The sequence below is a fragment of the Mytilus galloprovincialis genome, chromosome 3, assembly GCF_965363235.1.
Source record: "Mytilus galloprovincialis chromosome 3, xbMytGall1.hap1.1, whole genome shotgun sequence".
Taxonomy (NCBI): domain Eukaryota; kingdom Metazoa; phylum Mollusca; class Bivalvia; order Mytilida; family Mytilidae; genus Mytilus; species Mytilus galloprovincialis.
Genome location: NC_134840.1, coordinates 60,487,265 through 60,549,451, shown reverse-complemented (window position 1 = coordinate 60,549,451; position 62,187 = coordinate 60,487,265). Strand labels below are relative to the sequence as shown.

The window sequence follows — 62,187 nt, the reverse complement described above, 5'->3', positions numbered from 1 at the left end:
CCAAAGCTCAACCAAATTCTTGATCGGGCCTGTTTACGACTTCTACCCGACCGCCATCCGACTGTACACGATCTTAACTCGACAATGCACGACACCATCAGGACTCCATCCCGACAACACAATGAATACTTATTCGATAATTCCGATCAATTCACGATCTTTTCTCGACTAGCTAGACCAAATCAATGTTTTCACGATCTCAGTCTGATCTCGACCAGACCAGATCGACCTGATCGTATATGGGTCGTAGGGGTAATAACGTATAAAAACGTCCGAAACTTTTATTCCCCGAAGCTTCGAAGTGGACATTACGTGTTACCCTTGTCCGTCCGTAAGTCCGTGCGTACGTCCCAACAATATTAGTTTCCGTTCTCTAATTTTATTTTGCCTCAACCAAATTTTATGAAACGCCGTATACACAATGCTTATTTCCATACAAACACAGTTCAAATGCAAATTTGGGTGGCCGTTCTTGAGTAATATAAAAAAGAAAATGTGGTATGATTGCCAATGAGACAACTATCCACAAAAGACCAAAATGACACAGACATTAACAACTATAGGTCACCGTACGGCCTTCAACAATGAGCAAAGCCCATACCGCATAGTCAGCTATAAAAGGACCCTTTATAATGTTGTATATGCTACCTGGGGTATTATCAGTGTCCCATGGACACATTTTTCGTATATTTGGTTATATTCAGTTGAAGGTCCGAATAAAATCATACATTTTAAATATCTATATAGAAATAAAGCAGTTAAATTTGTGGGCAAGGTGGTAAGAGCTCAGAGAGACAGGTAAATAGCTGTAACGGTGCTTGGAGAGTGTAAAGAAGACGAACAAGCAGGTGTAGACAGCAACGGGCGCCGAGAAATCTTAGTGAGGCAGTGGCTGACACGCCGATCACATGTGGGCAGTATGAGAGACTTGCACTAACTTAACAAAGAGGAACCCAATGCCTACAAAAACTTCCTCATAGTGGACACTGATATGTAATGGTAGTTGTATTGGTCTTTTTTTGAGTAATTTTAGACAACATTTTGAGTTATGACAAGCAAGAACACGTTTAGATAATTGATTTAATGTTAAAGTTAGAAAGAAATGCATCGTTTGAACTAACAAAACGACAAACGACAAACAGAAGACGCATTAGCAGCGAGTGTATAGTTTGTCAAAGTTTATGCAAACTTTGCAAAAGTATGTTAAAAACAAATGATCAAAACGTGTGCACGCTGAACTGTTTGTATCGTTAGTGTAAGAACGAAATTCGCTCCAAATAAAAAAAAATATTTGTCTTCTTTTTGTGTGAAATTACGTTAAAAAGGTTCGAATGGAAAAAGAATTGATAGTAATTTCAACTATAGTGGTTATTTATCATTTCTATGTCATTTGGTGTTCTGTGAAGAGCTGTCTCGTTGGCAATTGTACTACATCTTCTTTGTTTATACTAGTACAAACATGTCTGGACAAACGAAAAATACGGACAAACAAAACAGAAAATAGCCCATAAAACGGGGTAAAAATAATCTAAATCGATGTTCTTATAAACCAACTTCGAAAGATAACTTAGTCGTCAGCAGTCTAATAATGAATATTATGGCACAACTACTTTCATATTTGAAAAATCAGCCGGTGCCATATTGCAGGATATTCTTCCCTTCCGGAACACCTGGGTTCATCCCAGGTTTTTGTTGGGTTTATGTTGCTTGGTTTTTAGTTTTCTATGTTATGTGGACTGCTGTTTGTCTTCTCGTCGGTTTTCCTTTTTTGCTATGGCTGTGTCACTTTGTTTTCGACCTTTGAGTTTGATTGTTCCTGTGGTGTCTTTTGTCTCTCTTTTAAAATGTTACCTCTCCTTGCAAAAGTAAAGACACGTACTGTACATTGAGGAATTTTTGTACAGTTAAATATGATGTTGCCAATATATTTTTGCGGAGACAGAGTTAGGAGAGTTAGTCAAATCTGCATAAACGTTTAGAGAATCCTGATCGCAGTCATGTGTTCTCGTGTATGGGCGAGTAGAGATCGAAAAGTGGTCGAATGTTGTCGCGAAGGGATCGGGTATTGGTCGAGTTGGTCTGGGGTAAAACAAATATAGAAGTCGCAGTGATCTGGAAGCGATCGGCCATTGGTCAGTTAATCTGGAAATGATCGGACATTAGCCAAGTAAAGGTCGAAATGATCAAGTTTTGTTGTATTCCGACCTAACTCGATATCTTCACGATCCTTTCCCGTTGAGATCGATAACGAGTAGGGTAGACTATCCCGAACATCCTTGTCGATTGAGTCAGACCAGTCTCCCGATCACGTAATTTGTCTTGATCGGGCTTGATCGAGTTGATCTGATCGGCAGTGTGAACCTAGCTTAAAACAGGCAATATCAGATTTTTTTTTTAAATGTTTCAAATTTTGTTATCCTGGGGTGTCGGTTTTTGTTTTGCCTACCAAAGCACCGGAGATCACCCCAGATCATTGTGGTGGGATTCGTGTTGCTTAGTCTTTAGTTTTATATGTTTTGTCTTCTGTGCTATTATTTTTATGTTTGTCTTTTTATTTTAAGCCATGGCTTTGTCCCGCTAATATCTTTAGTTCCTCTTTTAAGCTGTACGGTAACATGTTTGTCTAAAGTCCAAAATTTGGGTCTGGGTGTGTAAGAGGAAGGTTATTCTAGAAACAGGTATCATAAACATCAATTTAGTTTACATGTTATAAAATATGAGTGTGTTGGCAAGATTTTTATCTGTAATAAAACCCGCCTATTGATATACATATTGCAATTGAAATGTCGAAAAAGGTTCGAAAAATATTCGACCAAAAAAAGTTATCAGATAATTGTTATTTATTTAACTTTTTGAACAATAAATCATAGATTTTTACCTTTACTTATTGAGTTACCCCTAACAACTCATAAGAAAGCTATAGGTGATAAGGCTTAAGATATAGCACGATTATCTTCCAATTCAGTATTTTACAAAAATAATTAAATTTGTTTGTGTTTGGATAGAAAATTCGAATGAATTGAAAATACTCAAATGCTGACTTTGGGAAAACATGTCAGATGGACGGTTCTTTATATTGTATAAATTATAACTGTTTAATTAGGTGTTCCCTTATTTTTTTCTTCGTGTTGTTTTATTTTTTGAGGCGGAGATTTTCTTACTATGGGATATGGGTTTCGTTCATTGTTGAAGACCGTGACCTGTAGTTGTTAATTTCGGTTTCATTTGGTCTCTTGAAGAGATTTGTCTCATTCGCAATCTATTTTTATATTCTAGACTCGCAGCAATTTTGGTCTTTTGGTGCTTTGTGTTTGTCGGTTGTGTCTCATTGATCTTTACATTTCTTTTTATTCAAATTGGTTTTTAATGGAGTAATTCAAATGAATAAGAACTAGCATGGCTGTTCTTATCAGTCATGTATCCTTTTTTTTTTTTTTACTAATTTCTCAAAAGAATTCGTATTTAAAAAATATTTAAAATCGAAAGTTAGTCTTTTGGTCTTCAAACGTTCGTCTGCCAATATTTTGAAGATAAAAACACTTCGCAAGTGAAACTGAAACGATGTTGTTCTCTTTCCGAAAAAGCAGGACATATTTGAAATTTCAAAAGGACGCTGGGCGTTAAGCAATTTATAAATCATATCTGTAACCTTTATGCTTGCATGGTTTTATTAGAACAATCTATTTAAATGTAATATATCTATTTATCACAATAAAATTTAGAATGGAAATAGGAAATGTGTCAAAGAAACTACAACTCGACCAAAGAGCAGAAAACAGCCGAAGACAATCGATGGGTCTTCAACACAAAATTCGGCGGAGTAAAACATATTTTTTGGAGATCTCAACCCACCCTTATACCTCTAGCCAATGTAGAAAAACAGAAATAAGTACAGTAAAACTCAGTTTGTAAGAAATCCGAGTCTAATGTCAGAAAAGGTAACAAAAAAACCTATGCAAAATGACAATGATACATAAATTAACAAAAGACTACAAGAAGTTACTGACATGCCATCTCTAATCCTCAATTATCTAATCCGAGCTTAAGCCTTAACCCAATTTGCCTCATACGATACAGGGATCAAGCTAATATAACTGAATATAATTGAACTGATAAGGGATATTGCAACGTTAAGCATGATGTAACAGGGCTCCTTTTACGATATGATTCTGCTATTATAGGTTTGCACAAAAAAAAAGATAACAACTGTCATATTCTTATGAAGAAAATTGTGGATTAAACCTGATTTTATAGCTAGCTAAACCGTTCACTTGTAAGGCAGTCGCATAAAATTCCGTTATATTGACAACGATTAGTGAACAAAACAAACAGACATATATTTTCACTCAAAAGCCGTTTTTTTAACATCAGTTTTGGCACTACCTGACAGACAAAAAAGAAATACAAACGACGTGTGCTTCAGAATAACAGAAGCAAGAAGCGTGCAATGGCGTCTTCTTGGAATTCAACTGGGAACCATACGAAGACGTCATAATTTAGAATTACGGTTGCTATTAACGACATCTCTAAGAGGGAATACAAAATATGCTAGACTCACAGTACAAATGAACAATATGAATAGCGACAACCATGATAGAGCAACCGACGATTCCGATTTTTCCGCTGACGAGTTTCTATGTGATGTCAACCTTATTGTAGAACAAAAACCTCTATATACTAGTCGCAGTTTGTTAGCTTTTGCTTCGCCTGTGTTTAAATGTATGTTTTCCGGGGAATTCAAAGAAAAGGGACAATCAAATATTGATCTCCCTGACAAGTCATATCAGGATGTTTCAGAGATGATTCGTTTCATTCATCCAGGATTCAAGGACGATTTAGAAGCTGGTACGGATTCTGCTTTTCGTCTTTTACCAATTGCAGAAGAATATCAAATAGACAAGCTAAAGGAAAAGTGTGAAGACGTTCTCTTGTCCAAGCTGAAAAGTGGTTCATATACTCAAGATTTTGTAGTTGACAGTTTGATAGTAGCAGATAAGTATGTGTTGCAAAACCTGTTACAAGAATGCATCGAATTATGCAGTAAATCAAAAACTTTATGGCAAGTAGTTAAAGATAATAAAACCATGTCACTAGAAATAAAAACGAAAGCTTTCGAATCTCGGTTGCGGAAACTAGAATTCGAACAGGATAGCTTTAACATTATGAAACAGAGAGTTAGTGCAGTGGCATATAGATTGAAGGAAATAGTGCATCCTCATGAAAATCACTGCAGGTGTCGAACAGAACTAAAACTTCGATCCCCTTTGCAGCGAACATGTGTTTACTGTGCGCGAACATGGTGTTCTGAAAATGTCAGCACAGATTCATATCGGAACTCATACTGGTTTTACTGTAACCATAGGATAGGCTATACTGTAGCAAATGACACTATAATTAAAAGCTTTTTGGAAACTAAAGAATTCCTGAATTTATGACCAAAATAAACATTTTTACAATGTTAATATATCATATTTCTATAAATTATATTATACAGATCATTGGTCTTAGTTTGTTTTCTTTGTTTTGCTTGCAAACCATGTTGAAAGTATTCAATTGCATTTTTGCTATAATTGTAAACAGTTTTGCATAACTCATATAGGCAACTGAAGTATTGACTGGAATCATACGTTAACTTGATAGTATCGCATACAAATCATTTTGAGCTATTTTTGGTTGTTCACATTTTCAACGGTCTTCTTTTATCAAAACAGATAGTACACATGGCTTTTTTCTAATAACAGATTTTAGTCTGTAGTTCACATGACTTTTTAGGCCTATCATACGGATGACTTTTGTTCTCAATAATAGATCTTAGGTGCTAGTACACCTGCCGTTTATTTTTCTAATAAATGACATTAGGCTTTAGTATAAACATGACTTTTTTTCTAATAACAGATATATTTGTCTGCAGTACACATGACTTTTTTTCTTCTAAAAACAGATATTAGACCCTAGTACACATGTCTTTTTTTCTAATAACAGTTATTAGGCTCTAGTACACATGCCTTTTCTGGTGAATAACATTTGAACTTATTAAATGTTTGCTATGATACTATCAATGACGATAACTTGGTGTATCATCCTTACAGTTAAAACTCGAGAGCGAAAGTTCAAATCACAAATTTCATCATATTCCTTTGTACTGGTTCCATCTAGTTTATATCACCCCCTACAGTTTTTGGTGGGGTTCCTGTTGCTTATTCTTTAGTTTTATATGTTGTGTCATGTGTACTATTGTTTGTCTGTTTGTCTTTTTCATTTTTAGCCATGGCGTTGTCAATTTATTTTCGATTTATGAGTTTGACTGTCCCTCTGGTATCTTTCGTCCCTCTTTTATAGTATTTAGATAACTTTTTTTTTCAAATGAAGACATAAGAAAACCGTACTTTGACCTATAATATTTTTTCTTCTACAAATTGTGACTTGGATGGAGAGTTTTCTCATTGGCACTCAAACCACATCTTCGTTTATCTATTTGATTGTTTACCACTATTACCAAGTGTGTTACAAATTAAGGATGTCCCGAATAAGCTATACAAAGCTAAAAACAAATGTGAGATCAATCGCAAGTAAATAACTAGATTTTAATAAATAGCACTTAATAACAGTTTTTTCTAACAATGCTATGCATTAAAACAAATTTTGGCACATACAGAGAAGAAGTCAGACGCCTAATTAACACAGAATCACTCGTGCTAGTTTACAGAAGAACTTTTTAACCACGAAGATTCAACAGCAATATTATACTGAATTGGCATTTCGTACAATATTGTTTTAAATTGTCGACCACTGGCTTTGGTCAATACTGCTTTGGGATGTTTTAGCAACAATATTTTAAATAAACTATGACTGGAGTACCTTGATACTTGGCCCTGGAGGCAAAGCTCCTGGTAAAACTAGTCTATAACATTTCGGTTCCAGTGGACTGAAACATTTCTCTGCGGTACCTTTACGAGGATTGTTTTTCTGTTGTCTACCACGTTGACTAACGGTATTTCTTGGTAAATTAGCGATGTCTTCTCGGATACTCTTATATTGGTCTTTGTCTAACTCTGACGTGGAAATTGTTTTGTTTTGTAACTGATCTAGGAGCTGTCTAGCTATTTGAGATTGCTTCGAATAAGGGGGTAAAGACATAATGTATGCCTCTATAGCTTTTAAAATAAGCTCATCATAAACAGATGATACAATGTCAATTTTTGGTAAATCGAGTGATTTACCAGACCTGTATGATCTTCCGGAGGACGAATGTAAGAGGCGGGTTCCTGTGAGTGACTTTAAGTCACTTAAACTTTTTGACTTTTCTGAACTGAAGTCGGGAACTGTCAACGGTCTTAATCCAAGAGAAGGCAGAATTTCATTAAAACTGCTAATTTGACTTCCTTTTATAGATGGAAGGTCAACGGATTCCGCAAAATGTACTCTTTTCTGTGAGGAATCTTGAGATACTGATTTTCGAACAAAATCGAGAGATCTGACACCATATGATCCTGCAGTTCCTAACGCTTTCCTTTGTTCATCAAGGGAAATAAATGGTAATTCCAAACACTTTGTTGACAAAGATCTTGTAGATCCACGAAGTACGACGGCTTTTCCACTAGTTTCTCTCATTTCCCTAGTTTCAACTATTTCATTGTCTTCACATATGGTCATTTTAATAGGTTTTTCATATATAGTCTCAAAATCCTGGTAATCCCAGTCTCTGCTGCCACGATGTCCAATAGATGTAGTTATTGTTGTTGCAGGAGTAGTCGGGGGATTTTTAGGCGTTAACTTTATTGGCAGCGGAAATACTATCTGCTTTTGAGTTGACGGTCTTTCGGGTAAAGACATTGGTTGTGATGGAAGTCCGAAATTATGAGCAAGTGTCATCGTTTTTGATTTGTCTGTAAATATTCCATAATCTTCCTTTGTTGTAAAAACAGTAGATCGACTAACTAGTTGTTTCCGTTTTTCATCGTCTCTCTGTCTCTCTTTCAATTTTGCTTTCATTTTTGTTACTTTTTCCTGTTTTTCTGGTGAAACGACAAAATAAACGTACGGTACTTCTTCGCCATTGTTTGAAATTGGAACCATTTCCATCGCTGTTTCTATGTCTGGATCTTTTTTGTCCTTCGTAGATGGAGTGAACACATCAGCTACACGTGGAATGGATCTTGAGCAGGTCAAGGCTTGGTTCTGTACCTTTTCAAAATGTCTAGCTCTTGATTCTTCAAGCTTTGAGCGAATTAAGGTCATTCTTTTCCGTGTAAGTTCATTTCTTGTTATTACGAGTTGCTTGCTTTTGTTGCCTTTATTCTTTTTCACTTGCTTCTTTTCCTTTTCGACTTTTTCATTATCTTCGCCATCATTAAACTGGTTTGGTGGAGTCGTGTGCATAATGAAATAAGATGACACTGACGAAGCCATTGAAATCTATGTAGAACACCCTACAAATAAAAAAGGACTTATTTTACTGCTTTGAAATATGTGATGAGATTTTGTTAATTGTTAACAAAGCAATATGATAATTAATGGTGGATATGTAGGTGCGATATTTCATAACATTTTAGAACTACACAAGACATTATTCATTATTTGCACACAAATCTGGTTGAATGAAAATGTTATGTAATTTGCCGACAGAAAAGACAACTTCGATTGCATTTGGTATCTGGTGGAGAGTTGTCTCATCGGCAATCATACCACATATTCTTATTCTTATATATTAACCACGCAAGATATCGTGTTGCTCGTTTAGGTCTATTCTACCCATACCGTATGTTGTCACGTGAAAAAAAAGTCAACAAACTTAAGAGACAGAGTCGATTCCTCTCTCGTAATGTTTTCTCTAGCAAGATCATTTTAAAAGTTATCGAGTCTTGATTTTTTTTTCGAAATAGTACAACTTCTTGTGCATACTTTCATACTTTATTTCTCAACATTCAACAAAATTATCATTCTTATAATTCGATGATGATTATGATGAAGCAAATCGAATTATAAATGAAGAAAAGATATATATTGTCTCTATGGTACACATTTAGCTATTTTTGTTCCAGCTGTTTGTTCAAAATGATAAGACTTGAAGAAGTAAACAATGTTACAGGTGTTGTTAATTACTGTTTTGTTCGTACTTGTATTTTTGTAATCTCCTTTCAGTACGATTTTATGCGGTTAAATGGAAATTTTCCAATACAGATTTTAATTGTACGGATTTTTTGCACCTTTTTATTCCACCTTATATCTAGATTAAAATAGTGTTGATATCCTGAATAACATTAACCCCGCCACATGTTCAAGTCAGGAACCTCGTCAATAGTAATGGTTGTTCTTTGTTGGATTGCTGTCTTGATTACATGTACCCCTGATCTTCATTATTCAATATGTAAAATTTGCAATATTCATCGTAATAGTCCTTAACAATATTATGTAACTTTTTTGTTATAAAACCCGGAGCAATTTCATGACGTCATTTAAAGTTTGTTCTAGAACTTAGTAAAAAAAGATAAAGTTCGCCAAGTCTTATAAGATAGCTCACTTTTGTTTATCTACAATAAGTAACACAATCAAATCTCAATAATATCCCAACCAACGAAGTCAACACTGTACTTATAACAATTCCAATTAAATACAGTGAGAAATAACAGAATGAAGTTGACTCATTTGAATTCATACGATATTTCCTTATTTATAAGAATACTTCATGTTCATAGAGTTATGTATACAGTTCATGATAAGATAGAGATAATGTTTGTTTCGAACAGTAAGAGAACCCATGACAGTCAAATTCAGTAAAATGCATTCTTAAGAAAAATTCAAGACTATATGTGCTCATGTGTTTTGAGAATTTAACTTGAGAAACTTTTGATACCCTTAAGGATTTATAAAGACCGCATCTTCGACCATATGCTAGATGTTAAATCAAAGGATAGACACGTAAATAAAATAGCGTTTTTTTGTGTTTTTGCTTGAATTGTGTATAATACAAAATAGTATGTGCGACTTACCTCTTACATATTGCAAATATTTACCAATATTTCACCAGGACCATTTAAAATGGCAACGCAATAATTATGTTACCCTAACAGTTACAACATTTTGTAAATAGTTTAATCCCGTTAATACTTCTTTAAAATAAAATAACACAATTCTAGACACAAAGGCTAATCCGGTTAAACCTCTTATATTAATATCTGTAGTAGTTCGTTAGAGAGTTGATAATCCCAGATATGTACATTACTTTATTTAACCTATATCTGTAAATTCAATATGATATTATTGCATCTGTAGGAACTGATTCCCAGTTAGCCAGATTGTCATTAATCTTAGTTTGCTTTGTAATCTCAGGTTTTTTTGTGTGTAATTGTTGATGGTTTCCATGTTAAAATGCTAACGAATGCGGAGGATTTTTCTTGTTTTTATATAATTTTGTTTAGAACACCATGCTATGCAAACATGAGTAATCCCAATTTTGCAAATCTAGTTAAACAAAATACTATATATGTCTTTACATTATTTTCTACATTTTTTAATGTTACATAACAATATGACCCCATGTGTTTTAAAGTCGTGACTAGTGACTTCGACACGAAAGTTAATTGGAGAACGTATACAAAGTTCTTCTTTACTCTGCTCTCCAAAATTTAAAGCCACAAAGAAGCAAAGACTATTAAGTGCTAAGTAATACTCTGAGTTTTAGAGTTGCTCTACAGTGGCCATTTTAACTTTATTTTGTGTGTGCTTTGCAAGGATGTTTGTTCAAGCTACACATTCACAGATAATAACATAGCCGAAGTACCAGTCAAACGTTAAAATACATAATTATGATCAATGTGTAAATTTCAAGTCTAGGAAAAACAATATTTGTTAAAATCTAAGGGTCGAACGTGTCATTTCATTTGTGTTGTTTCGAAAGAAGGCGACGATAGAAGGAGAGAGGTTTTGGGAAAGGGGAACCCCAGATAGTGAGAACCGTGTTATCTTACAACATCATGCGGCTGAAAAGACTAGTAGAGTCTATATAGTATGAGTTTATTATTCATAATGTTTTCTTTCACGTTTGTGTTGTTTTTTTTATTATTTCTTTGTTTTTTTGGTATCACTATGACTGGTCTTCCTTCTTTCCATTTTGCTAATATCAAACATGTTTAGCAATTTTTTTTTTTTAATAGTGGCATTAGTTAGAACACTCTGTTGCTCTTTTCACAAATAACAGCGGAAAAGCATGAACATTTCAGCATACAAAGATACATCTAATCGTGCCTTTTTTGTTAAAAGAAGAACAGATATAGAGTCCGACTCGTTATCCGGAGAGAGAAAAAGATGCACATTTTCTTACCCCGTTAAATTGCGCTCATTCCTTTTCTCGTAAGTCCTTTTTCTTATTACCTACTTTTACAGTTTAGCACATAATCCAAAAATACAAGTTTTATCGTATTAATGGTCTTCATTGATTGTAACTGTGTGAACTGATTTTATAATATATTGTAATTGTCTGCTAGAAGCTATGTCATATATAAAATCCCTGCAATTAGCGCCCTTTATTTCATCATGTTATATATTTCTTTGAAACATAATATATAAGACATTTTATTACTAATTGACTTAGAGAAGTTATCGAATATTTTAACAAGTGAAATGTTATTGAAAACATATAAATGGGTGTACAGACCCAGTACAGTGGTCGTTACAGACAAACGTTCACATAATCTGACCCAGTCAATGGGATAATTTAGGTCGTCAATCAATGGCCACAGCCACACTGTTTTGAATATGATTCTATGATGAACAAATGGACCAACCAAAGATAATAGGAAACAACAAGGGCTGATATCATTCAACAGAGTTTTTGAGAGTCAGATAAAAAAAATGTTGTATAACCACTTTTAATTCATCAGAAAAATCCTTATAATATAAATTAAAATTTACGATATTAATGTTCAGTTGATTTTTCTACAGTTCAGTGATTACTATAATAACAAGTGAACTGATTTTGACATAAATTGTGCAATCTGTTAATTAGCCGTATATTTGTTACGTTATATAGTAACAATGACTTAAGGATTGTCACAGTTAGCACCTTTTATTTTATCTCATTTAATATTTTTTACGCATACAAAATGTAGAAATTTTTTGGATAACTGAACATTAAAAGGGTCAAGAATATAAAAAAAGTGATATGCAGATGAAGACAAAAAAAAAAAGATGGTTCTTCTTACAGGTATATGTTGCAAATTGTGAAATGTTAAAAGACCGGTGAAGTATGACATTTTCATTGCAATAAAAAGCATACTTTTCCCGACAGAGTGTTGTATTCATACCTAATGAAGGTTAACTGAAGGGACGAGGGTGTATTTTTGGTGGTAGGGTTAGGTGGTTACGGGTAGGCATGGTTACGAGTAGGTATAGTTAGGGGTAAGCATTGGTTTATAGTTTTAAGGGTAGGTAGTTTAAGGTTGAGGGGGTGTTACGGCTCGAGCTAAAGTGATTGATTGATTGTTGGTTGCTTAACGTCCAGTGGCAAATATTTCATGCATATTCAGGACGAGAACAAGTTCACAATAAATACTATAGGTAGGTCTTGAAATAATAGAGGCCATCTGGGATGATGGTCGGGGAAATTTGGACTGCCACTGGAAAATGAGGGTATATTGGTTAGGAATAGAAATTTTGCCTTGCAACAGGCCACCTACGGACCCCTCAAAGAGTTGTTGCATGGGTTCTTAACGTGCAAAGAGCGTGGCACTCTCCTTACACAAGGCATCGGATTTAACGTCCCCAATCTGACCGGACGTGACTGCGAACTTGATACATCCCGCACAGCCAAACGGACGCCCCACTTCGGCAAGCGTTTTACTGCCGGTCGGAAGAAGACCAAGTGACCATATTTCTATTCCCCAGTCACCCTTGGGGGTCGAACTAAAGTGAAGGATAGGGTGAAAGTGAGGCACTGAGATACACTTGTTGGTTGGGCTAAAAGTCGGGACTCTGTGTGTGTGTGATATGTGAGAGAGGAGTGAGTGGGTGAGGAGAAAGTGTGAGTGAGAGGGAGTGTGTGAGGAGAGAGAGTGAATGTGTGTGTGAGGAGAGAGAATGTGTGAGAGGAGACAGTGTGTGCGAGGTGCGAGAAGAGGAGAGTGTGTGTGTGTGTGTTTCGGAGAGAGGAGAACCTTGGTTCTATCCGGGTTCTTTGGTTCGAAACCATGGTAACTGGTACAACATCCGGGTTGTTTGGTTATAGCAATCCATTATTGGTTATCATCCGGGTTCTTTTCTAATGTTTCTGTTTTTAACTTTGAGAAGATATCCGCAAGTATCCGAATAAAATGATATCTTGTTCGTTAACAATAGAATGAGATTAAAACGTTTAGCCGGTTTTTCAGATTTATCTCCCGGTAGTGTCAGGTACCACTTAGCAAAAATTCAGAAAACAAGGTGTCCACACCCGCACTATCATTTTCTATGGTCAGTGGACCGTGAAATTGGGGTAAAAACTCTTATTTGGCATTCAAATTAGAAAGATCATATCATAGGGAACATGTGTAAAAGGTTTCAAGTTGATTGGACTTTAATTTCATCAAAAACTATTACCAATGTTATGTCAACTGATCGGGCGGAGTTTATGTTTCAATTTGCATCAAAGGAATTTACAAATCAATGAATGGACACTTTATTGACGAGTTTATCCTAAAATACCTATCTAAATATGGACTGTTCTTTTTATGAGCGAACCGTTTAGACTCCGCCCAGTCAAGTGAAATAAATTGAGTAATACCTTGACCAAAAACGTTACCCTGAAGCGGGACAGACGAACGAACAAACGAACGACCGAACGAACGGACAAATAGACGCACAGACCAGAAAACATATCGTAGGTGGGACATAAAAGGTAATTTGTAAATAAGAAGAGCGAGAATGGAATCGGAGAGAGAAAAGAACGAATCAGAGCGTGCCTAAACAGGGAGATTTTCCGTTAAATAAAAAAATATATATTGCAATATTAATTAAAAAGATCTGTATCCATAGTGTCACCATATTAGCATTTTTCAATATCTTATGTCGGTGCCTAATTTTGGTGTTTGGAGTCTCATCTAACCTATACGAGTTTTCAATATACACGCCAAAATGTTCAGTGATACGTGAAAACCGAAATATCAATAAAACCTAAATGCAGCCAATGAATAGAATGAAATTCAAAACAGTGTGGCTGTGGCCATTGATTGACACATTAAATTCATCCATTGACTGGGTCAATTTACCTGAACGTTTGTCTGTAACGACCACTGTTCACGACGTACCTACGATACACATTTAAACTGTGGGATCACCAAAGGTTTCTTAACGCCTTTAATTATAAAATAATTCGAAAATTAATCAGGAATAACCTTTATGTTTTGATTTATATAATTGATATAAATCAAAACATCGTGTTATTTCTGATTAATTTTTCGAATGACTTTATTAAGGTGTTGAGAACCTTTGGTGACCCCATAGTTTAAGTGTCTTTAAAAAGTACATAGTGAGCAGTGGTCGTTACATACAAACGTTCACCTAAATTGTCCCAGTCAATGGATGAATTTAATGTGTCAATCAATGGCCACAGCCACACTGTTTTGAATTTCATTCTACAAGTAGTTACAACGAAAATGCATGTAATACACTTTGATTACGATAATCAGATTAGTTTTTGATTTATTCAAACCGCCAAAGTCTGACATGAACCTCACACTTGCCTTTCTGGGTAATGTATCGCCCTTTGAAAATTATTTTTAGATCACACACATATATACATTGTTGGGTTGATGTTTAGACGAGTTGTATATATATATATATTATATATCTGTTACAGTGAATTTGTATAATCAGGGATTATGTAGAATCCCTGATTTTTCAGGGAATATGTAGAATCACTAAAATCATTAGTAATTATATATAATCCCTGAAAATGACCAGTGATTTTACATAATCACTGAACATTTTAATAATTATTCTACAAATTCCCTAATATAATTTAGGGATTATGAATAATTTAAGGATCCTTTGTTTGATAAAAAAAATGAAAATATATAAACAAATTCTCATTTTTTACTTTTATTTTCCTTGTCAGATGAAATAATTTTGCTTTTGAACACAGAAGATGGTTTTAAAGATATAACCAGCACAGGGTTTCGAGATAAAGTTTAAGTCTTCAAAATTAACAATATCAAGATTCCCTTTATAGCGATAACTTTACATGTAGTGTTTGTTTATTAAAAGCAAGCTTCAAATGGATATCCATGTTCTATTCTTAAATCCACAGAGCATGTTATTTGTGGTACATGTAAAACAAATGGTGAAGAAGATTATAGAAGATATTTTTTTCGTTTTTGTTCAAACAGAGACATGTTTCTGGTTCAAATGAACAAGAAATCCAAACAGAGAAATCTTACACATGTAATGTATAGAAAAGCTAAGGATTGACAATTAGAACAACGTTTTAGAGCATTTGGTGTTATATTCTCATAACAAAAAAGGAAAGGGAATTTAAAAAAAAACATAATGGTAATTGTTCAACAAAAGTCTGATAAAGGATATTGCCTGGTAAAAAAAACATATCTTAATCGAACCAGTTCGAGGTTGCTAATTTCTCTTTTTTTACAGATGTTTTTACTTAACACTTTATTCTCAGGCGGGTCATAAAATCTGATCTGATATGTGAAGAAAAATGTTTTCTAAAATTTGGATATTGTCAATGTGGTAAAAACAGATGTGAAGCGTATTATTTTAATATATTATGTTTAACAGTTTAACATTTTAATATACTGTGCTTAACATTTTGAAAAAGAACAAATTATCATTTTGATATTTTGTTCTTAGCAGTCTACAATTTAAGTTTATATAGTGTATTGCTGTTTCAATATGATTTCATAGCATAAATAATTTGACTTTTATTCATTTTCTTTATAAATAAAACTATTTCTTCATTTCAGTTATTATGTATAATCCCTGTCGTTATTTCTAGTGATTCTACATAATCCCTGAAAATTTTAGTGATTATATATAATCCCTAAACTGGCCAGTGATTCTACATAATCACTGATTATACAAATTCACTGTAACATATATATATACGTTTACTTGCCTTCCATTTGATACGATACATCTCGTCACTGTTTATATTATGTGCATCGATTTCAACGCCATAACACTAACAGCTCAAACTGTCTTCGAAGAACAGATTTTCATGAAATGCATTTGTGCAACAATAAGGTACGTTACATCTTAGCTAATGAGCAGAAAAAAAAAATAAAATCTTTAATTTCAGTATTCTTAAAATAATTCCTCGTGGCCTTGTTTTCTGTTTGAATTTTTTGTTTGTAGACAGGGACAACTGCTGACCTTGGAAGCACTAACTGTTTTAACAACATCCTCAAAATATTATGGAAGCCAATTTATTGCAGATAATTTACAAATGTATGAAGTACACTTCCGGTTTGGCTGTTGTACGAGAAAGACAAATTTTAATCTACAGAGTTGAATCCGAATTTATTTTTACCGTAAGGCATGCCATCAGTATATTGAAGCTATGTACCTTCATGTGTTACTGTGTATACGCAGACTCGTATTTTTAATTTTCCTCAGAGTTAAGTTATTTTGTGATTTTACTTTTTTACAACGGTATTGAAGAACAAGCCCGAGAGGGCGAAATTCTAGCCTGTGTTCCAAAGAGTGGAAATTTGTATGAAGTTACTTTGAATGAAAATAGCTCAGTTGATCTTATGCTATTGTAAATTTTTGTTTTCTTGTCTTTCATTTTTGCTTATGTTTTTGTCTACATCCCTTTTTTTGTGCCTCTTTTGATACATATTTGTTTGTTTTATAGTGATTAAGATTATAACACACTGTTGACTGTTGTACTCCTATTATTTTTTAACATTTTTACCTATTATGTCTGCTTGTGTTGTTCACACAGCGTTGTCAATATAATGTAATTGCGATTGTCATACAATAGAACGGTTTAGCTAGCTATTAAACCAGGTTTAATCCCCATTTTCTACATAAAAAAATGAATGTACCAAGTCAGGAATATGACAGTTGTTACCCCTACGTTTGATGTGTTTGAGTTTTTAATTTTGCCATTTGATTAGGGACTTTCCGTTTTGAAGTTTCCTCGGATTCAGTATTTTTGTGTTTTACTTTTTATCAAAAGTATCGAAGAATTCAGAGGGGGTGAAATTCTAGCATGCGTTCCAAAGAGTGGGAATTTGTATGAAGTTACTTTGAATGAAAATAGTTGGTTGATCTTATATGTGTCGCTGGTTTCAAAATTGGTGACTGGAATTTAAAACCAAACGCCATTTTTTTCTAAAGATTAATTAGTCAGTTTTTTAAAAGTGTCGTATTAAGTTCTTGATAAGGAAATTCAAAAAAGCTGGAAGCGTTTCGGAGTACCTCATATCCCCTGGAAGGTAAATTGTAGATGGGACAGTTATGTTGTACGGTTTTCAGATGATAAACAAAGCCAACCTTATTCCAAGACATTTTCGACTGGAGTTAATTCTGAATAAAGAACTGTTTCGTGTGTTGATGTAAAATCGGTCAGATGAACTTGATATATTAAATGAAGATGAAAATACCACTGCTGACAATTTAATTGTGAACAATGAACAAAATGAAGTTTCTAATTTGGGGGATCCAAGGATATGGAGCTCACTAATGAGTCGGCTTCTAATCTTGAAAGTTATGTCGTGACTGATACTGGGCAGATCAAAGGCTCAAAGTATCTGATGACAAAGGACATGGTAGCAGGAAATGACAGATGAGGATGGACAGACAAGGAGGTTGAAAATTAGGCGGAGGCGTTTGGGTAATAACCCCAACATGTCTGATGGGGGTATAAAAAGGTTAAAGATTGAACCTAGGCATAAACAATCAAATTCACAGAAGAAATTTTTATTGCCATTATTTTAGCTAATAATAAGAAAAATTGAAATTCATCTGTATTTCAGTATTTTTAAATTCCTTGTGGGCTTGTTTTCTAATTGAAATATTTGTTTTGTAGACAAGGACAACTGCTGACCTGGCTAACCCTAACCCTAACCCTAACCCTAAACCATAACCCTAACCCTAACCCTGGAAGCACTAACTGTTTTAACAACATCCTCAAAATATGGAAGCTAATTTCTTGCTGAGAATTTATAAGTGTATGGTGTAAAAAAAGTTTTTATCATATGTTTTGAACCGGGTCTATCATGATCATATCCTTCAATTCCCCAATGACAATGGATACGAAACCATAATCCTGTCCTTTTGACCTCGAGTTTGATATCACGGAATTAGCCATGTCACTGAGCTTGTTGAATTAACATGAGCAACACGACAAGTACTAGATGCGGTATAACAACAGTTTCAATGTCAATGAAGCATGCCCTCCTAGAGAGCTGGGGTAAATATATAAGCGATACGGAAATGAGAATAATAACTACAAATATCGTTTCAAATATACTTATGCTAGTGGTTTCCCTAGCCATAACCTTATCTATCTTACTCTCGAACATTAGCTTGCCTGTCCCGAAAAGTGTAAGAGTGATATACAGTGCGACAGGTTTTCATTTATTAATATATTTTCTTAACAGAAGTACAAATGTTTTAAACTATTTTTGTGTTTTTATTTCATATCGAAATGTTGCCTTCAATGAATTTAATATATGTTGTTTTTTATTTGATTATTTAAATTAATAATGATAATCTTACATTTGAATCTATGTCCATACAGTGACGTTACTGGAGTAAATACGAAAAAAAAATATTCGTTCACTCAAACGTTAATAACGTTAGTTTTCTACAACCTTAACCTGACAGGAAAACTAATTACCTTATTAACATCGTAATAATTCTGATCCAGTTTCTTTTCCAGTGGAGTACTCCTTCCTCGGCTGTTTCGGCACTATTCCACAACCACCTCCAGAGGTTCGCCGGCTCAGGTGATCAGTCTTAACCTGAAACTGGATGGCGTACATAGCTCCCGAGATGTCAGCTGATGTAACTGCTGCACTTTCACTGATTGATGTTTTTATCAGAGCTGTTATAAAGACTCTTTTATCGTAAGTCCATTATTTACACAAAGAGTATTTTTGCTGGGAAGCTCAATACGTCGTTGAATATCTGCAGTAAGTTGCCAGGCTGTTGCATGGATTCCGAGGCCTTCATGTGTGCTGTTCTTGCTCTCTCCAGCCTTCACAAAGTTTACGAAACTGAGGTTTTTCTTTACCTTTTCTTCGTCCACATGATGATGTCCAACCTCGCTGCTATTGCTTTCAGTACACTATCATGTCTCCATGTATACCTACCATCTTTCAGTGCCACTTGACATGATGACAACACATCTTGTAGAGATGCTGGTTTGTCTTTACATAATTAGGTGTACATGGGTTCTATCAATCCTCATGTAAAGATATTTGATGGACTTGGTAGCATATCGTACAGTGATCTCAGTAGGAAGCTCAAACGGTACACTCCATACTTCAAATCTTACTCTAAGGTCCTGCTTCTAGCTCATTGCCAATTTAACCAGCTACTTTGCTGCTTGCTTCATGCCTACTGCCTTGGTGTTACTGATGTCTTTCCTAAAAAAATAACAATAAATGGAAGATCTTAAGGCCAAATTTCGAATGAAAATATAATAAACGAAACTATCGGCTTTTTCATCCAAACTGAAGTCCTTACAACTGCAATAAAATATTCATTCAATCATTCATACAACAAAAAAAAAAAACAAAAAAAACAATGGAAATATAACTTCTCAGTAAACTCAAAATTCATCTCCATCTCAGGAAAAAATAAAAATTACATGATATTGTTGGACCCGATCGATTCAATCTTGTTAAAGTGTCACCAAGTTCATTCGACATAAGTGAAATTATCTTATTATTGTGGTCGATCTATGTGATTTATCAATTACTTTTATTATGCATCATGAAATGTTCACTTTCAGATACCGACTTTTCAACGAATTAATAAAATACAAACACAAGTTCTATGTATTCACTTTCATTTCTGCTCTATTTCACGTGATATATCTATATAAATGTAGACAATTACATTTTGAAAACGTATTTATATATTTGTCTATATATATGCAAACTGTCTGTTCAACTGTACAAGGAACTTGTCTATTTTTATACTGGATTTTTTTCAACAATAAATTACACATGTAACTGTTTAATTCAATAAAGATATAAGAGTGCATAGTTACGTCAAACATATACTGTTTCGTTATTGTATTTTCGTTTTACATTTGATACAAAGGTATGTTTAAGCATTATAAAATATGAAAGAAATTTATAAATTGAGAAAAATATGATCAAACATATATGTTTTTCTTCATATTGTAAAATTCTGAAACCTGCTGTATATATATTTACAAAAAGAAAAGTAAACTCTTCAGTCATGTTCGAACCTTTATATTATTTTTTTTTCATATTAACCATGTTAAATAGAAACTTAGCCGTAACAACTATAATCGACCGAACATATCCTTTTATCGACAAGATATATTGCATAAAATTAAAATTAAAAATTATAAAAATAACATTTATGAACCGTTTCAGGTTTCAACTATAATAATTAAACTGTCATGGAAGAAATAATATTTAAATATTCATATGTCAGACCAGAACGAATGACTGATATAGAAATAGATATCCTGAACGATTTAAGTGAGAAATCAAAGGATGAGATTGACCCGGTTCAGCTTTTATATTATTTGTACAAAACAAAAACTGTTGATCAATATTTGTATGAAGATTTTCATCAAAATGCGTTTGAATTACATTGGCCAAATCGTAGGCTGTGTGAATTTTTATTACAGAAGCTTCAGAACGTGTGTTCTTTCCGTACGCTGATAAATGCTCTTCGAGAATCTGGCCATCATAATATTTCTAGAATTTTATTGGAAAAGCAAGTGCTTCCAACGTCATCAGTTGTCCGTGTCTGCCGAACAGATACTTCAAATAGAAAACAAGTCCAACATTTTTTTAAAACGTTAAAAAGAAAGGTTTGGAATGCTGAATTTAAAGACCCATTAAACACTTTGCGATCGTTGGCTAAGAGATTACAGATGTCCATGCTACGGGAAAGGGATTACATGAAGAAACAGATACTCGCAGACAAGGTTGTCGCTGTTCTAGGCGCTGAAATCGATGCACATGCAATAACATTTAATACAGAATTGTCCGATCACGATCTTTTCAAAGAGTTACGAGAAATTGTTCCATATACAACAAACACTATGGTCACAGATTTCATTTTATATGGCAGGCAAGCAAACGCTTGTGCTATCGGGAAATACTTTTCACAGGGTGAAAAATACCTTCAAAAGGCGAAAAGTTGTTCCGCTTTTATGACCCCATGTTTAGAGCTTGCAAATATGGTATACTGTGAAGTTTATGCAAGGCTCTGGCAGTTTGAACAAAATCCAAACCAACAAATTCGTGAGTCATTAGTTCAAATGGCTGAAGTTGGAATTGAATGTCTAAGAGACGAAGAAGAAGAGATAAGACTTTTGTGGACCCGTATGTTTTTGTTAAGGATGGCTTTTTGTCTACTTGGAATTGGAAACCGGGCAACAATAATCCAAAATTGCATGATAACTATGGAATGTATCCAACGGGCTAGACATGTACTTGGAATATTAGATACAACTCTGGACAATATGGATACAAGAAGAGAAATGTTTTATCTGATGGCACGCGCGAGGCTGTTTGAAATCGAGGATGAATTATCACTGGCATTAGAATACATTACTAGGTCATTTCGTCTGGCCATGGAAGGAAAGTTCAAAGAACAAAGCTTTATTTGCCAATATATGAAATATATTGAGCAACGAATGATTGTTCCGGCTGCATCAAATGTTGAACATGATCCAGTTGAACTGAACCAGGACAGCTTTGAAGGATCTCATACTTCTGTAGAAAGTATTATTGAAATAGAAATGAATCGACCAGAAACTGTAATACATCATTATCCAAGTAATCATGACAAAACAGATATCATACCAGTGAGATTGGTTTCAGTTCCAGTACTAGACCCAAATAGTTTTTTAAAGACAACAAGTGATACTCCTTGCAATGAAAATTCGTTTTGTGAAATATTCATTGAACAGAATGAAAAAGCCACCGGTAATGAAGAAACACGATCGACGTACGAGTTGATAAATTTGGAGTCGGCAGCAAAAATTGATTTTAACAGTTTTGAATTAATTTCGTCCGACGAAATCTAGAATACAGAGATGACCAAATACCTGATATTTATCGAGGTTTACAGGATTTTTATTTTTTATCATACCTTTTATCAAAAGTGTATACATGTATATGAAATTCAAGTTTCTTTTTATTAATTGCCTTCATATCGCTTATATTATACTGATATTTAATTAAGCCTCTTTTTCATACATAAAAGAATAACCAAAACATAACTTACAACGAATAAATTAGCTGCAAGTAAAAAAAGATGACACTCATCTTTTCCTAGTATACCATCAACGTCTGGTTTCATTAGAATGTATCATTTAACACATGACATTGCTTTTTTTATCATTACATTGTTCTCATCAATTTATAGAATTAACGACCTTGACAATTTAACAGCACCATTAGAAACATTCTTAATATATGTGGCGATATGTCTTGTGTCGATTTATAAGGTTCTGCAGTTATCACCAGAACTCCTGTTTGCAGACATTTTAATAAATTTTAATATATATGACCTTGACCTAAGAGGTGATGATCTTACAATCAAATCAAACGGGGTTTTCTCTGATTGGTTAATAACATATTACTACAAATTTGGTTAAAATTCTAATAAAGATTCTTGGGTTGTTATCCGATCAGAATGAAACGATGATAGTTTTTGAGGAAATTCCATTCATATAACTGCTTTTTTCAAGTTCAGCTAAAACGTTTCAGAGAGGTTGCATTGGAAAAAAGTTACAGACACTCATTGATTGCAAAAGCTCACATGGTCTACAAGGCAAGGTCACTCTGTGCAGCTGTAATTATGTTTCTTAAGTGTTTAAGTTAACATATAGGTTCCTGGAATAAGAATTATAAACCTCTTCAATATGGAAATTCAAATGAATCAAATCATTACATCCGTATTAACAGAAACCTATATAATCCAATGATAAAGAATGTGTGTATGGTAGGATAACCTTTCTATTAACACACATCTCCTCCAAAGTTTGGATTGTATGAGCCATTAGAACTTGAGGTGTACACCTTTGCCAAATTTATCTAGTGCAAAATACAGGATAGTGTTACATTAATCCATACTAATATGTTAATACGTTTAATGTGGTTAGAGGTTTTGATTTTGGCCATTTGATAAATAAACTCATCATAGACGCTCGAATCCAAAAAAGTTTAAAAGGGCCAAATAAAGTACGAAGTTGAAGAGCATTGAGGACCAAAATTCCTAAAAGTTTTGCCATATACAGCTAAGGTAATCTATGCCCGAGGTAGTAAAGCCTTAGTATTTCAAAAATTCAAAATTTTGTAAAAGTTAATTTATAAATATAACCATATCAATGATAATTCATGTCAGCACAAAAGTGCTGACTACTGGGCTGGTGATACCCTCGGGGAAATAAATCTCCACCAGCAGTGGCATCGACCCAGTGGTTGTAAATAAACTCATCATAGATACCAGGACTAAATTTTGTATATACGCCAGACGCGCGTTTCGTCTACAAAAGACTCATCAGTGACGCTCGAATCCAAAAAAGTTTAAAAGGGCCAAATAAAGTACGAAGTTGAAGAGCATTGAGGACCAAAATTCCTAAAAGTTTTGCCAAATACAGCTACGGTAATCTATGCCTGAGGTAGAAAAGCCTTAGTATAAAGGACTTTCTTATAAAGGACATTCTGTTTTGGTATTTTCCTTGGAGTATTTTTGTTATTTTACTTTTTACCATCCTGGAGTGTTCAAATTCCTCCATTAATTTTAACCAAGTTTCCACTTTAATTTTTTTTACCAAACTATGATACCTGAAGTAGGTTTTACAAAAAAACTTCAATTCAGTAGACTTAAGACAAATCTTAGTGATATGTTTTTTATAAACCATTTGAAACAATGCTATTTTGTGGTTAAAATTATGATAAATTATAATATAGTACATTGACTTGTTTTAATCCAAATTAGCAAGTCCTATTTGCAACTGATTGTTAAAGATGAACATCCGATAATTAGCAAAACATATTTCTTCCATGTTAAGACTAAAATTGACACAATTAGAGATATGGGTCCTGTGGCATTTTAGTAAAAATAACACTACGGAAAAGAAGTTATACTGTTCTTAATCTAAATTCTATTGGGGATTCTTACGGTTCTTTTTTGTCAATACTTTCACACTACACGAAAGAGATGAGAATTATAGCTACCAAGGAGCATGATAGCTCAACTGGGGTAGCAGTAGAGGCAATATGGTCCAAAATATATAGTAAATAACTTAGGAAGAAAAGTTAAGGAAATAAAAATTAATTCATCATTGGATAAAAGCGAGGTTTAACTCGCCACAAAACCAGGTGCAACCCTCCACTTTTTCTTAAAATGTCCTGTACCAAGTCATGAATAAGGCAGTTTTTTTCTAATGATTCGTTCCTATGTATGTTGCATTGTAGTTTGTTTTTCGTTGAACTTCAGTGTTTCTGTTGTTTCATTGTTTTCCTCTCAAAGTTCATGTGTTTCCCTCAGTTAAGGTTTGTTTTTTCACAATCGATTTATGACCTTTGAACAACTGTATACTACTGTTGCCTTTATTGATAAGTTTTCATAGTAACAACCCATGAATTTTTATAGAAGTTGTTTATCTTCCTTGTATTGTGTCAACATTTGAGTATACTTGAGTATATTTCGGATTGATAAAAAGATTAAAGAAGCTTTCATAATAAAAACTGCCTGCTGCGAATGTCTCTACCAAAGAAATATGGTTTGTAATCTAAATAAGTTCTACAATTTTCATAATTCATCATGAAATATGTGCATAATATGATGTTATTACTTTGTTAATCTTGTCTTAACAAGGGATTATTTGAAACTGGAATAATTTTAAATTTTGGAAATTGATTAGAAATGGTTGATCACTATGATGTAAACTAACTAAACTCAATAGTGTTTGACATGTACACATGGCTTAAGAGGGTCAGTTCAAATATTGAAATATTAGTGAAAGTAAAATTAACCTTAGCCATTGCTAACCCTATTTCGTTGTGTTAGTTTTCATCATTATATTCCAGAATTAAAATTCCAAGTATCTAATTCATTTATATTTCTTCACTGGATGTTTTCTCTTATATTACTCGTATTGGCAAATATGAAGTAGATCCCAAAATCTCCTTTTCTCTGGCCATAAATGGGCCTTAATGCCAGTTTATATTAGCCTTGGAAGACGAGACACGTGTCTGGCATACAAAATTTAAGTCCTGGTATCTATGAAGAGTATATTTACCTTTTGATTGCTCCAGATATTTACCTTTAGATGGCTTAAAATGTTAAAAAAGTTTTAAAACTTCTTACCTAGTAGTTTTTTAAATAGGTAAAACATATTGAAATAGACAATCACAGTCAAAGATTACTTTGTAGTCATGATTTCCATTCAATTAGAACCAAATGGAGATCTTTTTGAAAAGAACCTCCCATCTTTTCCCTAACAAATTTGCACTCAAATAAACAAAGCAGTTTAGACAAGAAGATGAAATGCCCCCATTTTTGCCACAAGATCAATATCAAGATTTTGCTTTCTAGTTTCAGCAGGAACAAGTATAATTTATATCGGGTTTTAAAGGGAAACATGTGGAACTATATGTCACTATGTTTGCTGATGGATCAACATTATATGAAAAGCTTTTGTATTCAATGATCAATCTTTTCAAATAAGGGGATTTTTCAAATGGATATTGTATAGATCTAAAACTTGTCACGTTTGAAATATGTTTTTAAATGTTTGAATGATAACTTAGCGCAAAAAAAAATTATGAACAAAAATATTAAATAAAATGATTAATCTTTTTAAATTATACAACCAAATGGTGATTTTAATTTTTGATGGATTAAGAATGGTTCCGACTTTTATCAAAAACAAAGCATTAAAAATGATGACAATAAACAATTATTTTCAATATCTGTACATGTATTCATTTAGTGTGTGTTTCTTTTTTTAATATCTAGTGTCAAAATCATGATCCATGTACAAGTCATAGAATAAATTCACAAATACTTCTTCTAATTAATATATATCATATCAATAAAATTATAACAGGAGTTTCAATTGTTTCTTCTTTTTTGCAACACAATGTATTTTAATGTCTTAATTCCTTTGGAAGCTTTTTCACTATATGTTTCTGCAGTATTACTGTATCAATGTATCACATAGTCAGTGATGGCAAAATGTTGTAGATTCAATCCCTATCAAAATCAAACATTATAATAGGTATTTGCCTCGTTTCACCAAGCATGTGGCATTCAGCGATGTAATACTAAATAGTAAAATAATGGTCAATTAAGACCCCTTCTGTAGCCAGTTTTGTACCAACTTTTCAAACTTCAATTGTATAAAAACTACAAATATAATGAATAATGGAGATAGGCCATTTTGTATATATACCAAGGGGAAAACTTGATGTAAAGCATTATTATTTACTGTTTCATTGCGTTTAATAGAAAAAGAGTACTTTGTGGCAAATAAAACAAGATTTTTATAGAAAATCCACAGCCTTTAAAACAGAGATTTTTGTTATAACCTTTGAAACATAGATTACTTACTTGCTTTTCTACGACGTGTTAGTGTTTATTTTTTACAAAAAGTTCTAATCAACCTATAAATTCCAAAATACCTCGTGATGAGTCACTAAAGTCGAAAACACCCTAAAAGGTGTACTTGATTTGGTCCATATCTTTATTTGTTTAAACCAATAACTACATTAATAAACTTGTTTTAAGGAAATCAATGCTAGCACTGCATGCAGTAATCCTATACCTATCAGTCATCAAATTGACAAATATGAGAGTACAAGGATAAAGGCTGTGGATTTTCTATAAAATTTCCATATGTTTAGCATTGAATCAACACAAGGGTACATAATCCTTAAGTCAGCATAATGTGCCCAGGTAAGTTGACAGTTTTCCTTTTAAAAGTTTGGATACTAGGACAATTCAAACGAATAGTACAAAATCAATTGAGTTGTCATCCACAAAAAAATGGAGGATGGAAGCAATTGTCTTTCAATTTTGTTCCTACTTTTGAAGGATTGCACTTAAATTGAAAGGAATTTTGAAGCAATATTCACCAATAAAAACTGAAATTGTAGCAAAAAAAACCCAAAGTGGCAGGAGCAGGGGTCTAAATAATTAATGTAGCTTTGTTTTTCTGCATTATTATATTATATTATACTACAAAATAAATATGAAATTAGAAAAATAAATGACAAAAAGATAAAGACATACATATTTGCATTACCAAGGAATATGTTACCATGACTTATATATTACACAGTATGTCTTATAATACTTAAAGCAAAAAAAAAAAAAAGACTTTGTAACACATGATCTTTACAAACGATAAGGAATTAAATATAAACTTTGTTGATATAAATACAAAATATAAATAAACTGAATGCAATTAGACAATAAATATCACAGCCTTTAGACATGTTAGATAAAACAAACATAAAAAATATCAAAATATCAAAAATACTCAATATAATAATCACAGATCATCTTTTTACATAAAATATTTGAAAATAAATTTTTCATATATATCAATGAGATGTATACCTGAGTTTGATCACTTTGCAGAAATGTTGTTATGAAACGTTACTATGTCAATAGTATAAATGCTGCTCTCAGTATTTTTATAATTCACCTCTTATGAAATTTGTCAATCTGTATATTAAAATTCAAATATAATTGGGATTGTTTCGTCAATACAAAATATGTGAAAGGAAACAAAATATTAACACTTGATTTTGCATTTTAATCTCATTTCTTAATCTAGGTATTTAAATTTAGAAAAAGCAAGGAAAAGCAAAAATTAAATTCCGAATTTTAGTTGCTAGTTGAAAACACCCCAACAATATTTGAATTTTAATCAAAATTAAAATTAAATAAATCTCTTGTGTAGGTCTCTATATGTAAACATATCTTAATGTTTTTTAATTAAAGCAATGCAGATGTATTGCATGTGATTGCACTACCCTTTTAAGTGAAAAAAGATACTTTAGACCACATTTAAAATCTAAATTTGCAATTTCAGTCTATAAATAGTTCTTTAAATGAAGTGCTTTTATACACCAACAAGAATGTGTCCATAGTACACAGATGCCCCAATCACACTATCATTTGCTATGTTCAGTGGACTGTGAGATTGGGGTCAAAACTCTAATTTGGCATTAAAATTGATAGATCACATCATAGGGAACAGGTGTACTAAGTTTCAAGTTGATTGGACCTTAACTTCATCAAAAACTATCTTGACCAAAAACTTTACCCAGTACGGGACAGCGGGCATACAGATGGACACACAGACCAGAAAACATAATGTCCATACATGTGGCATAAAATTATAAGCCACTGCATTCAATAGAATGAACCATTATTGCAAGTACACGCATGTCATTTTCTGTCTGTGTAGATACTTTGCCACACTTTGAAATATTTCCAACTATTTTTGACTTTGAGTCCAAGTATGTTGAAAGTTCTGATTTCTTCATAGAAAGTAGTTTCTTGTACATATCCTTTCCACGAAATATCCTTCCAGCAGAAATTTCTTCTTCTAGAGAAAGGAAATACAAAATGAAAATTAGTAATTACAGTGCTTTAGGGAGCTACCATTTGATTTTTATGGGGGGGCTAGGATGAAAAATTTTGTCCTGCCTTTTTTTTTAGCTGTAATCTCTGTCCTACCTTTTTATTTTTCACTCTGTTCGGTCCTGCCTTTTTTTTTTTTTATAGTTTATCCTGACTTTTTTTTACCTAAATTGTCGTCCTGACTTTTTTTTTTGCCAAGTGTCTCATCCTGCCTTTTTTTTTACTCAAAACTCCTGTCCTGCCTTTTTTTTCCAAATTTCATCCTAGCCCACCCCCCATAAAAATCAAATGGTAGCTCCCTTAACTGAATAAAAACAAGAATGTGTCCCCAGTACACGGATGCCCCATGCACACTATCATTTTCTATGTTTAGTGGACCGTGAAAATTATGGGAAAATCTCTAATTTGGCATTAAAATTAGAAAGATCATATCATAGGGAGCATATGTACTAAGTTTCAAGTTGATTGGACTTCAACTTCATTAATAAAGGGCTGCGCTTTAGCGCATGATACGCCCGTTGTTCTTTTCACTTGTCTTTTATGCTTTAAATGAATTTATATGATCAACTAGAAATATATATACAAATCAAAAGGGATGTTACATTAATATATTCACCAAAGTTTCATAAAATCCCCCTTTTTTAAGTATAAAAATTCATTACTTAAAAAACGTAAAATCTAAAATTTATAAAAATGGAAAGGGAGCTTATGTCAATAGATATAAACAATTTATCAAAGTTGCATAAAATTTTGTGAAAGTGTTAGTTATTGTCCCAAAATTGGAAAATCCCCCCTTTTTTAAGCATAAAAATTCATAACACGGAAATGTAAAATCTGAAATTTATAAAAATTGAAAGGGAGCTTACATCAATAGATATAAACAATTCACCAAAGTTCCATGGACATTGGTGAAGGCCTTTTTGAGTTATTGTCCGAAGTGTTGAAAATCCCCCTTTTTTTTATGAATAAAGCCCCATAAATCCAAAACTTAAAATCTGAAATTTATAAAAATTGAAAGGGAGCTTACATCAATAGATATAAACAAGTCACCAAAGTTTCATGGACATTGGTGAAAGCCTTTTTGAGTTATTGTCCGAAGTGTTGAAAATCCCCCTTTTTATATGAATAAAGCCCCATAAATCCAAAACTTAAAATCTGAAATTTATAAAAATTGAAAGGGAGCTTACATCAATAGATATAAACAATTCACCAAAGTTTCATGGACATTGGTGAAAGCCTTTTTGAGTTATTGTCCGAAGTGTTGAAAATCCCCCTTTTTATATGAATAAAGCCCCATAAATCCAAAACTTAAAATCTGAAATTTATAAAAATTGAAAGGGAGCTTACATCAATAGATATAAACAATTCACCAAAGTTTCATGGACATTGGTGAAAGCCTTTTTGAGTTATTGTCAGAAGTGATGAAAATCCCCCCTTTTTTATGAATAAAGCCCCATAAATCCAAAACTTAAAATCTGAAATTAAAAAAAAACGAAAGGGAGCTTACGTCAATAGATAGAAACAATTCACTTAAGTTTCATGGAAATTGGTGAAAGCGTTTTTGAGTTATTGTCCGAAGTGTGGACGACGGACGGACAGACGGACGGACAGACGGATGGACGGACAACGGTATACCATAATACGTCCCGTCTAAAAGACGACGGGCGTATAAAAACTACCTCAACTAAAAACTTTAACCTGAAGCGGGACAGACGAACGAACAGACGCACAGACCAGAAAACATAATGCCTAAAAATGGGGCATAATAAATGAGGCATAAAAATACTATAGTATTAATGTATGGACTTTTTCATACTGGCCCTGTAACATGCTCGAGGTATTGATAATGGCCAAGGATGGTTGTAATGGCCTTGAGGCAATGCCGAGGGTCATTACAACTGTCCAAGGCCATTATTAATATCAAGGGCATGTTACAGGGCCAATATGAAAAGTCCATATATTGATACTTTTATTAAACAAGTAAGAAAACTTGATTCAAGAACAGTCTTCGAGTCTCGGATCCAAAATTATACAGCTAACCACAAATCTACAACAGGACCAATACAGAAAAAGCCAGTTTTATAACATTTTTATTAAATGGTTTTAATTCTTCGATTAAACAAAGAGTAAGAAACTTACCGTGACGAACATACAGGAATTTCATAGTTGAATTTGTCTTTTCGAATTCACGATGGAATTTTGGTCAACATTGTGACTGTCAGATGTAATTTCTGATTTCTCATCCAAGTACTTAATTTTATGCTATTAAAATTCATTTCATCTCGCAAATATAAAGTAGCTGGGAAGAATAAATAAGACAGTTTAACTATTCTTAATCTTTGTCTTGAGTAGTCTGCATTCTGAGGATTGAACAATGGAAATGAAACGGTGATAATAATCGAAAGTCGTACTTGAAAAAGGCTGTGAAATATTTCTGTTTCAAGTCGTTACAAAACACTGAACATCATTTAAACTTGTCTTCATATGATATTAAGTTTTAAAAAAAATTAAAAAAATTGTCACACTTATTTAAAGAAATAAACTTCATTTTGATTTAATCGATGTCCCGTTTCATCTGTTCATAATGCATGACTGTGATTTCGTAATGCACGGGTGTGATTTGGTAATGCATGACTGAGATTTTGTAATGACTGGCTGTAGCAATTTCTCCGTTCATAATGACCAGTTGTCGAAATTTTCCTTTTATAAAGCATGGGCATTTCTATACATATTGTAGTAAGTTGGTTAATAATGACTAAGAATACTCCCTTTTAAACTGTTGATTTTTATGTATTCAAAACTCCTTGAACTGGAAGCGCTTGTCAGTATTGATATATGTAGCCTTTATAATTTCACAAGTGCAATCAATTAAAAATGTCTTTAAATAATTTTTTGAATATATTGAATTAATGTGGAAAACCTAAAAAAAAATGCATTTTTCACTTTAAAATGCGTTTTCTTGAAACTGTGTCTGCAAATTTTTACTTTAAGTGAGCTTGTTAAAATTTTGGTACATGAACATATTGAAATGGTTCTAAATATTTGAAAACTGAATCTTAAAAATGTGTGTATGATCAATGCTTTCATAAAACTAAAAATTTGTAAGGGTTCTGCGGAACCCAGTGTCTCGCCATCTTTTGCTGTTAATCACAGGCTCAACAAAAATGAGGAAAAAAATTAATAATAATATCACTCTTGATACTATATTTTGATCAAAAGAAGCTTCTGTCCAAGTTTTGTAAAAATACAGGATAGTTGATGATTCTCATAAATGTTTTAAAAAGTTTAACTGCAGACTGTATGTAATGTTAACTAGAAGAAAAACTAAGTACATTTATAAGTAAAATACGGAAAAAATGAATTTTTCTTTTTACAAAATTAACTTCTGGATACTATCTCATGATCATAAACAAGCTTCTGTCCAAGTTTGGTAGAAATCCAGGATAGTTTAAGAAAGTTATATATATTTCAAAAACTTTAACCACAGAGTGAATATTTGTGGTCCCCATAGCCGCCATCGCCGACGCAATGTAAGATCGCGGTGTCATGCTTTTTTTTATAAAAGTTGAAGGCTTGACAAAAAGGTACAAAAAGAAGCATTCAATTCCTATTATTATTGGTTTATGTAACAACTATGAATTTTAGGAGTTATATAACATTCTTTTGTTTTCCTATGCATTTTTGTGACGTTGTCTTAGAAAAATAATCTATTCTATTGTTTACATGTGCAGTTTTAAGAAGAAGAAAAAACATAACATATTTTTTTATTCTTCAAACTGGAAGGTATGTCTAAGAACGAAAAATCATTTATATTTTATAGCCTTTCCTGTTAAAGCAAAAACTTACCAAGTGTGTCATAATCACATGCTGTACTGACTTCATCCTCTTGGCCAGCTGATGTGTTTCTGTCTGAATCTAAAAATATATATATTTTAAATAAACCTAAGTTATACAAAATGATTGCTTAACTTTAATTTCAAAATTTGTAAAAATGAACCACTACATTGTGGCAGATGTAAACATCTTATTATCAATAAGTAGACTCTTATAATCATCCATTGATTGGTTGTTGTCTTATTGATATTTATCTAATACCTTACTGCTAACTTTTCTTTAAAAGCACTTATTTCAGTATAGACAATTGGTGGGTTCTTGTTCCCCGATCATATAAAGTTCTCTGCTTTTGTTTATGGACTTTTTATGCCCCACCTACGATATGTTCAAAACGAAGGGAAGGTATTTCCTGTAAGTATGGGAAATGTTCAAAACGAAGCGAAGGTATTTCCTGTAAGTATGGGAAATGTTCAAAACGAAGTGAAGGTATTTCCTGTAAGTATGGGAAAAGGAAATGTGGAAATAAGCATCTAAAAGATCCATAGAGGTAGTCCACATCCATCCGTCTGTTCGTCCTTTCGTCCAGCTTCAGGTTAAAGTTTTTGGTCAAGGTAGTTTTTGATGACGTTGAGGTCCAATCATCTTTTGGTGGTATCATTATGCATTAAAACATTTGTATTATATTTTTTAATTCAAAATGATAAAATAAACAATTTAAATGGTGTGCAATGTTTTGTAGTGTCTTAAAGTCTTGAAACGTGAAAAACAGGGCCAATATGGAAAAAAAGATGTGTTGGCCCATGGGCTAATACGGGACATTCACTTCTGGTTTTTAAATTTCTTAAAATCATTTAATAAAAGAGTTCTGAACTGGCTGTTTCGGTATTGGGCCTGTTATAGATTCTCAATGAGCTGTATTGGCCCTCCACTCTTTGAGTCTCGGGTCCAATAAAGCTAACCTCGAATCTATAACAGGGCCAATACAGAAACAGCCAGTTAATAACACTATATTATTGCCTCTTGGTAACTTATTATACTATTAAAACCAAAGTCATTCATGTACAAAAGTTCCTGCGTATGTTTCCTGCACAAATATTGGAATGTCAACATATATTTTCGTTTCCTGCTTCACAAGGTTTGTAGACTGTAGACGCCACTGTGTTTTTACCTCTACACTGAAGAGAGTTAAAGTGCTACCATTGGTCAAGAATAGTGTATTCAAAAAGGGTGTGTTTTTAGTCAACCAATAGATGGCGCGACATTGTTATCAAAAATGTTGCCTAAACTGCCAAGGGTGGAGAGGAGGTGAGTGGATCATAACCCTTGGCTAGCGAAGATGTCCGTTGAGAGGATTAGCACATTTTAAACCTACCTCCTACATCCAATGCATTCAGTTTAGAGGGGGCGCTGACACCATCTAATGCTGATTTATTTTTTATATCTGATACCAAAGTCAAAAATGCCTGTTCTACATTTTTGGATGTCTTTGCACTTGTTTCAGCAAATGATAAACCTACAGAATCTGCAAATTTCTGAAATATAAGTTCATTTTTGTTTCAATGAGATCACAAGTTTATAACAGGAAAGAAGTTAATACAATTTTAATCCAATCATTCATGAATTGTACAGAAAGAATCTTTTTCCTTTCTGGGAAAGTATACATACATGTAATTAGGCGATATTTTAGACTTTGATTTTTATGTATTCAAAACTCCTTGAACTAGACGCTATTGTCAGTATTGATATATGTAGCATTTATAATTTCACAAGTGCAATCAATTAAAAATGTCTCTAAATAATTTTTTGAATATATTGAATTAATGTGGAAAACCTAAAAAAAAATGCATTTTTCACTTTAATACAGTTTGGATCCCGTACTTACATTTTGATAAAAATTTTCATATAGACTTTTTTTTACCTGATTGATTTAAATATGTAATAAAAAATATTCCTTCATGTATGCATATTTACTCAAAATTCAGATTTGTGGCCGTATTTTCCCTTTCGAAAGAAACACATAACGTTTTTGTTTTAAAAGATAAACACAAATTGTGTTTTGTTAGGGGTCATCCATAATTGTCAACCATTTTCCAAAGTGTACAAAACGTACACTTTTTCAGACCCCCCACCCTCCCTCAAAAAGTGTACATCAACCATTTTCAGATTTCAAGAGAGCAATCAATCATTCCTAATAAAAAGAAGATCCTGTTTATTATATTTTAGTTTAATATAGAAATTTGCATTGAAAATAAACTAAAACATATCTGACTGTTTTATTTGATGACATCTATCTGTGATGCTTGTGTTTTGTTAGAATACAGAGTTCAAAGATTAGTGTTTCCCCTATCACACAGTGGGAACTCCAATGAAAAAGGGCACATAGAGCATGCATAAACTATGCTAAGAATCAAAGAAAGGGAAATGCATGGTGATATGTGGACTGACAATTGTTGATGGAATCAGAGCTTAAGACAGCAATAAATAAAAGTGTAATGTTTTAAAACATTTTAAGTTTTTAAATTTCCTGCCTGTATTTCTATTTAAAAGGTCCCTGTAATTATGCCATTCATGGCACTATTATCGTTGATGTATATATACTGTAACGTGTACATATATTGGATAATCTTTAAGGTTAAGGTTAAACTTCATATGGAGGTGTTCCTAATTAAAGAAGGCTTATACTAAGAAAAATAAGTTTACTTCCGGTTTACTTGTTTGCTGTTTTGGAATACATTTCAATGAAATTAATCGAAGGACCAGTTTAAAATCTTTTCACAAAATGGTGTCTTGTCAAAAGCAAAACGTTCAAAGAATTTAGTGTTTCCATCAGTTTTGTTTATTAAACAGAGTGAAACGATAACGATCTATAATAAAGCAGGGGGTACTGAGAAATGCTTGCAAACTTTTTGTTTAAAATTTTTTACAAGTTTACATTTTTGAAAGATTTAGTTTTTATATGATTTGATCTTTTAATCGTTCAATCCGGATTGAGGAGAATTATGATATCGAAATAAATATCATCAAGTGAAAATAATAAAGAAAAAATAAGAAGAGAAACACACCCAAGCCAATTCTCGATTTTATACATCGACCTTCCCTACAGAAACGAAATAAATTCTGGAAATTAAAAAAAAAACGTACGGTAAAAATGTTGATTTTTTAACCCCCTCCCCCCAAGTGTACGTTTTGTACACTTTGGAAAATGGTTGACAATTATGGATGACCCCTTAAATAATTTGTAATTTCTGTATTTTATAAGTATCCTAAAAATTTATACATTTTTTATTCAGAAATAACTCATATTTGTCAAATGTTCATGAATGTAGAAAAAAACATAATTTTTTGCTGTATATTTATCAAATTTAAAAAAATTGCACTATTTACATTTTCATGAAAATTGGCACACATAATCTTCTCCAGTAATCAAACCAAATGGCATTTTAAAAAAGAGGGGTCCATGAACTCATTTTTAGGTTAAATACGTTTGAATGATAAAAATCAGTCGAAAACTGAATTTTTTCCAGATAAGTCATAGTTTAACGTCGCGAAAATAACAATTTATTAAGAAACGTCATTCCCTCCCCTGTAACTGTATTGTATGCCCTTAATGTCCCCTCTGCTACAGCGGGGGCATAAATAAAAAAAATTGAAATATTTCGAAATTCTGTATACTTTGCCTTAAATTGAATATTTATAATCAATACTTCATTTTAAACTAATTAACTTGAGCAATTTGATTGACTAACGACTTTACTTACTTTTCCTGTACTATAATCTACTATTCTCTCCGATTCCAAATCACCTTTGTTTCCTATCAGTATTGTCTTGCTATTTGGATTAGCATAGCTCTCAACTTCTTTGACCCACTTTGGCACATTGTCAAAAGATTTCTACAAAAAGAAGAAAATACTATAAAAGTCATCTATAACAAGAATTTGTCCATAGTACACAGATGCCCCATACGCACTATAATTTTTATGTTCAGTGGACCATGAAATTGGGATAAAAACCCTAATTTGGCATTAAAATTAGAAAGATCATATCATAGGAAACATGTGTATTAAGTTTCAAGTTGATTGGACTTTAACTTCATCAAAAACTACCTCAACCAAAAACTTTAACCTGAAGCAGGATAAACAGACGGTACAACAAACAAACAAACAAACAAACAGACTAACAAACAAACGCACAGACCAGAAAACAAAATGCCCATAAATGGGACATTAAAATAGAAGGTTGAATCATAAAGAATAAACATAATGTACATACCTGATTGGCTATATCATAGATAATAACCACACCATTAGCTCCTCTGTAATAACTAAACATAATGTACATACCTGATTGGTTATATCATAGATAATAACCACACCATTAGCTCCTCTGTAATAACTTAACATAATGTACATACCTGATTGGTTATATCATAGATAATAACCACACCATTAGCTCCTCTGTAATAACTAAACATAATGTACATACCTGATTGGTTATATCATAGATAATAACCACACCATTAGTTCCTCTGTAATAACTAAACATAATGTTCATACCTGATTGGTTATGTCATAGATAATAACCACACCATTAGCTCCTCTGTAATAACTAAACATAATGTACAAACCTGATTTGTTATATCATAGATAATAACCACACCATTAGCTCCTCTGTAATAACTAAACATAATGTACAAACCTGATTTGTTATGTCATAGATAATAACCACACCATTAGCTCCTCTGTAATAACTAAATATAATGTACAAACCTGATTTGTTATATCATAGATAATAACCACACCATTAGCTCCTCTGTAATAACTAAATATAATGTACAAACCTGATTTGTTATATCATAGATAATAACCACACCATTAGCTCCTCTGTAATAACTAAACATAACGTACAAACCTGATTGGTTATGTCATAGATAATATCCACACCATTAGCTCCTCTGTAATAACTAAACAATGTTCATACCTGATTTGTTATGTAATAGATAATAACCACACCATTAGCTCCTCTGTAATAACTAAACATAATGTACAAACCCGATTTGTTATGTCATAGATAATAACCACACCATTAGCTCCTCTGTAATAACTAAACATAATATACAAACCTGATTTGGTATGTCATAGATAATAACCACACCATTAGTTCCTCTGTAATAACTAAATATAATGTACAAACCTGATTTGTTATATCATAGATAATAACCACACCATTAGCTCCTCTGTAATAACTAAACATAATATACAAACCTGATTTGTTATGTCATAGATAATAACCACATCATTAGATCCTCTGTAATAACTATACATAATGTACAAACCTGATTTGTTATATCATAGATAATAACCACACCATTAGCTCCTTTGTAATAACTAAACATAACGTACAAACCTGATTGGTTATGTCATAGATAATAACCACACCATTAGCTCCTCTGTAATAACTAAACATAATATACAAACCTGATTTGGTATGTCATAGATAATAACCACACCATTAGCTCCTCTGTAATAACTAAACATAATATACAAACCCGATTTGTTATGTCATAGATAATAACCACACCATTAGCTCCTCTGTAATAACTAAACATAATATACAAACCTGATTTGGTATGTCATAGATAATAACCACACCATTAGTTCCTTTGTAATAACTAAACATAATGTACAAACCTGATTTGGTATGTCATAGATAATAACCACACCATTAGCTCCTCTGTAATAACTAAACATAATGTACAAACCTGATTTGTTATATCAAAGATAATAACCACACCATTAGTTCCTCTGTATTAACTAAACATAATGTACAAACCTGATTTGGTATGTCATAGATAATAACCACACCATTAGTTCCTCTGTAATAACTAAATATAATGTACAAACCTGATTTGTTATATCATAGATAATAACCACACCATTAGCTCCTCTGTAATAACTAAACATAATATACAAACCTGATTTGTTATGTCATAGATAATAACCACATCATTAGATCCTCTGTAATAACTATACATAATGTACAAACCTGATTTGTTATATCATAGATAATAACCACACCATTAGCTCCTTTGTAATAACTAAACATAACGTACAAACCTGATTGGTTATGTCATAGATAATAACCACACCATTAGCTCCTCTGTAATAACTAAACATAATATACAAACCTGATTTGGTATGTCATAGATAATAACCACACCATTAGCTCCTCTGTAATAACTAAACATAATATACAAACCCGATTTGTTATGTCATAGATAATAACCACACCATTAGCTCCTCTGTAATAACTAAACATAATATACAAACCTGATTTGGTATGTCATAGATAATAACCACACCATTAGTTCCTTTGTAATAACTAAACATAATGTACAAACCTGATTTGGTATGTCATAGATAATAACCACACCATTAGCTCCTCTGTAATAACTAAACATAATGTACAAACCTGATTTGTTATATCAAAGATAATAACCACACCATTAGTTCCTCTGTAATAACTAAACATAATGTACAAACCTGATTGGTTATTATAGTATTAATGAATGGGTATTTTTATAATGGCCCTGTTATATGTCCAAGGTCTGTAATAATGGTCGAGGAAGTCTGTAATGACCTGAGGCAACGCTGAGGGCCATTACAGACATCTGAGGCCATTATTATTGACCAAGGACATATAACAGGGCCATTATAAAAACACCCATTTCTTAATACATTTATTAACCAACTGAAAAAAAGTGTATATGTGTTGCTACCAACTTGATGTACTCTCTTACTCTTTTAATAACAGTTTAGTTTGAATAAAAATAATTTGTACTTCACCATGATCAAGCTTTAAATATACCAAATATCCAAGATATTAAGTTGAAAGAAGCTATATGTGTTGAAAAACAGGATGAACAGTGATCTCTTTACATGGTTCTTTAATGTTTGTTGCTGGTTACTAAATTAAATAAAATACAAAAGGGTATTATACTCTTTACAGCTTCATTTTATTAACTTTATTAAAAACCCTTACTGGGCTTAATACAGACAAGCTGGGCATTAATACAGGGTCATTACAGAAAATCATGACCATTACAGAAATAACAGGGCCATTACAGAAAAACAGGCCATTACAGAAAAAAACAGGGCCATTACAGAAAAACAGGGCCATTACAGAAAATATGTTATTTTTAATAACCAGTCATTTTTGCCCATTATGTACTTAGTTGGTTAATAAATCATAGATAATAACCACACCATTAGCTCCTCTGTAATAACTAAACGTAATGTACAAACCCTATTTGTTATGTCATAGATAATAACCACACCATTAGTTCCTCTGTAATAACTAAACATAATGTACATACCTGATTGGTTATGTCATAGATAATAACCACACCATTAGCTCCTCTGTAATAACTAAACATAATGTTCATACCTGATTTGTTATGTCATAGATAATAACCACACCATTAGCTCCTCTGTAATAACTGGTTGTTATACTTCTAAATCTTTCAGCTCCTGCAGTGTCCCACTGTCAAAACAATTCATATAAACTTATATATTTAGTCTGAAATTTAATTCTCTTTAACTTGAATTTAAATATTTGAAGTTAAGTATTCTGTTTATGAAGTTTTTATCCTGTTAATTAATATTTTTTTGTTTGTTACTGAAAACTATTACATGTAGTAAGATTTAGACTTTCTTACTACCGTAATTATTAAATTTCAAATAAATATGATCACTGTGTTTGTATAAAGCAAGGACTAAATGAATACCTGATTTTGTTCTATCAGGCATTCTCATTGTAGATTATTGCGTTGCGTTGTGTATTTGATCGTAAGTTAACTACGGTAAGTCTAAGGCGATAAAGATATAACTACGTCTGCCATTATACGTTTCTATTCAATACAACATAAAGTATAACAATTACGCGACGTCACAAAGATAGCGGCCGTACCGCAAAAAGGTACGTTAATATTAGCGCAATTCTTAACATTCTGGGGCCGCAGAAAATGATATTTAACTTAAATTTGAAATACAATATGAAAAATTCGTAAATTGTGACATAAAAAGAAATAAAATCATATTTAAAGTCTCTCAATAGTATTTTAACTGTTCACGTCTGAATAATTTAACACTTTTACAAGTCTATATAATAACTGGAGTTAATTGAACAGTCTATACATCCACTAATTTCTCCAGGGCAGAAAAGTTCTCCAGGGCAGAAAAGTTCATTCACTGTCATCATGTGTACTGCGTATTTCCAACGGATAGAGCTTCACAATCGGACGGTTGGTGATTCCTGTGTCGGTCTTGATAACAGCTGATCGAATGAGTCCATCCTTTCCACGAACTAAATCTTGTACAACTGCTAATTTCCACATTATACGATTTGTGTCATTGTGTACTTCTACAATGTCACCTATTTGTATTGTTTGTTCGTTTCTTCCAGATGTACGGTGAAATTCACGGAGTGACGTCAGATATTCGTGTTTCCATCTTGAGCGAAAATGGTTGATTAGTTCATTATTTCTCTGTAAATTTTTATTGAGTTTCACGTGCAAATCTTCGGAAGTAGCACTGTCAATATTCTGTTCCGATTGGTTGTCAAGTCGACGACCATATAAAAGGTGCGCTGGCGTCAGCGGTTCGGGATCTTTAATATCAGTAGAAATGTGAGTTATCGGACGATTGTTTAGAGTTCCCTCGATTTCGATTACAATTGTATTCAACATTTCCGTAGTGACACATGACTTTCCTAGTATTGCTTTAATTGACTTTTTCGTGAGTCCAATTAGGCGTTCCCAAAAGCCTCCAAACCACGGTGCTCGGTTGGGTATGAATTTCCACTCCGTTCCTTGATCGGCAAGTTTTTCTTGTATTCGGTTGTCTTTGCTTGATCTTGTAATCTTTTCGGCGGCTGCCTTGAAGGTTGTTGCATTATCGGACAACATAATCCTTGGTGTAGATCTCCTAGCGACAAATCTTTTAAAAGCAAGCATGAAAGACTCCTCGGTTAAATCTGTGACTATCTCCAAGTGTATAGCTCGTGTAGCGGCGCAAGTGAATAAACAAATATATGTTTTGCTTAATTCGTTGTGTTTTCCTTTTGTATACAAAGCTCCTGTGAAATCAACGCCGGTTACTGAAAAAGGATAATCGTAGTTGACTCGATCTTTAGGTAGCGGTGGCGGATCGGGTGCGCTGTAAGGCATTCCTGATATTTTAATGCATTGGACGCATTTACGAATTTGTGATTTTACGCACTGCCTTATTCTCGGTATCCAATATTTCTGTTGAATATATGCGATTGTACTGTTAAGTCCGGCATGTAAAGTCTTTGTGTGTGCATCCATTACGATTAAGGACGTAAGACTGTGGTGTGTTGGCAATAACAACGGATATTTAGTACTCTCCTTCACAGGTGCGTTTTGTATTCTCCCGGTACAACGTAGTAATCCATTTTTGTCTGTATATAGTTTAAGTTGTCGAACAAGTGGCACTTTTTTCTGAGAAGATGAATTCAAGCTTTCAATTTCATCCTTAAAAGTTTCCTGTTGTACTGTCATTATTAGAACTTTTAATGCTTTACATCGCTCCTCAACACTGATAAATCCGATTGACCGTTTATCTTTTGAATTCCGTATATTCTGTATAAAACGCATGACGTATGCTGTTACTCTAATTGCTTTTTCTAAAGAGCTGTATCGTTGTATATCTATACATGAAATTGTCTGTGTTATAGCATTTGTACTTTCATCGTTTGTTTTTTCATCGCTAACAGTTATCATCGTGCTGCATTCTTCAATTTTCCTCGTCCATGTCGGCCAATTCTCACGATTTAAAATCCATTGTGGACCGTTCATCCATAAGCTGTTGTTATAAAGTTGTTTAGCGTAAATTCCGCGAGTTAGGTAATCAGCTGGATTGTCATCTGTTGGACAATAATTCCATTCAGCATTCTCTGTTAATTTTCTTATTTCTTTAAGTCGATTTGCTACGAACGGTTTTAAGATTTTTGACGATTTAATCCAACTCAAAACAATTTGACTATCGCTCCACATATACACATGTTCTGTTGTTATGACTTTAAGAAGATGCGTTGCTAATCTGGCGCCGATAAGCGCGCCCATAAGTTCTAAACGTGGTAATGAAATCGGTTTTACGGGTACTACTCTATTTTTAGCCATGACGATGACCGATGAATTTGCTGTAACTAAGTAAGCACAAGCTCCGTATGCTAACTGACTGGCGTCTGTGAAAATATGTAGAGACGTTTTCTCGTTAATAACTCCTTCCGTTAACATTCGTGGAAATACTATTTTGGTAGCCTCCTCGATATCTAAAGCTATTTCCTGCCATTTACTTCTCAGTTCGTCGGACAAACATTCATCCCAATCCAACTTTGCCTTCCATAAAGTCTGCATAAACAGCTTAGCTTTCACCGTAATTGGCGTGATTAATCCAAGGGGGTCGAAAATTCTAGAAGATGTGCGCAAAACCTCACGTTTTGTTATCATTTTGTTCTTTTCCATAAATTCAATCTGTTGAAATTTCAAATCGTCAGATTCCCTATCCCATCTCATGCCTAAAATTTTGACTATGTCGTCATTGTCGCCGATCTTGTCTTGTCCTGCGACGTTCTGTAATTCCGTACTATTAGAATTCCAAGACCGTAAGTTGAATCCTGCCTCTGACAATAATTTTCTTGACTCCGTGTAGAATTTTAAAAGGGATTGTTTATCTGTAAAACTGGTTAGAACGTTATCCACGTATAAATTTCTCTGTAATTCTGTTGATGTAGTTGACGGATTGTCTCTAAAATGTTTCATTAGCGTGGCGCTTAACATGAATGGCGAACAGGTGGCGCCGAAAAGTACAACCTTAAACCGGTAAGTAATCAAACGGCTTTCTGTGTCCATGGGATTCTCTAACCAATAAAATCTTGTGACATCTCTGTCATCAACATCTAATTCAATATGCAAAAATGCTTTTTCAATGTCTGCTGTAACTGCATATTTGTACATTCTAAAGCGTACTAATATCTCCGTCAAATCAGTCATAATTGGTGGATATGTTGCTAGGCAATCGTTAAGACAAGGACTACTGACATTCGCTCTACAGCTACAGTTATATACTATGCGTATCGGGGTGGTGACTGAATCCTTTTTTACGGGATGATGCGGAATGTAATGAACCTTGTTTGTGCATGTACTTTCATCACATACCTTTTCAATGAATCCTCTTTGTTCTTGGTCTGTAATTATCTCACCATACTTTCGGAACATCTCGGGATCCTTCTTAAGGCGACGAATAACGCTTTCCGTTCTGCGTTTTGCGATGTCTTCATTTGTCGGTAGTTCTGGCGCATTCTCTCTCCATGGTAATTTCGTAATATACTTATCATTTTTCTTCGTAATAGAGGTTTGTAAGTAATTTTCAATTGATTCAGCTAGGTCTGGATCATTTTGTTCTTTAGCGTCAATTCCCAACGATTCAAGCTGCCAAAATTTTTCAAGATCGCACTCTTCTTGTTTGTGACATACTAGTATATTCATCATTGAGAAAGATGCATTACTGGTTCTTGTAGGGACAGGACCGGAAAGTAAATATCCAATTTTCGAGCTAACTGCAGTTGGACCGTTTCCACGCACTATTTTGTCTTGAACTATGTCCCAGTAGAAATCACCTCCAATTAAGGATATTTCAAATTGCTCTCCATCCATGACTGGGTGTGCTAATTGTAGACCACGTAAATATGAAAACTTCTGCGTTATTCCTATGTTGTGAGTTTGAAGTGGTGAAGCAATGGTTGGTACAATTAAAACTTTAATAGGAATTAATTCTCCTTCGGTAGACTTAAGATTAATTGTTGTTTTGTCAAGATTTCTCACCTTTTTCGTAGTACTTCCAAATGTAGCTATACTTAATGTTTCAGACCCTTCTTTTTTAATGTCCAATTTAGCTGCTAGTTCTTCGGTTATAAACGAGCGCTGAGCTCCCTCGTCAAAGAGTATTCTTGCATCTATACATGTATTTTTGTGAACGACTGGACTGAATGCGGTTTTCAGTAAAACAGTGGACCTTTCTTCGCTAGCGGTATACAACATAGAAGTTTCTGTGTCTACTTTATTTTGCGATTGTTCAGTTTCAATATGATGTTTATTTGAGTACGAGTTCTGTTTACATAATGAAGAGTGATGCTTCCGGTGGCAACACTTACACGTATTCTTGGATTTGCAATCGGCTATTTTATGCTTACCTAAACAATTAAAGCATAACCTCTTTTCTTTTATAATGGCTACTCTTTTATCGTGATCTATGACATCTTTACATTCGTTAGGCCAGTGGTTTCCGTCACAATATGTGCATTGTTTCTTCCGATTCGAGTTGAATGATTTGTCTGTTGTGTTTATCGGACGGGTTTTATCTGTAGTTACTCGTTTAACGCCTGTTATGAAATTTGCGCTAGGTGTTGGGGTTGAATACGTCTGTGTATAATCTCCGTATCCGGACTCTTGAATAGAAATCTCTTTACCTATCGCGTTTCGAAGCGATTGAATATTCCAACTGTCGCTCCCGTTTTCTCGTGTTATATTTTTTCGTACTTCATGCGGTATCTTCCCGAGAATTACTGGTATCAGTAACGATCCGTACATTTCCTGACATTGTCCGAGAGACTCTAGACCCCGTATGTAGGCTTCCGATTTGTCATGAAATGTTCTCAAACTTTCTAATGTATCATGTGGTGCGGGTATATCAAGTAGTGCTCTCATATATGCATTAATGATTTTATGTGGTTGCCCATAGCGGTTTCTCAATAATTCAATTGCTTTGTGGTAGTTTGGATTTGTCATGGTCAATCCTGAAATTACGTTTGCAGCTTCAAATTGAAGCAATGAGTTCAAGTACGAAAATTTCTGAATGTCAGTTAATGTGTGATTGTGATGAATCGTGGTCTCGTATGAATCCCAGAAATATTGCCATTGTAGAATGTCTCCATTAAAATTGGGAAGAGATAGCTTTGGTAGGCGATGGTTATTACTTGAGGTAGAACTTGACTGAGATAATGGCTGACTTGTGTGAGTAAAGGGGTTTGTGTACGGAACAAACTCTGGTGCGTTTGAATCTAGTATAGAAGATGTTGCGTTTGTTACGGGCTTTAAGAACTTCTTAAATTTTCGAATTTTACCCTCTAAATCTAAATAATACTCATCTGTTTCAAGAATTTCATTTGTAATATCTTCTGATTCGACTGCATTTAATATCTGTTCATCTATTGAGGCTAACGTCTTCTTTTTCTTCTCAATTGCTTCGAGCAATGTTGATACTTCCTCCGTGTCTATTTGTGAATCTCCGATGGCTTCCTCCAGTTTTTTAAAAACTTTTGTTACTGCTGCTTTGTTCCCCGCCCTCAAGGATTTTAATCGGCTGATGTCCATTCTCTCCGTTTGAAGTCACGGCACCAATGTAGATTATTGCGTTGCGTTGTGTATTTGATCGTAAGTTAACTAAGTCTAAGGCGATAAAGATATAACTACGTCTGCCATTATACGTTTCTATTCAATACAACATAAAGTATAACAATTACGCGACGTCACAAAGATAGCGGCCGTACCGCAAAAAGGTACGTTAATATTAGCGCAATTCTTAACACTCATTCTGCTTCGTGTGAGTTAATTGTGATTACAATATTCAAAGACTGTTGTGGTTCAGTTATGTATATTAAAAAGATGTGGTATGATTGCAAATTAGACAAGTCTTCACAAAGGACCAAATGACACAATATTTAACAACTATAGTTCACCTTACTGCCTTCAATAATGAGCAAATCCTTTAAGTAAAGGTTTAAGAGCACAAAAATAAATTTGTGGAAGATTGAGACATGATAACAATAAATATCATTGTATTTGGTCTAGACTACTGTTAGTACTTACAAGCTGTAACTTAATAACTCTTCCTTCTACGTTTATGGTGCGTATTTTCTAGAATTGAATAATATAAGTAATGAATGATATAAAAGGATATTTAAAATAAATAACTATTCAATTTTTATGGTGCATATTTTCTAGAAATGAGTAATATAAAATAATAAATGATATATATTTAATATATATATACTTCAATTGATACAGTTCAACATTTGTTCAATTTCAAGATTTTTAAAACATCCATACTGAAATTTCTAAATGATCAAATATTTACAAAATATGTAACTTTGCTAGTTTTTAAGAAATAAAAGTTTACAACTGACTTTTACGACACTTTGTATAAAATCTGACAACGATGCCAATTGATATTTCATGTACATGTAAATACTTACAAAATCTACTCCAATTGTAGGCATATAATTGTCAGTATGCATGTATTGTTTTCCCTCCTGAAAAAGAAAAATAATGTAAATAAATAGTGTACATATCTCTGTGCTACAGGCGATGACAGGAATTGGTTAATAGTAGAAAAATAAATACTCTAACATCAAATGTGTACAGATTTTGTAATCTTCTAGGAATGAAGAGTCTCATAATAATGACATCATTCTTTAAGATATTCAGAAAGTATAATGTATTTTTGAAAATCTATAATTTGTTTAAATGTGAAATTTGTGAAGATAAATAAAATTTAGCAAATACATCTCCAGCTTCAATAATTAAACTGTAAAAAAAGACATGGCTTGATTTGTACTGATCTTTTGTGTTAAACCGATTCAATTGCAACTTATTTTTAGTTTGTTCTAAATTTGTGATGTTTCACCCTGTGACAGTCTGTCCCTGGTTAAGGAAGGGTGAAGTGCTCAGAAACATTTCTAACCCAGCCACATTCTATAAGTGCTTGTCCTCAGTCAAGAGACTGTAGTTCATTAGTTGTTGCACCTCAGAACTGTCATATATTTTTTTTAATTGTTTTATTATAAATTAGGGTGTAATTATAGTTTCCTCAATGGAATTGTTTAAAATCTTTCATAGCTGAAGGTAGTATGGTGGCCTATAATCTTGTATCCACTTCATTTTTACTTAGATGGATAGTTGTCGCATTGATAATCATACCACATCATTTATTTTTATAATGATCTTGATATTTCCTAGGCTTACTCACAGCAAAGCTACTCATTAAGCATGATTTTCCTACACCATCATCTCCAACGAGAACCATCTTAAACAGGAAATCACTGCAAAATAAAGAATTATATATATACATTGTATTACAGCAGCAAACAAAGACCTGGAGACTTGCAGTTGAATGGGCTTACAAGTTGACATTGTGGCATAAAACTTCATTTTGATAAAATCTTTTATTCTAAAACATTACTTATATACAGGCTCCCTTTAATGAGGGATGTAACTATGTTATTTTTATGCCCCATTTATGGGCATTATGTTTTTCTGGTCTGTGCATCCGTTCGTCCTGCTTCAGGTTAAAGCTTTGGTTAAAGTTTTGGTCGAGGTAGTTTTTGTTGAAGTTGAAGTCCAATCAACTTCAAACTTAGTATACATGTTCCTTGTGATATGATCTTTCTAATTTTAATGCAAAATTAGAGTTTTTACCCCATTTTCACGGCCAACTGAACATAGAAAATGATAATGCGGATGGGGCACACTTGGGACACATTCTTGTTAATTCAGTTTTGCATTATTGATTTCTGCGGTACCTTGGAATATTATACTAACAGCATAATAGTCCCAGGTGGTACGTTGTATATCTTTGTGGTTTATTGTTTTTAAGTAGTTCTATGTTTTGTGGCTATGGCGTTCTGTTGTGGAGAGTGGTCTCATTGCCAATCATACCACATCTTATTATTCACACATTATGTAGTATACTAAATAAGAATGATAAATCTGATCAATATATCAGTTAAACTTGTAAGTTATCAGTTTATATAGTTAGTTTATTTGTGTAAAGTATTTGAGTCATGTAGCTCTGTGTTTCTTCTTTCTAACAAAATATTGAAATATTGAATAATTTTGAAATTAAAAAAAAACTAAATGATAAATGATTATTATCTCTCCGCTAACAAATGATAAAGGATATGAATAATATGGGGACGGAGTCCCCTATTACAGTAGAAAAATTAGTAAAAAAAATTAATAATTTCCAATGTACACTTCTAATGAACTCAAAATCGTTAACTTTTTATTTTCTAACTTTTTCCCCCCTGCATATGCGCAGAAATCTACTTCCCTTTTTCCGGTCTCATTTGTCATGAGACTTTGAGTATAATATATATTTATCGGTCAAGTAAAATATAAGATATCATTTTAAGGTGGTACCCAACACTTTCACTAAAATTAATTTGGCTCGTTTAATTTTCATAAAATTTTGACAAAGTATTTACTTTGACCCTTTAACAAAAATATAAAAAATTCAAAAAATTTGAACCAAGCGTTTTATCAGAAAAATTACACTGGTTATATAGCAGTTTCACAAACACTAATTTTGATCATTGAGAAGCTTAATATTGCCTTCACAACGCAACGTAATTAAAACGTTTAGCTGATATTACAGAGTTATCTCCCTGTAGTGTTAGGTACCACCTTAAATATTATTTTTTTTATACGAAAAAAACGGCATACCTGTCAACCTGTGACGATGAAAATGCAGGTCATGACCTGCATTGAAGAATGAAATCTCAGGTCATAACGCGTACAAACTTTTTCGAGCTGAATTTCAGTATTTATGGTACATTTTCTTATAATGTATATCAAAGATACCAAAACATCAATGCATGTTCACTTTGTTAAGTCATTTTAAATCTAATAAAATATTATTTCAATAACTTTTAAAGATTTTTATAAATTGTGTAACTCAGTCTTGTGTGCTTTACTTTTTGAGAAAAAATACTGCAATCATCTAACACTAGAATTTAATGTAACTCTTAAATGTTTGAAACTATTGACTATGTAGCCTTTAACCACAATACTTTTCATTTAACAAAGGAATTAAAAATATAGTAATATAGTTAAAGGAAGTATAAATGTAAAAAATAATTTTCAACTTTTTTTAAAAAATTGTATAAAGGTATAAAAATAATGAAAAGTTATTTTTCAATATGTATTTGAATTTTATATTTTTATGATTTATACTTTTTCACCCATAAAACGTAAATATAAGGAATAATTTTGAATGGTGACAATTAAGGGGAAGTAACTTTAGTTCAGTTTGTAAACCAAATTATGGTGCAATTTATTTACGACCTAAAGCTAAGGTAATTGGTGTTAATTAATAGTGTGTTTGACACCAAAGCTGTCAAGTAAAGCCATGCACTTAATGGGTCACTTAATTTATGTTTTTTTTGGGAAAAAAAAGTTTGTCTCCAGTTTTTGGTGAAAAAAATAATTTGTTTTGGACCCTGAGAAAAAAAAGTTGTTTGTTTCACCCTCAGCTGCCACTATATGTAATGCTAAAATTGAAAGAAAAAACTCGTTTTCTGTTTGTCGCTAAAAAAATAGATTGTTGCGAACAAAAAAGTTTGTACAGAAAAAAAAACATAGCCCCCCACCCCCCCCCCCCCCCCCCCCCCCGAAAATTAAATGGTTGCTGCCTTAGAATGAACAGGTAATGCCTGCCTCATATTAAATAAACACAGATAGCTCAAAAACAGACCACACCAACCACTCCATCAAAAATTGTAAAATCAAAGACAACCTGTTTTTTTTAAATAAAGGGGGTGTTAAAATCACAGGTATATTGACAGAAACAAGTGCCTGTGCCTGTGGTCATGACTGGTGGTTAAAATCGACATTCTGTAAACTAAAATATTATGTGTCAATCTTTACTTACTACTCTGGATTTGCCATTCTCTTAGCAGATCTTAACAATTAATGTTAAAACATCGTTAACTAGACTGGTTATATTAAAAAAAAATTAAAAATAAAAGTGACTGTTTTTCTTGGAGACCAAAACCGGAAACTAAAAATAAACTATAAAATTAGATACGGATCCGTAACTCCAAACTGATAAGACAAGAGACCACATTTATAAAATAGTCTTTAAAAGTTTATGTGATAGATTTTAAGTGTCATAGATAGGTAAAACTATTTTCATATTGGGAACTAAAATGAATTATGTATGGTTAAGTATAAAAGAAGTAGGGATAATGGAGAACGCATTTGATCTGTAAACCCCTGCACTCATGAAAAAGGCATCATGCATGGTCCAAATGATTATGTCTCCTTTTGTATTTACATTGAGACCGTTCCTTTAATGTCGGGTCTAATAATGGTAAATAAAACACTGTTGTCATAAGACATAGTGGCAGATCCAGAAACATCTATTAAGTGGCGGGGGGGGGGGGGTCGGGCAATTTAGTGGCAAGGTTTCGGTGCAAAATATAATTGACATTCATTTTGTGTCCGGACACACGAACACAAAACTATTATTATGTATTAAAAGTTTGGAGGTTTCCGATAGCATCAGAGATATTAATTTTTTGATACGAAAAAAACGGTAGTTTCTTTTTTAGAATAATTGATACAGACTTCGTCCCCTATCACAGGTAACGCCTGCCTCATATTAAAATAAACACAGACAGCTCAAAAATAGACCACACCTACCACTGCGGGGGGAACTGACTGCCATAATACACCTTATAGCTATTTGTCCGCCATTACTGGATATCACACAGGTTCCCGTAAAATTTTGAAGTCATAAAACAAAATATCTGACGCCACAATGGAAAAGTGATTGTCCTATGACGCGTCAATAGTTCAAGCGGCTGGGTCAGCCGGGATTAGTGATAAGGTGTATATGGGGCCCTTTCTGCTCATTACCTAAATAAGCAACCAACTTTTTTCCCACTAACACCATTAATCTGCCTCTGAGACATGATTAGCTGGAAAAGGTAAAGAGTTGTGGTAAGAGGGGGTCCCAATTTTCTGTGATTAGTCAAAATATGCTTATTGTCATTCATCAAGTTCATCAAAGGTCTTAAACAATAATCGGTTATTTTTGGAAAATTATTTAAGGTGATTCCTCAAAATCAGTTGATTATTTTATCCTCTTAAAGAAAGTGCACATTTTATCTTCAAGCACCAAAAAAAAAGCTCAAGTAATTAACAATCAAAATAAGCACACATAAGAATGGTAAAACAGCACATCGACCAAAAACACTTTTAAATATCACATAAACAAGCATTCCTCATGATATGAAGCAAAGGCTTAGTTAAGAGGGAAGACATGATTTATAAATTTATAAGTTGTAATTGGCTTTTAACATATTTAGTATTTTGATAAACTGCCAGTAAATTGTGTCGATCTTTGAAGACATGGAAAACAAGACATTTCTGATTAATTTAAACAATTATTTATATGTTGTGCAGTTTCAACACTATGTTAAATGGCGGGTCCTGTGCTAACAAACATGTTTAACCTTGCCACATTCTTTATGTGGTTGTCAGTAATTAATGTCTGCAATATTGTCTTTCCATTATTATCATTGAACAAATCAGGCCACTGGTTTTTCTTGTTTTAAATTGTTTCACTATTTATTACTTGATTTATTTCACTTGACTGGGCGGGGCTTAACTGGTTTGCTTATTTAAGACCAGTCTATCTATAGACAGGTGTGTCGGGATATACTCATCAATGAAGTGTCCAGTTATTTGTCCATATCATACACTCAGTTCCTTTGTATATCTGTTTGGTGACACTGATTATCAATTATAATTATATCTGTCATCATCCTTATCACACACATCTTCAATAGACTGTCCTTATTCTTATTAAAACGTAAGCTCTGCCCAATCAGTTGAAATAACATTGTTATTAATCTATAGATGTTTTTATGTCATTTGGTCTCTGGTGGATATTTGTTTCATTAGCAAACATCATGATCATACCACATTTCCTTATTTATAAATTGAAGTTGTAGCAAATTAAAAAAAATCACATTATAAGCAGAAAAAAGCACTTTAGTAACCACATACATGACATAGCAAGATATGTAGCCGATAAGCAGGTAGCAATTATACCATATATTCTGGTATCAATGATGTTTTTTTGTTACAAATGTACATGTATATGCCAGCAATTTGCTTATTCCCTGAGCAGTGAAAATTTGATTAGAAAATAAGATCAGTATTGTGACTGCTACAGCTGTTAGAATGTAAAAGTTAAATTCAATCTCACATCGGATTAGTGTAAAGTGATCTTTATAACAAATTAAAACACTAATTCTAAAGAATTAAGGTAGAAAAATAGATAAAACATACATTAATTTTGTTACATTATTGTATTATTTAAAATTATAAAACCTCATAGGAATTAGATTCAAATATAAGATCCAAATATCAAAACATTTTTCTATTGTAACCAACTGAACATTTTAAAAGGTATTGCAAATTATCATGCTTAAAAACAACATGCCAACATAAAATACAAATAATATACATTATCTAGCTCAACAGATATTGATTCAGTATCATGGTCACAGATAATAGCCATTCTATTTTTACTTTTCAGCATTCAAAAAGTGCACTATGAGCCACAGAGTAGGATTTGCCTTATTTGGGCTTGGCAATATGGGTATGTATTTTAAGAGTTATGAAAATTTCTCACTTGTTAAAACTTTAACTAATTCCTATACATGTGCAATGATGTATATGAATAGTGGTATCTGAGGCCACACTTAAGAATAATTTGGTTTGGCCAAACCCTACCCATTATCAAATTAATATCTTAAGCATGATGAAAAAAAGTGATGAAACCTGATTATTTGAGTGAATTTTCTGAGTTCGAGGACCATAACTATGCAAAAAATCTCCAGACCGGAACAATATTTGAACTTGATTTGTAATTTGTCATGATTTACATTTGTAGAATAGACATGATAGACCATCTTAAGACAAAAAAATGCTGTTTTAATTCATAAACATTTCAGTATAACTTATTTTTGTCATAAGATGTTTTTGCGTAAAATGCCTATTGTCTATTACATTGTATTGGAATACTCATGTCACACCAAACCTTAAGTAATGATCTTAAAAATTCCAAATCTTCTTGCAAAGAATATTCCACCTTTGTACATAGATCTGTAAATCTGAAAAGATAATTTAGGAAAGTTTATGTTTGATTTAAATTGATCCACTGTTTAATTATATACTGGCTACTATTACCAAGAATAGAGAATTTTGAGAAAAAAATCAGATTTTGAAAAATAAGATTATAAGTAAACAGAAACAAAAACTGGTACATTTACACTGTAGTAACTTATCAATGAATATTCCTGCACCAGATAACTTTTTCAAATCCCTTGGAGCCTCTTGTTTGAAAATAAGTCATACATAAAAAAAATTGCATGTGACATTATTGATAAAAACTTAAGTTGTACATGTATGTAGGAATCAGAAAAACAGAGCAAGTAAAATGGCAAAGATTGCAATAAAAACTTAATCAAAATTATGTTTCAGGCTTGGCCCATATGAAGAACATTATGCTATCCCCCAGAGCTACAGTTAACTGGATCATAAGAAACAAGTTGGAAGATGCTGAGAAATTTGTGAAAGACTACAATTTGTCAGCTAAATGTACTACACCAGACAAACTAGAGGCTGTTTATAATGATCCAAAGTAAGAAATAGTTTACCATATTATTTAACACATTATTATACTTCAAAAACTGATTGGTTTAGATTATTAGGTTTTTAACTGGATTTCCAAATTTAATCCAGTTGTGATACCTTATGGTCTCAGAAATATATAATAGTGATTTTCTTTGAACAGTCTGTTGTCTGAAATGAAACCAACATTCAAACAGATCACCCATAGGCAGTAGTTTTGAAATATATGCAATGCTTTCACATTTGAAATCTCATACTATAACTGAAAAGTGGGTTCATAGACTTGATAGATGGATAATGTATGCCCTTTTCCAATGAACTTTTTTTCCTTGTAACAATCCACATTTTGACTTTATCTAAGCATTCTAATTTAATGTGTTGTGTAATTTGTTCTATTCCTGAAACATGTAAAATATATGCCACTGGAAAATTCAGTTAACATGAATCAATACTTATAATCAACAATGATTCTATTTCAGTGTGAAAGCAGTGTTGATATGTTCTCCAACTACCACACATGAAGCTATTATCAAAGATTCTTTAAATGCAAGTAAGTATTTATTTTTTGTCCTATATGAAATAAAGGATGGCACAATGGACACATATAAACTTTTATGAAATGTTTTGAGATACAAAAAAAACCTCTTAAATTTCAAAATCACAGAAGAATGTCTTTTATAGTTACAGTAATAGAAATGCATGTAGTTTCAAATTAGTGTTTCTTTCAATGAACAAATTGTGGAAAATGTTTAAATGAAGATATTCCTTTAATATATAAGGTCAAATTAATGTTGAATTTATTTTATATTTTTTCAAGTGTTATTAACTTTTTGTATTGAACCACTATAAATATTGCTTTCAGACAAGGCAGTATTTTGTGAGAAACCAATTACAGATAATATAAAAACTACAGAAGATTGTTACAATGTAGCAGCTTCTAAAAATAAACCATTGTTTAATGCTCTACACAGGTACGTTTTTTACTCAGATTAATAAGGGGACCTGAAATTGTCATATTGCAATAGACTATTTTCATATTAGAGGGGGGCAGGACCTTTTATCGGGACGTCAGGATAGGTTGTTTTTATGCTCGAGATTTCAAGATTGACCCTTTCAGGATCCGGGAATTCTTTTTTTGAATTTTGGGATGTCTGGATTTAAATTTCATGTTTTTAAGCCTGGGATTATGGGATCAGGACCCCTCTGACCGCCCTTCATATAACTGACTTTTGACTCCGAAGTTTGTATTTTTTCGACAGGATTTTGTGCTAATGAAATTAAGAAACACTGCATTTTCATAAATTTTGTCATTATCAAACCGTTGTGAAGAATACATCAAAAGTATGGAAAAATTAAAATAGATTCATTTGCCTTCTTTTGAGAAACAATAATTCTCAAATAAAAAAAATTCCCTTAGGGAAGAATTAAGCCATTTCTGCAGAAATTATAGCCCTTGGACACTAAAAATTGCCTAAAATGTTTTAAGTATTTTTTATCTATTAGAAAATATATTTTTTTCTTATATAAGATGTTACTGATGCATGAGTTTTATTCTGCTTGAGCCTGAGTGATTTTACCTGAAGTTGTATCCCTAGAACATGGCTTGAAAAAATCAGTTTTTTACATTTTTTTTTCTACTAGAATGCCTGCATGAAACTTTTGACTCCGAAGTTTGTATTTTTTCGACAGGATTTTGTGCTGATGAAATTAAGAAACACAGCATTTTCATAAATTTTGTCATTATCAAACCATTGTGAAGAATACATCAAAAGAATGGAAACATTAAGATAGATTCATTAACCTTCTTTTTGAGAAACAATAATTCTCAAATAAAAAAATTCTCTCAGGGAAGATGATTAGAACTGTACCAAAAAAACACCTGAAAACGTCTGTAGGTTTTATCCATCTGTGGAGTTTTACACACTTTCTGTAATGCTTCAATCTATAGATAAGATGTTTTGTATATAGTCACTTGATAAGAAGCTCAATTTTCGTTTCGTTCCAATTGACTCATTTCTGCAGATATTATAGCCTTCATGTCCTTGGACACTAAAAATTGCCTAAAATTGTGTTTTAAGTATTTTTTATCTAATAATTTAAAAAAAATTTTTTATATATATATATATAAATATATATATATATACGATGTTACTGATGCATGAGTTTTATTCTGCTTGAGTCTGAGTGATTTTACTTGAAGTTGTACCCCTAGAACATGGCTTGAAAAACTCAGTACATTTTTTTCTTCTAGAATGCCTGCATGAATTGATCAGAAAGTATATAATCATAATATACAAATTTTCAGATCAAGTGTAAGTTTCCCAACATGAATTTTAAGCTCATTAAATCATTCCGGATGGAAGGCACATTGCATTGCATAAACATTTCTTAAATATAATAATTTCATTGTTTTGCTTTCTTTTTCTGCAGGAGGTTTGATCCTGATTTTTATCAGGTTTACTCTCAGATTCAAGAGAAAAAGCTTGGGAATCTACGTTTGATAAAAACAACAAGCAGAGATTTAGAAGCTCCTCCAATATCATATATAAAAACATCGGGTGAGAATGACATTTCCTCTACAAGTAAAGAGGTATATTTCATTGAAATTTATACTAACTGTTTATATCTACGTGACTGTGTTATTGTTCAAAATGATCATATCCCCTATGAGAAAAAAAAAATATTCTGAGATTGTGTTTCATTTGAATTCTCCAAATTATGAATGAAACATGTCTGCAAAAGGCAATATTGAGTTTTGTTTGCTGATTTTTTATATTTTTTTCTCTTAAAACATATGGGCTATTGGCACAAAAGATTGTTATATTTTGTTATATGTATCCAAAATTGTAAATTGATTATGGAGCACATCAATAAAGATTCTAAAAGAAGATTCATATAAGCCTCTTTTTGGTATAAATCAGAAAGGTCCTACTTTAAGTTATATATTGCAATTATTGATATGAAAATATTGACTTGCAATAATTTGTAGTCAGACAATTATTTCAATAAGACCATAAGGGAGCTACCATTTGATTTTTATGGGGGGGGGGGGGCTAGGATGAAATTTGAAAAAAATAGGCAGGACAGGAGTTTTGAGTAAAAAAAAAAGGCAGGATGAGACACTTGCAAAAAAAAAAAAGTCAGGACGACAATTTAGGTAAAAAAAGGTCAGGATAAACTAAAAAAAAAAAAAAGGCAGGACCGAACAGAGTGAAAAATAAAAAGGCAGGACAGAGATTACAGCTAAAAAAAAATGCAGGACAAAATTTTTCATCCTAGCCCCCCCATAAAAATCAAATAGTAGCTCCCTAAGGACAAGTATGTGAAAATCTACATATGAAATACAATCGTTATTTATTTCTTTTATACTCGTATTTGTTTTATTCAGATAACACATTACAAAATTAAACCAGATGAAACGGATAAAGGGAATTATTCTGTTTCAGTAATGTCTTAATGTCTTGTATTTAAATTTACAGCTGGAATTTTGAATGATTCAACCATCCATGACCTTGACCTGTCATTATGGTTGTCTGGATCCATTCCAGAGACAGTATATGTACAAGGAAATGCTTTTGATCCAGAGATTGGTAAATGTAATGATATGGACCAAGTTATAGTGACTATTAAATATAAGAATGGTGTGATAGCTTGTCTAGAGAACGGCAGAGTATCTGGTTATGGTTATGACCAAAGACTTGAGGTAAAAATTAAGTTTCTTAAAACTTTTCTTTAAAATAAATTCATACTGTTCTATGTGAATTACAATATATCAATGGTGATTTAATCTTTAACTTATCCACAAACTTAAATTTATCCTAAATATATTAGTGTTTATGTGCTTCATACAGAATATGAAGGTCATTTCATATAATATATATTTAAAAAAACACCAGCAATTTAATAATTCTTTAGATTTGTTTTCTTTTTTGTTTGTAAAGATTTTCAAATTTTGGATACCTTCTATTTTGGTATTACTAATTGTGTTCCGAAATAACAAGATTGCTTCATATGAATGAACTTTACACATATAAAGGCTAAATACCTTGCCAACTTAGAAACTAATGTATAAAATACACCTGATTGCTATTTGTCCCCCATTAATGGACATCACACAGGTTCCCATAAAATTTTGATGTCATAATACAAAATATCTGAAGCCACAATGGAAAAGTGATTGTCCTATGGCGTCAATAGTTCAGGTAGTAAAGATTCTTGTTACAGCAGGGAATAGCGATAAGGTGTATTCATAAAACAATGTATTTATTACAGGCTTTGTTTGATAGTGGTATGTTGAAAGTAGAAAACCCTAACACATCCTTATTGACAACATGTACAGGCAATACAACGTTAACTGGTCCAATACATCCACATTTTACTACCAGATATACACAAGCCTATAACAATGAACTAGAACATTTTCTTGATATAATGGAAGGTATGTTTATAAAAACATGAGGAATATTGTTAAGATTATCAAAATCAAGAATTGACTTTGGAAAATAATCATCGAAGGTTGTGTATTTTGTATAATTTACTCTGCTTTTGTGTTATATTGAAAATTTTAAAAGATAGCATACTTTGTAAATCCTGGTTTAAATCTAAATACAATTTACTTTTTGAAAGGTAAAAAAAGAAATACACATACTCTCAGTTTTTGTAGTTTTTTGTTTCAGCTAATGGCATGCCAACAATTTGATTTATTAAGGTTACCTGCAATTTAATTATAAGTTGAAAATATATTTAAAGAAGAAGATGTGGTATGACTGCCAATGAAACACCTCTTCACAAGAGACCAAATAACACAGAAATGTGGTAGGGTAAAACTATTTTGAAGGTTGAAGGCACCTCCCCCCCTCCCCCTAACCTTGGGTACATTATACATTTGTAATAAATAACCTTTGATTTGTGTGAGTTTGTGCTAAATGACATACATAAAAATAGCTACAATTGAAATGACTTTCCAAACCAAATGGTTTTACATCTTTGATATTTTTTCAACTTCTACAAATATGGGCATTGATGACAACATCAAGTCAATTTTTTAGTAACTGTGTTGAATGTTTGAAAAAAAGTTTGGTTTCCAACATTACAATGCTATATTGTGCTTTTTTCAGGTAAAAGTGAAATGAGAGTAACCAATGAGGACACAATCAAAGTAATGAAACTAGTCAAAGCTTGTCTTAAATCAGTACAGACTCAGGGACCAGTAGGATTTGATGACTAGGAATTACAAGACCATCCAATATTATTCCAATTTAGCAAATTAATCATACTCCAATTATTTTGAAGATGATAAACCCTGATTTGCTCAATTTGTTATACTATAATATCAGACATTAAATCCATTCATGTTGATAGCCAATTTTGTACTGTTTTTCTCTTAAAATTTTATAAATGTGTTATAATCACATGGATATGATTTTTTCATTAAGAATTTTTTCACTGTTCATTTCATTTAGGAATGTTAGTACAGGCATGTTCATTTGCAAGTCACAATTTTTGTAGCCAAAAAAGAATTTCAATTTTTTTATTATACAGTTCCAGCTTCATCATAGTAGACCAAAAATTTATTTTTGTTTTTTTGTACAGTTATAACAATTTAAGGAAATGATGAATACAAGTTAAGCTATCAATTTTTTTTAAAAAGCATGTAAATTTACAGCATTTTGATTTTGGTGGCCCCTTTCATTTTAAATGATTTTCTTATTTGCATTATTATAAAATAGAAACTGTATTATGCATAAAATTGAATCTTACCATTTCTTATATGCTTGCATGTAGATTTTGTTATAGATTTTTGTGTACTGTTGACTTTGACATGATTAACTGCTTTGAGTATTGTTTTTGCAATCTATATACATTTACTGCCAATATTTTTATTCCTTGACATGGTTTTGATATACATTTTGATGTTATTTACAATTGTTTTTATAAAGTCCCACCAGCTATTGTATTTGTTGATGAGAATATTTTTTTTTCAACATATATTCGTCTTTGCAAGGGTTTTTTGGGTTAATTTCTGATAGGGTTGGGTATAAGTGCCCAATCTGCCTAAGAATTAGACAGTGGTGAAAGCATGAGAAACAAACCCCTCTCATCTTTATATTGATTTAAGTTTAGCATGCAGAATGGTGCATGAATATAATGTTTGTTTTCTTTCTCTGTTATAGTTATTCAAGATATAATTTGGTTAAACTACATTAGAAAAACAACAATTAAGGGGAGATAACTCTATAATTTGCAACCATACTAATGGAAATGTATCTAATTATTTTTATAATTACCAGACAATGCTGATACAAAAGACGTCACATTTCTAACTCAGGATGAAGGTACCTTCAAAATAGGGTGGTTAGATTGGTGTTTTTTTCAGCTATGTTTTGTTTTTTTTACTAATTTTTCTTATTCTTACAAAGACTTGCACTTAAAATGCAACACCTTCATATGGTCACTATTACCAGTATAAGAATACCACTGAGAAATAATGAAATATATTCCTTTAATTGTATGAAATACATTTGTAATACTGTACATCTGACACCATTAATTCCTTAATACTTAATAATATTGGCTACTCAATAGACTATTTTCATATACCAACTTTTGACTCCATAAAATATAATTAGGTTACCAACTCAGTCATGTAAGAACAACCAAAAGTAATACAATCAAGCTAGGTCAAATATAGGTGGATAATTATCTGTTTTCTAAGGTGGTTTTTTTTTCAAATAGAAAACATAAAACAGCAGATTTTCCTCCTAAATTGTATTTACTAGACCAAGTACCAGAATATCCTACTACAGAGTAAAGGAACCGTGGAAATTTTTTTAGAACCCAGGAGTCAACAATATAAAAATAGCACTTCAAGAAGGTTTATAAATTTCTTCTGTCTACAACAGAAACAATTTTCAATTTTAATTACAGCAATTAGATTTTTGATGAGAACTTTCAAAACTGATATAATTTTACCATTTAAAAATATGAACAGAAGACAGCAATTATCTTTAAGCTGTCAGTCTATAATTACCATGATTACCATGATTTGTTCATTGATATTTGGAAAACATTCTCTATGAGTGATTGAATTTAAACTAGGGCCAATTATGGGGTCATAGTTAGTCTCAACACAGATATAAGACAAAAGAGAGGACTGAAATTTCAAAAATTGCTTTGAGAAATATTAATGTGTTAAATTTTCATAAATATTCTGAAGCATGAGCAGATTCCATAATAGCAATCAGTTAACGCAAATTCAAGCAATATTTTTACTTCTGAACAATGATGGGTATTTAAAAAAAATATGCAAAATTTTAATTCCTAGTTTTTGGCCTTCAATTTTTAGAGGTTAGGTGTAAAAAAAATTATATCAATACCAACTGACAGTGGGTTCTTGAAAAATGATTATTATCAGAAGAATATACACCTCCAAGAAATTTAAGAGGTATTTCAATCTCCCTTTGCCATTTTTACATGATTTTTTATTTTAATTATTTTGTAATACTTGTTCAATATAATAAGATATATTTAGTATTAAGGTTTGGACATAACAGAGCATTAAGTTGTTTTAATAATGTTGTATTATTGAAATTGTTTGTAATAATTTCATCACTGTATGTTTACAAGTTTATTTTTAATCAGAAATTTATAATTTATGATTTGCACTATTTATGATTATAATAATTGTTAAATATTCTATATTTTTGATTACTGTTGATTAATACAATAAAATTGTTTTGGATATATATAAAAAGTAATGTTTCCATTTTTGTCGAGCCTGCAACTTTTGTTGCAGAAAGATCGACATAGGGATAGTGATCCGGCGGCGACGGCGGTGTTAGCTCACTTCTTAAAAGCTATATATTTTAGAAGGTGGAAGACCTGGATGCTTCATATTTTGTATATAGATGCCTCATGTTACGAAGTTTCCGTCAGTCACATGTCCAATGTCCTTGACCTCATTTTCATGG

The 62,187-nt window shown here is 32.5% G+C and overlaps 3 protein-coding genes across 6 annotated transcripts; 1 reads left to right on the top strand and 2 right to left on the bottom strand.

Annotated features, from left to right (window-relative positions):
• Nucleotides 1-6,563: 6,563 nt before the first annotated feature.
• Nucleotides 6,564-11,368, bottom strand: LOC143068524 (uncharacterized). Of its 2 annotated transcripts, none has more exons than XM_076242656.1 (2): nt 11,321-11,368; nt 6,564-8,429 (listed from the first exon to the last, which is right to left on the bottom strand). In XM_076242656.1, exon 2 carries the CDS (start codon nt 8,407-8,409, stop codon nt 6,844-6,846), a length of 1,566 nt encoding a protein of 521 aa, XP_076098771.1. In that variant the 5' UTR covers nt 8,410-8,429; nt 11,321-11,368; the 3' UTR covers nt 6,564-6,843. The 2 variants fall into 2 exon arrangements, with proteins under 2 accessions (XP_076098771.1, XP_076098770.1); XM_076242655.1 differs by lacking the exon at nt 11,321-11,368 and adding an exon at nt 9,990-10,090.
• Nucleotides 11,369-23,506: 12,138 nt separating this feature from the next.
• LOC143068536 (ras-related protein ORAB-1-like) lies at nt 23,507-50,565 on the bottom strand. The gene is made up of 9 exons (XM_076242671.1): nt 50,442-50,565; nt 47,760-47,832; nt 46,987-47,043; nt 46,601-46,648; nt 40,099-40,194; nt 36,414-36,545; nt 34,028-34,187; nt 32,668-32,736; nt 23,507-28,786 (listed from the first exon to the last, which is right to left on the bottom strand). Exons 1-9 carry the CDS (start codon nt 50,456-50,458, stop codon nt 28,575-28,577), a joined length of 864 nt encoding a protein of 287 aa, XP_076098786.1. The 5' UTR covers nt 50,459-50,565; the 3' UTR covers nt 23,507-28,574.
• A 17-nt stretch (nt 50,566-50,582) lies between these two features.
• On the top strand, nt 50,583-61,866 carry LOC143068534 (inositol 2-dehydrogenase-like). 3 transcript variants are annotated; one of them, XM_076242668.1, is made up of 9 exons: nt 50,583-50,689; nt 53,121-53,183; nt 54,068-54,227; nt 54,697-54,767; nt 55,080-55,188; nt 56,648-56,775; nt 57,697-57,920; nt 58,490-58,655; nt 59,335-61,865. In XM_076242668.1, the coding sequence occupies exons 2-9, from the start codon at nt 53,138-53,140 to the stop codon at nt 59,442-59,444; spliced, it is 1,014 nt and encodes a 337-aa protein (XP_076098783.1). In that variant the 5' UTR covers nt 50,583-50,689; nt 53,121-53,137; the 3' UTR covers nt 59,445-61,865. The 3 variants fall into 3 exon arrangements, with proteins under 3 accessions (XP_076098783.1, XP_076098784.1, XP_076098785.1); XM_076242669.1 differs by lacking the exon at nt 50,583-50,689 and adding an exon at nt 51,095-51,514 and having other exon boundaries at nt 59,335-61,866; XM_076242670.1 differs by lacking the exon at nt 50,583-50,689 and adding an exon at nt 51,096-51,501 and having other exon boundaries at nt 59,335-61,866.
• The last annotated feature ends 321 nt before the right edge of the window (nt 61,867-62,187 follow it).

Excerpts from the sequence above, each read along its gene's own strand:
- LOC143068524 (XM_076242656.1), bottom strand. The coding sequence starts at position 8,409 with ATGGCTTCGTCAGTGTCATCTTATTTCATTATGCACACGACTCCACCA.
- LOC143068536 (XM_076242671.1), bottom strand. Across the intron at positions 46,649-46,986 it reads CTACAATTGGAGTAGATTTT|AAAATACGCACCATAAACGT; the intron begins GTAAGTATTTAC and ends ATTCAATTCTAG. Across the intron at positions 36,546-40,098 it reads TCTATGACATAACAAATCAG|AAATCTTTTGACAATGTGCC; the intron begins GTATGAACATTA and ends TTCTTTTTGTAG.
- LOC143068534 (XM_076242669.1), top strand. The coding sequence starts at position 53,138 with ATGAGCCACAGAGTAGGATTTGCCTTATTTGGGCTTGGCAATATGG. Across the intron at positions 53,184-54,067 it reads ATTTGGGCTTGGCAATATGG|GCTTGGCCCATATGAAGAAC; the intron begins GTATGTATTTTA and ends ATTATGTTTCAG. Across the intron at positions 58,656-59,334 it reads TTTTCTTGATATAATGGAAG|GTAAAAGTGAAATGAGAGTA; the intron begins GTATGTTTATAA and ends TGCTTTTTTCAG.